The sequence below is a fragment of the Cebidichthys violaceus genome, unplaced genomic scaffold (assembly GCF_023349555.1).
Source record: "Cebidichthys violaceus isolate CVI_PGR_0920_01 unplaced genomic scaffold, fCebVio1.0.p SCAF_21, whole genome shotgun sequence".
NCBI lineage: Eukaryota > Metazoa > Chordata > Actinopteri > Perciformes > Stichaeidae > Cebidichthys > Cebidichthys violaceus.
The window spans coordinates 11,444,929-11,499,928 of NW_027176384.1; the positions used below are offsets into that span (position 1 = coordinate 11,444,929).

Sequence of the window (55,000 nt, forward strand, 5' to 3'; positions counted from 1 at the left end):
AGGGTTAGATGGAGAGAGTGAGGAAAAGACTGAGAAGGAGGGAGAGAGAGAGAGAGAGAGAGAGAGAGAGAGAGAGAGAGAGAGAGAGAGAGAGAGAGAGAGAGAGAGAGAGAGAGAGAGAGAGAGAGAGAGGTTTCTAAGCTAACTCGACCCCTCACCCTTTACAGAGGGCCTTTATGAGGCCCGGTCGCTGCCTGTCTCAGCACTCAAACTCCAAATTCCACCGAGGTTTGTGGACAGGATGGCAGTGACTTACTGCTGCAAGGAAAAGCTTCATTCAGCAGTGAGGGTGCTCAAAGACACACACACACACACACACACACACACACACACACACACACACACACACACACACACACACACACACACACACACATTCTAGCACACACTCGGAAAGACACACACTCCCACAGATGCACACTCTGTCTTAACACACCTATCTTTCAGAGAGAGAAAATTGAGAAACCTCTGCTGCTATTTGGGGATGAGGACAGATATAAAATGAAAAAATAACCCACGAACACATTCACAGGTTATTTAAGTCCTGAATCAAATCTGTGTTGATATCAGAGGGATAGATGAATTATGCAAATCAACCTGTCAGTATCTCTTGGAAATGTCCAGCATGAACTGAGTGCACCCTATTGAGAAAAGGTGAGCAGACTGGTGAGCATCCCCACTGAAATAACCTTCTGTCAGGAGGCTATGAAATCCAGCATGGTTACACTGAAAGAGGGACTATACTAGAGACAGAGGTGTGCTTATACAGGCCATCACAGTGTACAGTGTGTGGAAACTGTGTATGAGGCTAGCCTCTTGACTACCTCTGTGTTATGCTTGGCTTCCTGTTGGCCATTCCTGATATCCAGTGATTCTACCTTCTTTACCATTAAGCAAACTTGACGGACGTCCCGTTACTACAGGTTGCACAACAAACTGGTATATGTGTATCACAAAAAAGGGTTTAAAGGACCTTCAAAATCCTCAATCAAGCAGGTGACACAAATGTAAGTCATAAACAAAAATTATATATGAACAAAATTCTGAATATATAAAATTAAACTACAAATAAGATTCTAATCACACTCTTTGGAATTGGAGGGAAGTATATTCTTGCAAAAAACAACAAAAAAAAAAAAGACTCGATAAATCTCTTGAGGAATAATTCATGTATGCTTGCTTAGATATTGCATCAAATAACGCTGCAGCTGTCAAAACTGCAAAATAAGTCAATATCAACAATGTTGTCAATAGTAATGATAATGAGAAAAAAAAAACACCTGTCAGATACTCACACCTGAATCACATTTACTGAAGCTTAAAAAAAACTACCAGCCACCATATCATAACCACTAAGATTGCCAAAGGACAACAAATACATCCACATTTCAGTCACCAAAGCAAATCCCTGAGTGGAACTAAAGCAGCTGCACCAACAACCAATTGGCCAAGCGGCTGCTGAATACCAGTGTTTTTTGCAAGGGGCAAGCAGAGCCTGATCCCCTGCACTACAGAACCATTGAGCCGGCATGAAGATAGCACCAAGAACGCTTACCTCTGTCTCCTGCTTTCCCGAATGGTCCCTTCAGCCGTGATGGAGATGCTGAGGGCTCCGGGATTTGGCCAATGGTGAGAGGTCGCGCAGGGTGCCTTGAAGAGGGGAGGGCGCGTGTGTAAAGTGTGTGAAAGGTGTGTGTGTGAGTGTGTGTGTGTGTGCGTGAATGTGTGTGTGTAGGTCTGTGCGCTCTGGCAGACCTGAGTGCCCTGTCGCCTATGTGTGAAGGTAGGCACTGAGACTGATTGGACCAGAGCACATTGCTTTTGGTCAGTCGGAGTGCACCCACCCCACACCGTACACCCGAATGCACGATAATCTGAAATACCACACACACACACACACACACACACACACACACACACACACACACACACACACACACACACACACACACACACACACCTACAGACACCAGACACAGAGAAAGAGAGGCCCCCCCAATGGCAAAATACTTTTTTTATCCCTTACAAGAGTATCCTGTATTTTTCTAAGAGTGTGGCTGAATCAGACTGAGATATTTGTCTGCCTTTTCCTGAGGTGAAACTCTGGCATGTGTTGCTTTCATGTATGGGGGGGATCTACGGGGCCCTTGTACACAATGGAACCTCTGTGAGAAGCCCCTGTTAGCATGGTGCTGAGAGGAAGTCCCCTCTTGGAGGAAGGCCTCTGCCCTCCCTTTTGGTTGAAGCTGCTTTCTCTTTGCACCGTCGCTCGCTAAACGTTCTGCCTTAACTACAGATTTGAGTTCAGTCTTGGGATACTATAACATGACCGATGAGACGAGAGCCGAAGAGATCTCAGGGAAGTGCTTCTTTTGTAGTTCTGTACCAATGTGGGTGTGCGATCAAAGAGGTGCTACATACACTCGTAGACTGTCTTCAATGTGCATTGTTTAAGAAAAAAAAAAAAGGACACACACAGGATGCTACTGGCTAGCTTTACTCTGTCAGCTTTATTTGCCCACGATTTTGTCTCAACCCCTCTCTCTCACTCCCATGGTAACTCAAGACCTTTTGATGAGTGAGGGGAAAAGGACCTATAGCTGGAATGCCAGAAATCCTTCTGCACCTGCCATATAGGCAGGGATTTATATTCAGAGCTTTTCTTCTGCTAAGCATTCTCAAAAGGCAAAGAGCTGAATGCCCAAAAAAGCTTGAGACAATGATTGATGCACAGTGTATGACACAGTTTATTGTAAAGAGCCTCAGGAGTCCTGCAGAGTTGGTCCACTCTGTCAAGGCATTCATATAGTAGCTGTGAGGTAGCTGTGAGGTAAAGTAAATAGTTATTTTTAGTCAAAAAATAACATAGATGATAGCGAGAAAAATTTGCTGTCTTAATTAAATCACAACAGCCAACCTTTTCTTTTTTCCCCAACAGGTTTGAAAAAAACCTTAGATTTTTTTGCCATGTCATGTGGATGTTTATCTACTGTATGTTTACTTTCTAAAGACAAGATTAATTCCCTAAAGTTATTATTCAATATATTCTGGACGGAATTTGGAGGGAAACCTCTCTCATACCACAAATTGTACAATTATTATTTGTACATGTACATTTACATTTAAGTTGCATTAAAATGTAATCTAAATAATGGAGTTGTAGAAAGATGACAAAATGTCACTGGGGCACATTTTATTCAAATTGAAGACAATTCAAATGAAATCTCTTGGTCAGTTTATTCAGAAAAAAAATACAAAAATGTGTTGGCATTTTCTTTTAAAACAGTCATCAAATTTTTTCTCCAATATTAAATAAAAATAAATTACCAACTGTAAATATGCATATTTGTAGAATATAATAATTTTCTAAAGTAAATAAGACAGCAAACCTAAGACACAAGATCGTTATTTTGGCTTCTACAAGTCTACAAGTATAAAGCAAAGTTTTTCCTGAAATAATAGAAAAAAATGAAAAGGGACATTTTGCCTACATATTCATAAGCTTTGCCTCCTGCTCAAAGACGCATCATGACAATGAGTCCTCAACATGTCATTAACACATTTCGATCTCAGATCCCCAAAAATCACTGTCATGCTCAATTATAGTCACATTTTTATTCTGAATGCAAATGTTTACACCAAAATAAGGCACAACAAGTGGTCAATAGATTGTAGCATCAATACAGCTTCTAACCTGCCAGTTCCTTGTTATTTAACTTTCTTTTAGATGTTATTCAAATTTTACTGAAACAAAATTAATGTTTTCTGGAACTGAAAGGAACTTTTCCCTAAGCCACAGCAATGAAACAAGTTGATGCCAACTAATGTCAAATATTTCAGCTTCACAAACATGCAAATAATACTCTCGTCAACAGTTCAGATTCACAGATAATCATCAGTTGCGGGAAATTAGAATTCACCAACAACATGCCGATGATTTTTTTTCTTTAGATGACAATGGACCTCAGGAGACGGAAGCACAGAATGACATCCCTGGGAATTGGTGGCTTAATCGTATTGCCATCCAGTCTGAGATAGCGCAGTCGAGGAACACTTTCGTTAACGGAGTCATCCACAGCGTCGACAGCGACAGGACAGACGTTGGCGCCACTTACACCTGTAAATACACAAAGGCAATGAATGAGTTATTATAGCTTTACAGGACACCTCTCTGATAAATGATCCTATTCAATAGATACATAGAAGAAACATTCTATGCATCTACAGCTTGAATTAATCACTACAACCAGAAAAAAAAGCAGTAGGTGTTTTGGGAAAATGTCAAACTTACTTTTGATATTGTTGTGGTCAAGGTGAAGTTGTTCAAGGCCTGATGAAATGAAGGGAACCTCGGTCAGTTGGTTGTGGGACAGCTGCAAGTCCAAAATGCTGGAGACATTGAACACATTTTTGGGAACTCCACTGCTGCCAAGCTTGTTGTGGTTGAGCCTCAGAAATGCCACTTTTGGCAAATTTTTGAAGTAGCCAGCTGGGATCTCCTCAATGTTGTTTCCATCAAGGAAAAGCTGGGTAGTGGTGGGTGGTAGGCCAAGAGGCATGCTACTCAGCTGGTTCTTGGCTAGATTGATCTGTACCAAGTTTTTTAGACCCTTCAGGCTCACCTCAGTCACATCATCATCCATCAGCTTGTTTCCTTGGAGGTCCAAGAGGTTAAGCTTATCCAGACCAAAGAAGACACGAGAAGGGATCTTGGAGATGCGATTGCGAGAGAGACGTAGATGCTCCAGGCTGGCTGGCAGGGGAGATGGCACAGAGGACAACAGATTCTCATCCATGTAGAGGTGCACCAGGTGAGACATTGCACTTAGGACACCTTCTTCTACTCCCTTGCTATTGATTTTGTTGCGGTTTAGGTTCAACCAGCGCAGCTGGGTGGCGTTACGCAGGGCATCTGCTGACAGGACTTCGATTAGATTGTTCTGCAGGTAGAGATACCATGTGTGTGGCGGGATGTTGGGGATGCTCTTCAGGCCTTTATTGTCACAGTAGACAGCACGAGGGAAGTTAGCGGGGCAGCGACACTCTTTAGGGCAGGCTTGGATCTGGGCCATATATTCCTCATAGGGCATGTCTTGGCCGAGAACTTGCCCAACCAGGCACAAGCAGAGTAGGCTCAGGAGAAGTGCCATGTCGATGCACAACCTATGATGGAAAGGGAGACAAAACAATATTATAGAAGCCTGTGTAATGTGCTACAGAATTACACACAGGAGGATCAGATGATTTGCAAAGAATTGGGGACTGTGAGGAATTAGGACCACACTATCTCTAATGACCGATACAACTGTTAGAACCTGTGTCTGTTTCATGATCTAGATTAATAACAGTTATTAGTTAGACCTTTCATATAGAAATCTAAAATACACACACTTTAAATCCTGTAAATCATGTAGCTGGCATCAAATATGAAGGCATCGGCTGACTAAGCGTTCACAAATAGACACTTGTTAAAATCCGGGCCCAAATTAGCCACCAGCGTACAGTATGTTGCCTACTTTACCACTGATGTCATTATCATTAAATTCCAATGGCAGCTGAGGATAACCTGCTCTTTCTGGGTCATTTATTTTTGTTCCTTTGCCAGCCAATGACACGTGAAGCTCCAAAGACAGGAAGCAGGTCAACTTTAATTGTATTAGGATAATCTTGAAGCTCAGACTTGAAGACTTTGCATGTCAGTTGTAAGATGCATACTGTTCATCAGGCTTTTGATTGCAACACGTATGGCCACACATTTCTAAGTCCACTTGCTTTGGTTTGTACAGCTGATACAATGATGCATGCAAATAAACACACATGCAAACATTCACTTCACGACAACCGAATTCTTCCCCATGTTAGCGATGGCAGTTGAGGGAAATGGCAGATGGCCTGGTACTAGCCACTCACAGGGGTAAAGTAAGATGCAAAAGGTAGTATACAATATATACTATGTAACAGACAAAAACAACCATCCAACCATCTCTTAAGCTTCTACTTGACTCCCCTCAGCTGCCATCTGGTGCTTGTTTGAATTCCTGATGCGCTCCACGTTTGCCTGGAACTCATTTCGGGATGGGCGTACATCAAAGACAAAGCCGCCACACCTGTTTTGAGATTTGTGCTCCTGCTTTTTCACTGTACAAGGGTAAAAGCTTCTTGACCCAGCTTTGGGATACGAGGTGTGGCGTCAATGATAAAATCGTTATCCATGTTTCCGTAAAGGTAAAACCCAATCACTTGTTGCAAGACAAACATCTCACGAACCACCATCAAGCCATATCAATGTTTTTGCCTTCCAGAAACCCACCTTACCTTAAACTCTGTAAGTTCCTTCTTGCCTTTGTCCTTCCTCTGCAAGTTATCAAGCGTAGTCCCAAATGATGGCTGTACCTCTCTCCTCCCTGTATTTGTACTGCTATTTTTTTTCATTCAACCCGTGCCAACCTGTCATTCATGATGACACCAAAGCTTCCCTTGGCCAATGAGATTCTCCCAGGATCAAAGGTCATAATCCCATGGTGTTGTATAGTGTGCTAAGCCTTTTTAGTACTTGAGACATGACCCACTTACAAACAGGCTAATACAAGCCTACCTGTTCTTTTTGTTCACTGGCTTCCACATGTACAACCTGTCCTCATTTGGTTGACATGATTGATCCTTTTTTTAAACTCCACTCACAAATCCCTTAGCGTCCTTTAGCGACCTTTGTGCTAATTTAGTGCTGCTGCTGTCCACGGCGCCATCAGATCAGGATTCATTAATCTGCAAACTATTAAGTCTTACAGTGTTTGCAGTCAACGCAGAATGTGAGATAAACACTAAGTCCACAAATACAGCTCAGTATAATTGCAATTTACAGATGATCGTCTCCAAATGCAAGCAAGAGGCCATCAAGACTGTTTACCAAGAATGTAAGCACATTATCCCCAAAATTTAACTTTTTTTACTTGTGAAGATTTGGCCTTGGTCCGAAAGATCTTAGGTCAGATTTCGAGTAAATTGACCATCCTGCCTTGTTTTCAAACAGATAGACTATTTGATGCGGAGGTGGTGGCACACATTACATCTCATAATACTGACCATAATTTGAATGCCACAGCATATTTAGAGTACTACAGGGAACTTTCATTTTGGGTTGATTTTTGGCAGTCCCTGTGTCCAAAGCGGTAGGTAAGGCGACGCTCTGCTCCTTGCCGGAGGAGGAGAAGCTGCTGCCGGGCATGGAGCTCTCCACCTCCCTTAGCTCCAATTATATGTCGGTGGCGGCAGTCGGATCTGGGTCTGTCCATGGCTGGCTTGTCGCTGCCGGAGGCACCACTAGAGTCTGAACTGAAGGTCACGTTTGCTTTTGTAGGTCATATAGAGACATCAGTATTATCTTGAGACTGTTTCATAACCAGTTAAAAACTCCTTGTGGTAACTTTAAACATCATTAATAGGCATGTGCGTCTTGTCATGTTTACTGTTTTCAACAATATCAGTAGTTCCTGCACGATGCGGCTTGAAGCCGGCTGTAGGAAACTCTGTACACTCAGTTGCTTCAATTTACACTATTAGACTAAAATCTATGGGAACTGCAAGATGCTCTGAAGTCGGTATAGAACGTAGAAGGTATTCACAATGCAGTGCTCATTGGAATTTTGTGCCTGATGTAAGTACAGTATGCGTAATTGACCCTTAGATACAAAATTTTGTTCTGTATGGTAAATTATGAGGATTTTGGTGAGTTCCTTAGTTACAATGTAAGGAGGGATGGCACGTTCTCCAGGCTTGACTGCATCCAGCACAGAGATGACTCACTCTACTTAAGTACAAAACGTTGTCTGCAGACCTGAGGGTTGAGGGTGTTACGGGAGAGAGGTCAAGCTTAATCTGGGGGGATTTTACTGCACGCTTGCCAGGCAAACTGTTTTTGTACAAGCTAGCCAGTATCAGGATTGGTGACCTTTCAACATGCCACCGTGAGATTGTGCTAATTTCCAGTGATGACGGCAAAGGCAGCAGGATAATCACAGGTGAGTTGAGTGAGGATAGGGGCAACACTTATCCATGATCAGCCATGCAATCCCATCATAGCTCCTCCTCTGTTTGCCAAGGTGCGTTTGTGAACAGGGATGTAATCTTGTATGATCAGTTACACATCCAGACGTTAGCCCTGAGCAGATTTAAAGGAATTGCACAAAGACAAATCACTATCTAGATGGATGGACACGTGTGCATACACGTTTGCATACTATCCTAACAAGCTTGGTGACTTTACTTCTTTGCATCTCCAATGTGTTCTTTGAGCTCAATTAAAGAAGACAAATGTCCTTGCATGTCTCTCAGCATGATGCAGTTTGTTGTCAGGCTGCAGAGGCTACCAGCAGTTACAGTAACTTGGCATGAAGTCTGTTATTAAGCAACAGGACGGCCAGCTTGTAACCTCTACACTACGAATGTAGCTCCCCTCAGCCTGTCTACTTCTATTGGCAACCGGCAACCAGCAACCATATAAAGGGTTTGGGATGAAATCAACAATCAGTCAAACTGATATGCATTTGGTGCAACCGTTAGATCAAGGCAGGCACCTGAACAATGAGTAACCAAGCAGCTATATAAAATAACAGAAATGACAAAGTTTTAAAATCCAATGAACAAGATATAAATAACTCTTTGTTTTTATTTGATTTAACTAAAACTGGGTGTGATTTGATAAAAACGTTTATTGACTTGCACACAAGAGATGGGGTATTCTTCCAGTCTCATTAATAGTCATTAATAATGTGCGTTGAATGGTCCAACTGTTGAAAATGGTGAATCAGGGCTTCACATATCTGCAAAATGGAACATACATTTCTGAAAACAAATGTTGGCTACAATCTCCCTGACAGACTAAGGAGAAACACATGCAGCGGAATATGATAATGCTCATTTCCTGCCAGGGCCTTTGTGTCTGAGCCAGCTATGTTAATTATACAACGGATTTTATTTGCGCTGCATGGGTTTTGTGAGATAGGTTCCAGTTGTTGGCTTTGCTGAAATCCACTTCATGACTTTTAAACATTTGGAAGAGTTTGCATGGCACACTGTATCCAGAGCTGAGAAAGTAACTGTGTTTGTGCATGATTATGTGGAAATAAATGCAGGTTTGGCAGTATATGTAACTTTCCAAGATGTGTGTCATTTGCAAACTTCGTAGTTTAATTTTTCGTAGTTCATTCATTTCCAGGTTTGATTGTAAAACTTTTGCAAATTCATTGATTACAAATCAATCAATCAATCAATCAATCAATCAATCAATCAATCAATCAATCAATCAATCAATCAATCAATCAATCAATCAATCTTGATCCCGACCAAAGTGCCCTAATTCATTAGATAAACTGTGACTGAAGGAAAAACTGCATGTATCAACTGAGACATAAAACATTCTCAAAGCCTTGTTTAATTTACTTCACCTCTTTTACGTAATACCTACAAGTTCAGAAACATAGGCATGCAAGGTGCACCACATCAAATGTACAGATCAATCCAATCAGATGTAAACCATCTGAAAAATGCACTGTCCAAGCCTTTCACTCCCCCTCTTCAAACTGCTTTTTACTTAAGAAATATAAGATCATCTTTACCTGCTCCTCCGACTGGTGTGAGTGGTCTCTATGCAGCCAGGTGTGGTTCTGTTCTGCTTCTCCAATGAATAGCTCTAATAATTGTCCTTAGTGTCACTGTTAAGCCCAGTTAGACTTGTAATGTTGTTGGTTTGATTCCCCCCAAGGCTACACTTTGGACACCGGTTGAACCGAGAGGATGGAGCATGTGTTGTTGGCGAGAGGACGATTGTGTTTGAGTTGGGATGTCCTTTCAGAGTTTGTGTTGCCTGCTTTTCTGCCAGCCCAGCAATTTTTTCCGCCTCTTTTTGTTTTGTCTCCTTGTTTTTTTTCTGTAGAAATTGAAGTCATCAGTGTGGTGTTAAGGGTAAAACGGCTGTCACTCCACCCAACTTAACCATTTGGTCTACAGAGGAGGATTCACTCTTTACCCAGTACTAAGGGGGATGGGTGCACAGCCACAGTCATTTTATGGCTCGTTTCAGCTCACAGGCCTAGGGTGTGTTTACTAGGCTGTCAGGTGAGGTTACAGAGCAGCTTAGAGGGCTTTGCTCTCAGACATTCACACCCAACTTTTTATAGGAAAGTTTCACTTTTATTTTTTTTTTACTTTTTACAACTCAGGTAATTACTCTCTTACGTCAGTGTAGAATTTTTTTTACACCTGCTCATTGCCAGAAAAAGGTTGACAATACAACACTGTCTAATGTGGTGGAACAGAAGCCCCAGACCACTAAGTTAACCACTTATTTGGAAGTAAAAGTTTAACTATATTAGTTTTAACTTAATGAGTGGCTCACCCGTAAGATATCATGGGAAATAATAATTCCAGGAAACCTGATGCTGTAGACAAGCATTTCTCCTACTGTTAGTGTGCATTTTTAGTTTGATGCTTTCTGATATGTAAAGCTCTAAAGCAAATAGCTAAATCAAACTGCATGTGTGCACATCAATATATCAATTAAGAATACCTGCCTACTGTCCTGTTTTCCAGAGTTTCCTTTGTATTTGATCTGCAAATGTGCTGCTGATTGGTTGTTGGTCCTTCTTGTTTTTCTGTGTTGGTTTATAGGCCCTGTCTGTCAGTAGACTCAAAACTATTGGATGGATTGCCGGGAAATTTTGGTTAAGAAATTTGTGGTTCCCAGATGATGAATTTGAATTCCTTTGGTCATCCCTTGACATTTCCTCCAGTGCCATCATGAGGTCGACACACATTCTTATCCACCTCAGGAGGAAGCTTACACTATAAACTAAGATGGGGCACATGATAAACATACCTGCTAAACAACAGTATGTTAGCATTACCATTCATAAAATGAATGTTCATATTTCGCTCAAAGTCGTGATGTGTCTTGCAGAGGCTACTTATCTGTAGACTTGTTATATGTATGGGTGAGTAATAAGGATAAAATCTATTGACTGATAGTAAAAACTTCAGGTAGTTTCTATTTTTTATGTTTTTGCAAATTTGGAATATTAAGTTCAACAAATATGTGACTTTATTCCTTTTAAACTTGAATTTTATTTGTTAAGATTAGGACAAAAGTTTACTTTGACTAGATCCAAAGAAGAACCTTGGAAGATGGATTATGTTAATGCCGTCTGTCACCCCTCCCCATCTTCTTGCCTTCTTTTTCAGCCCAGCTGTGTGTGTGTGTTAAGAGCTCAGATGGGACATCTGGATGCCATGTCAACACTCTTGGGGAAAATTGTGAAAACAAGAAATGTACAAGAGATGGAGAGAGAGCTTTAGATAAAAGAGGGAAGGGAAAAATCCAACAACAATTAGGAGACAACTGCAAAGTGTTAGTTGTGTACAATCTGTAGAGAAAAGTTAGAGACTATAGATTAGGGTGACAATGGATGGACACAGAATATGAATAACAACAGACATAAATAGAGATAAGAGCTGGAGATGGTCTGGACTGAAGCACAATCTTTTGAGTTGGGCTGCCATGGGTGCAACAGCTGATTATACTTTCACTCACCATCTCAAGCAGGAAGATGTGAGGCTTACGGCTTTATAAAAGGACTTTACTGTCTAGACACGGGCAGCAGGAGCTCCACGCAGGATTTAAATAAGGGCGACCCAGGAGGAAGAGGAGGAAATTGTTCTGGATTGGAAATTGGTACAAATGGCCGTATAAAAACATGTGAAATGTGCTAAAAGCTGTTAAAACAAACATGTAACATGTTTTAAAGGTTGTGGTAGCGAGCCGACTGCTAATAATTTCACCCGCCGACTTGTATTGGATGGCATATAGAAGCGTTGGGTGTCATTGATACCTCCCAGCAACTCCAAGACAGAAGACTACTGACTTTCATTCTCATAAGTGGGTCAAATTTGAAGTAAAACTCAACTTTACAGCTGGATCTACTTACAAACACCTATCAGGAATCAAATGGGACATCTGGAAGACATTTACATAACAACTGCAAATGCCACAAACCTAATCAACTAACCTACAAACTTTAAATAGTGTCTGCTCTACTAAGAAACTCTTGACTAATACTCAAACAAGTGTTTCCAGCACATGTGGTACACATCAGCCAGGGTTAGTGGTGTTCTTACAGTTACTGCAGAACTTTGCGAAGCCACTATTGATACTGTAGAAAAAGTTAATGTAAAGTATAGACAGTGACTATGAATTTTTGCTCCTGATTTATTATCCACAGTGCATTCATGTATCATGAGGAACACTTTAGAGGATGTAACAGGGTTTCTCTGTAATTTCCTGCAGGGATGACAGTTATCTGTTTTGTCTTTTACTACATAAAGTGGAAGGAAGATAAGAATTTTGTCCAAATCTTGAATTGAGGATAATCTGCGGTGGCTTCTAGACATTACAGATGTTGATACTCGTTGGAACATTTGCACTGATAATGAAAAGCAGAATGTTATAGCTTTGACAATATCCAGATTCTTTTTCTGTTGATGTAGGCACAATGTGATCCAGTTTAGTGGTCATTGTTACTAAATAGTACAACATGCACAATAGTGTTTTTTGAGCTGCAGTTAAACACACACAATTTATAAATCACCATATATGACTGAATTGTAAATTAGTTTCAACTGTTACATCTGTTAATGTGCTCTTGTAATACAAAAAGACTCAAACACCAACATCAATTCCATATAAAGACTTATTCAGTCTTCTTACTGGTAAATTGGACGACCAAAAGGAATGTGCTGATTTTCAAAGTTTTATTTCCCCCTGGCACACAATAAAAACACATTTCTCAGACTCCTCCAATAGTAAGACGAAAAGCACCTCACTACCACGAAGGGGCCAAAAACCTGAGCCTTATTCCTCCTTATTTAGTTTTGAAGGGACCTATTGAGATGCACAACTGTGGAGAAAAATATTAAGCTATGGTTTTTTCTGCAGGAAAATCTGCCCAAAAGACCTTTGATGAACCTGTATGAATGGTTCCTTAATACAGTAAAGATAAGTTTAGACATAGGGTTTTCGAGAAATAATAACATTAATCACTTTTGACCACAAGCGAGCCTGTATCTAACTGAAAATTTTATGCTAGGACGCTTTCACTGTTTGTATTGAAGCTTCACAGGGAAGCTTAACTGAAACTATACTTTGAAATCATCATGGGGTATTTGTGGTTTCTGTCTGAGACAGTTGGAAGGGTAGATTTACATAGAAAATATTTGGAATTGTGCAAAACCCTGCAACCCCTGCATCCCTCCAGGACCAGCAGTTTTTTTTGTTTCACTCAAGGCTACATTTAAACGTAGGATAGAACAAAGATTATAGGTACTCTATGTACAGTAAATACTGTAAATTAATGACTTGAGAGACACAACGTGAAGTCAGGAGAATACAATATACAGATGAAGACTACAAGGTATGGCTCTTTGAAAACAGTTGGGCCATGAGTATAAACAGTTTAGCAGAGACACACCAACAGGCCTTGACGATTTAAAAAAAATGCATCTTCCATCCATCTTATTAAAGTTGTTTCCCCTTTTGTAAATCACAGGAAACATTATGACTTCATCCTAAAGATTTAGGCCTGAAAGAAAGAAATTAGCAGCTAAAATGACAGCACACTCCACAGTGTAATGCAGCCCGCTCTCACCAAGTGACGTGTGAATGACACGACAATTTGGAAGAAACGTCTGTGTGCGATAAGAACGCCTTTTTTGCTTTTTGTGTGTCATTTGTACAGCATGTAATCTGGACTGACTGCAATGCAAACACATCCGCGTGAATATACTACGCTCTGAAAACGTAGCGTAGTATAAAGTGAGTGAGACCTCTTATGGTGGGCGAGAAGGCCAGGAGGCCGGTGTTCGAGACCAATGTCACAAAGTGTTGTTGCCGTTTTGTGAAATTTGTGACTTGTTTTCCTGTTACATTGTTTCTGAATGTATTTTCAACATACTTATTTTAAGCACAAACATTGTTTTTCTTAATCTTAACAAAATTTTCTTATTGCCTAAACCTAACTGCTGTTGTCACAGTAGTTTTGTTGCCTTAATATAACTGCAACCAATTTCGTGGTATTGACATGGCGTAAAATTACGTGTAAAATGCTTAATAATGACACGCGTAAATGTCAGAAATGTCATGCTATTTATATGCCTTCCCATGTCATCGGGTTGAGTAAGTAGTAAGTAGAAGTTTTATATTATTATATAATATATTATCTCGCTGGACAAAACTGACTGTAGATTGTGGCTCTGTTCACTTGGCTCCAGTTTATTCCTAAAAGCAGACTATAAGAGAGGGGTTTCTAATGTTTGTATTCATACTGTTACCTATGTAACCATTATAGAGCAATACGATTCTTAGTATTCTAGGTCTGGGTACAATCAATTCATTGTCACTGACATCAATTCAGAGATTTGCAGAGAATACCCCAATTTGGTTATTTTATACCTTTTAGGCAAAGATTATAAACACATTATACTTTGTAACTAATGGATTTACTACACCAGCCAAATAAATTTTTTTGTGTAACTTGAAAGTTGCCTTTATTAATCATTCATAAATAATTAATATAGGATTTACCAAAAACTAATAAAACATTATTAGTTAGTATGAATTTTCAGCAAATAACTTATAAATACCATACATGCTATCTTTAAAGCTAATTACACTTTCTCTGAATCAAATAAGATGGCTTCATCCATGTGTTTCCATACATGCTCGAAATTAATTACAGCAGGCTTAAAAAGCAATATCATACAAATATGTTGGAAACATAGTTTATTCAACTGTTTTTGGTTTCCTCACAGCAAATCCAAGAGCAGTTACTGAGTCAAAGGCCACAAAAAGAAATCACGATAAAATGGAAAATTACCTAAACAAAATGTGATATTACCGTAACCAACATGACACTGCTGCCAAGTTGATTTTGTACTGGCAAGAAGCATTTATCAAACATGACAGCACCTCAACTGCAAAAGCTGTAGTTTATTATGAAAGAATGGTACCATTGCATGCAAATAATGCAGATGTATACAAATCAGCGATGCACATTTAAGTTGACAGCTAGGAATTAGGTATGGTAAAGAAACAATTTGAATCGTGATTTCTTGGAAACATCATCCATCATCTCAAGGTTTAGCTGAGCAGAAAAAAAGTTGTTTCAAGAATACTACCAACGTCTTCATCAAGTCATTTATTAAACTCTTTGACACCAAGTACTTCAGAAACAGCTTAGTTTGCTCTAAATTGGAATTAAAGGAGTTATTTCCAATAAGAAATCGACATTTCTCAGTTGGGTATGTATACGTTTTTTTCCTTTGTAGTTCAAAGAAGTCAATCAGTGGAACATCATGGTATTTGTATCAAGGTACCCTTTTTAAAGAAGGCATACATCAGCAGACACAAGTAAATAACACTGGTATTTTACTGAAAACCACTTTGATTCATTCAAGATGTTGAAAAATGTGACTTCTATGTAACTGCTATTTTACATTTGTTGCTGGTCCTTTGCACAGCAATGGATTCATTATTGTACCCACCTTTTATTATACATGCTAAACAATGGAACATACAATACAGACAACAAAATGACGATTAACAACTGAATTGAGACATTGGAGCCATTGTTTACTCCATTGTGTCTTTCTTCAATATCATCAAATACAAGTTTGGAATGTTTAAAGTGTGTGTTTTCTATCAAAGCAGGTAAATACATTTTTATTTACAGAACTTTTGGTCCTTTTATATTTTCTATATTTCTTTCCTCTTTTTTTGCCTTCATGTTTATTTGAATATCTAGAGTCAAATATTTAAAAACACTTGTTTGACGCCTAATGAATTTAAAAATCTGACTGCATGTTTGACAAAATATGTTGTAGCTTGTCCTTTCATCTATTGTATCTCAAATTTGCCCAGCTCTTGATTCATTCAAGATATACAGTATATTTAATTGATGAAGATGTCATTACAGTAAATTTGCATAATACTTATATGCAAGGACATCTGAGTACTATGACAGAAGGGGATATTACGCCATTGAAACCCAGAAGGCTTTGGGCTGACTCATTGTAGTGGAGAAGGAGGTCATGGCAAGTTTATTGATTTGAGGGAAGTCCTTATTCAAAGATGATATCTGAAGCTTGGCGCAGGCAGACGGAGTAGTCATGGGGCATGCTGGCAGTTGTGATTTGGTTGGCGTCCAGACGCAGATGCTTCAGGTGGGAAAAGTTGACGGGTGTGATGAGCTTGCAGAAACTTGTCAGTTCAAACTCTACAGAGAATCAAAAGTGAAGAAAAAGTTATGGAAGTTGGCATAAAAACAAAATACTCAAAAGTTATTATATACCTTTCAACCCCCTTATACTGGGGTTTAAAAGGTACCCTGTGGAGTTTTTGACCACTAGTATGAGGATGAATGCAAAACACATTCCTGTGGTTTGATGCTATTCTGTTGATCGAGAGTCATTGGCGATAATGCACAAAGAAAGATAGCAATGCACCTGGAAAGATAGTCAAGAAGATTGCAGGCTTGCAACCATGGATATAAATAATGCACAATTTAAATTATTCAAAAAAGTAAGCACTTTTGTTATTCGTGTGGGTTGGTAAGGCATACTAATCATAGACATAACATTAAGAAAATAGTCAAAAAAGCCATCAAGAGAAAAGATTGCCAATTGACACTCACTGTTGATTTCGTTGGCCTGGAGATAGAGTTGCTCCAGTTGCTCGTTGATCTCGGGGATGGACTGCAGTTTGTTGAAAGACAGGTCCAGCTCCACCAGCGATGTCACATTGAACACTCCAGCAGGGAGTCCCGAGTCCACCAGCTTGTTGTGGGAGATCCTCAGGTACTGCAGCGAGGGCAGCTTGCTCAGGTATCCTGCACCGATACCGTCAATGTCGTTGTAGTCAGCGTAGAGGATTTCCAGTGAATTAGGGACTCCGGCTGGCAGCTTTTTCAGCTTGTTGTGGCTCACATCCAGGGACAGCAGCTTCTTCGACCCTTTGAATGCTCCCCCGATGGCATCGGAACTTAACTTATTGTGCTGAAGGTTAATGGAAGTCAAGTTCTCCTTGTCAGCCAAGAGTCCAGAGGGGAACTTGGATATCTTGTTGTGCATCATCTTCAGCTCATCGAGGGACTTTGAGGGAGGGATGACTGGCTCTGTCAGGTTGTTGTTGCTGAAGAATAGCTTCTCCAGGGCTGTGAGCTTGTCGATGGTGCCCTTTGCTATCTTAGCATTGGTAATCTGGTTGTTGTCAAGTACCAGCCAGCGAAGTCCATCAGTAACATTATCAAACACCCCTGCCTTGATCTCTTCTATCTGGTTGTTCTGGAGGTACAGGTACTTGATCCCTGTTGGGACCATGGGAACAAACTTGAGCTTGCGGCTGTCACAATACATGGCGGAAGGGAAGTTGATTGGGCAGTCGCATTCTCGATCACAGTTGGGCCCTGAGGGTCCTAGCATGGAAGCAGGCTGGTAGTCATAGTCCTCATACTGGCACAGGGCTACGCTGACCAATACGGCCAAGAGGGGTGCACGGAGAGGGAACATAACTTCTTGAGAGCCAACAGACAGAAGGGAGGGGGAGGCATGTAATAAGATGTAAAGGTTAGAGGGGTCAAGAAAATGTTTGAACAGAAATGAGACAGAAATGGGTTTCTTTTGTTGAAGCCTCATTGTAAGAATTCTGGTGGCATGATGGGTTGAAGGATAAAACAACTATAATACAATACAATGCCCCAATATAATTGGTCAAGAGTTCAAGTCAACCCATCGTTGACCAATAAGTCCTAGATTCCTTGATTCAATAATTTGTGTCGAGCCGCATCATTACAGCTGCAGCTTGAACCAAACTGCACTGCTCCCACCACTTCATCGATCAACTTGTCACATTTCAACATAAACTGGCAATGGGAGCAATAATGCAACACAGATGTTCCTGGAGTGCACAATATATATACATGCAACATGTTACACTGATCTTCAACATGTGTTTTTTGTAAGAAACCCTAAATAAAGGGATTTTCATCCAATGAAGCAAACACACAGGACAATGAACTAAAACCAGACATATAACTAGTTCAAGATTATGACTGTATAACATCAACCCTGCAGACATTGCAGAACCAGACTAATTAAATCCAGACACATGAAAAATGCAGATAGAAACTGGATCCAAGTGCAACAGATTGTTTTCTAAAGTCTAAAGTGACCAACACCTAAGAAACAGTCCTAAAAATACACTACAGATTTGTAAAAATATGTAAGATCTAAGCAAATACACTGTTCTCCTTAAACAATATGCAAATCGTTAGACTTCTACCACTTATTTTTTGTTTCATGCATTGGTAATTTTTGCCTTCTCTGTACGAGCACTAGCCACGGACCATAGCTGTGACATCTGATAATCCCATCCGGAAAGCAAAAATAAACAGTAATAATTAAACAGGAAATCACAAATCCATGCCTCCACAAGAAAGCTTACCTGTGGTTCTCTCTTTTCGTGTGCGTGGGGTGGAGGGCCAGTAGGTAAGAACAGTGTGGTGTTCAAAAACTGGAGGTCTCTGGAGAAAAACACAGAGGGAAAGAAGGAGAGAGGGGGTGGAGAGAGAGAGAGGGGTAGATGGAGAGACAGAGAGGGAGGAGGGGAGGCTTCCTTAGCAAACTGCAGTCAGGTCGTCATATAAATTGAAGGTGTCATCATTATAACTGTTTGGGGGAGCATCATCCAAAAACTGCTGTTGACTAACCAAGAGCAGGTGCATCAAGTAACGTGACTATTACAATCACAAAAAAGCTAAAAAAAAAAGTATGATACTCTTAATATTACCTCCACCTTTTCTAATATGTATCGCCTTTACAGACCAACCACTTCTTCTGGTGATTGTTCTCCAAACAACCATCCCAAAATGTGTGCAAGAAGAAACTCAAGTTGAAATTGGGAAGGCGGTTTGTGGAAAAATCTAAATAGTAGGGGAAGCTATGTGTGGAAAAATGTGAAAATGATCTCTGGCAGCAATTTAACCCAGACGTCGGTTGTGAAGAGAAATGCATTTAGCGGTACCTCTCAAGCTGTGAATAAGGCTTTGGAAAATCTGACAAAGAGGTTATGAGAAGGCCAGAGAAGACTTGAATAACACTTGACGCAATCACTTATTCTCCTCAGTTTGTGACTAAAGGTATGGTACTGAAATGAGCAAAGGTAGATTAGAGCTGATTCAATTCATATGTCTTGGCTAAGAAACATTCTACTCTTCATTGTTGCATCTCAACACTTTTCTTCTCCACAAGCGGAGCGGTGCAGTCACCCTGTGTATTTTATACTTTTCAAAACAAATAGCGAGACAAATGACCAAGGGTGGAGTTTTACTCATCTGATAGGTGCAGTTTAAGGAAGCTGGTGGGAAAGAGAAATGACTAAATGTTTCTCCCATTTGTTGGTCGACATCCATCACAGCATGCAGGGAATTGACGGATGGATTTAATTGGTCGCAGTATGGTCTGTTTCTCTCCTCACATACCATTGTTAGAGACCATCTTGGACACATTTCCAAGTGTCTGGAAAACTTTCATACCTCGCATTCTAACTCAAAATATCTGATTTCCCCTGATATTTCTCCCACACCAGACGATCTGTTTGTCATTCGACTGCTTTTTAGAGTTGTTACCTCTTTGCTTGCATCTGAAGGCTTGTTTGACTCACTGAATCATATTTTTCATTTGTAAGGATCTGAAAGATCTTGTGCATTTGTAAGGATCTGAAAGATCCCCAAAAGTATTTATTTAGACATTTTTTGTTTTCACTTTGTTTGGCTAACTCTAAAGAAAGGAATCACTGTCTGTGTGTCCTTCGCATATCTGTTCATCTGAAGGACTTCACACTCAATGGGTTTATTGCTGGGGGCAAAAGGATGTGCAGTGTCAAATTTGGTGCAATTTTGACATGCAACACATTCGATATTAATACATTTTAAATAAACAAGCAATAGGGCTTTGTGCAGCAGCGGGAGCTTGAGGGCTCTGTGGACTGAGTTGAGCATGTCGTGCACAGTTGACTACGGTTCAATTTTGCTGCTGGTCGATTGGCCCAAAGGATGCTTTTGCAGACTCCCCGAAATCTGCGGAGTAAAATTGCACTGCAACTGTGTTTAAAAAAAGAATGGAATGTTCCTTTCATGTGGGGAAAGTGGATGGAAACAGTATGCAGACCAAAATAAACAGTTTGTCATTTAAGTACACAAAGCAGCTCAAAAAAATGAGAAACCATGGAGTAATTTCTAACAGTCAGTTATCTAAACAAACTTAACGCATCTCAGATTATTGTTGGGAAGGTGAAAAATGCCCTGAAACTATTTCCTCAAGCCAATTTTGGCCCTTTTTCATTTTTCCTCTATCTGTATTTCTCTTTCTCTGACACAGCTCTCTTGAGAACTTTGTTTCTGAATAATAGATAAGAGATAACTCCCTTCTTACTCTCCTGTTTTTACTCCCTTATTTGTGTCTCCACTGACATTCAGTGATAGATGCCTTTAATGTCAATGCAACAAAGGCCATGTGAGAAAGTCATTAGTATTTCTGGGTCAGTAGTTTAAAACCCCTTAAAAAAGGTCACAAAACACATGCACCAAAATAATCTAAGCAAATCTCAAAACCCAATGAGTTCACTCATTTTTATCAAGCCATATTTTAGATAACATACTCTTTATTTACAACTTTATTTATACAATATTAATTTGCCATTTCCTGATTTTAAGAGTTGACGAACATTGCCTGAACTGAACAGTTTAAGACATAGTAGAAGGCCAAGTTAAATGTCCTTCATTATAGTTAATGAGCCACACCTGGGGTCATACCGGCCCATACAGCGCAGGTGGCTCGTGAACAATTCTTTCTCAGTCCGATTTAGCCAACTCCACACTATGAGCAACACCCTTCACATTATACATGTCATCTATTGTTGTCAAACTACTGAGAAACTACTACTTTAAAATATAGAAGTACACTAATTAATTATGTGCACAAGTGGTCCAAAAATAACCCTTGATACTTGCTGTCCCAGTACATTTCAAAGGGCAAAGAATAGACAAACCCGTCATACTGAATAAAAACAGCTTTCCATTGGTCCGCACACAGTTAACATTTGTGCCCTTCATCAGGAAAAAAATATTTATTTCTTGGAGGTTGGTGTGTTTTTACCTCTGTAACTGGCAGTGTTTTTGTGTGAACCCAGACTTAAGCTGTTCCAGACTGTTCGCATAATGGAGGCTGGAAAACAGACCTTTTGCTTAGTCACTGTGCTTCTTCTCCTCCAAAGTGTTGTCTGTCTTATGCTCTCACATCCTTTCCATTGGGCCAGATGGCAGACATTGGCTTTCAGCACTATTTTCCTAATACTTTTGTTTGTACTTAAATGGAACTTGTTTAATTTCCCTGCAGTAATGCCAAATAATGAATTATAGGAGAACATGAATTCATGGAACAACCAAACACGGATACAACTGTTTCCCATGCATTGAACATATTTCAGGGCCTAAACCAGATATATTTAGGTCTTTTAAAAGTTATTTTGAGTAAATTATGTAATATTCAACAAAATAATTTTGCTCGCCCCTTCTTTTTCTTTTTCTTTTAACCTCATTGTGTTTACCGGTTGCAAGTAACGTTGTTGCACTATGTAAAAGAAGGCCTGCAATGCTATTGAGATGATTTGCTACTTTAAGCAATATATTTCATATTTAAGTCAAATCACTTCCTGAAATGTAAATTGGTCGGTGCTGCTTAGATTGATAATGAAGATGCATCACTCTGCAGCTCTGTGCAGCTTTTAATTGGTTTCTTAGTTTGCTGGTCTAAAAGAACAAAAACATTAGCTCTCTCATGTTGTGTCCTGTTTTTAGATTCAATGAGAGTATTTTCTTACTTATCCAGTTTAAAATAATAGGGACACTACAGCAAAGTGTGTCCATTTCAATCAACAAAGCAGGAAATGCAAGTCATGGGTGGTGTTCATACTGGTAAAAGGGAAATGGGGGAAAGTACCAAAAGAACGATAAGTTAGCCTACTGCTTAATGCTGTTGTGTGGAGTTGATGTTGAATAAAGTCATAAACGTACTCGCAGTAGTCGTCAACACCACAGCCTACATGGTCTATTTATAAATTTATGGCATTTACCAACCCTGTCACCGGCCCAACAACCTGCATGGCCCAGCGGGACCAGTGGGACTCAATTAGCCACTCTGTCCCCGAAAGAAGTCTGCAATCAAACATGTACTGTGGAGAATATAACAAAACTGCTTTGCTGTGAACATAGTTCTTTATCTGTGCAGAAAGGATGGCAATAATCAGGGTTTATGAGTGTTCACAAACCCAAACCTATTAACATTTTTCTTTGAGGATGTCATCCATCACTTGGCTTTATTACAAGGAAAACAACACATTTACTCTAACAGGACGAAAGAATTAGGAGAAAACCGGTGATAAAAGTCAATCAGAACACATTTGAAGGGATGACTATGTGACATGTCAGAGTGTTTCTTGCCTTGCAAATACAATCAGTTTGCAACAGATTCACTCTGTTTCTTTGAGGGTTGGGGGCCTTTAACTGTGTTCCTGGAAGTGTTTTGTTCTGAACCAAACATTCTGGCTAAGTTACAGACGAAGGGAACAATGTGTGTACACTCGTGGAAAGAACTCTCTTTCCTCCTTTTAATCTGAGGACTTTGTCTGTAGTTTACCTCTTGGAGACAAACATTTATATATTTTGGACCACTGCCATAGTACTCGTGTCATATAACAGCTTCCAGTCAGTCTTGTCCAATTCAGATCAATCCATTTCGAACATTCAAGTCAATACTCGGATTAGACTTGATTAGAGGGTTATTGAGATCACCTGTTGTGCAAGGACTGGCTCCCAGTAAAGACTTGAGAGCAACTTGGTGCATTCCCCTTCTTGGCCAATCAGGCTGTGAATATGCCCTTTCTTTAGGGCTTAAGAGAGGTGGGGGATTGCTCACGCTTGACTTTATGCAGACCTCATTTTAGCATATTCAGCAAGAAACTCTGGTCTGTAGGACCCTTTGAGACTTCTTTACCATCTTTACTTTTCTTGAGTGAATATTAAAGGACACCTTTCCACTATAGGTTACTCGCATCAGGGCAGTCCTAAGTGCTATTTGTGCAAGAGTTTGTGATTGCCTAATGATAACCTCATGCCCAAGACTTTTAAAATTCTCATTGAAACCCCCTTCATGCACATTTCCTTATTGGCAAAGACGAATATGGATGGATGGATGGATGGATGGATGGATGGATGGATGGATGGATGGATGGATGGATGGATTTTATCTATCATAAAAACTGACATGTTAAAATATGTGCAGTGCAAATTATCCTCTGGATTTTTTTTTTATATAGTTACAGATAAATACGAGCACATGAGCAAACAAAAAAACTTCCAAACTCAGGTACACATACACGTGCCCTGACAGAGGTACACAGGATGGAGATCCAAGCACATTAGCAAACTGGGATATTTTTGGACTTCTTGGCACAGACACACAGAGGCTTCTAACACAATCTCAGACAGCACTCAGACACCACCTTCTGCTCCAACCATGTGGCCATGTGGTAAGCACTGCGCTTAAAACCAGAGACTCATCCCCAGGCAGGCCAAGTGATTCTCTCACGGGCTCACGTGTGCTGCAGAAGTGAAGTGGAATTAAAATGTACTCTACATAACAGACTTCTGTTCCTCTATTTTTCTTTTTTTTAATTACCTGCCTGTATCACACAAATTACCCTTATTTTACAATCCCCAAATTAAGGGATAAAGTGAATTGTTTTCATATAAAATCTCATGCACAGTAATAATAGGGTTTAACACATTGTTGTGTTGTTGATAGGATTTGATTGAGGAATTTAACATCTCATTACAGGTATCAGAGAGGTATGCAGTTTTTGTGTGTACGCGACATTTGGTTAATGTAGTTTGGATTTGCAGATTGATATAACCCTCTGCATAACTGTGTGACACATCTGCTCTTCGGCAGGATCTCACCAGTCTTTGCTTTCAACTTGGTGAAGCCGCTCGGCTTACAGTGCTTGCATAAGCGCCACAACAAGACAGGCACTACACACACACACACACACACACACACACACACACACACACACACACACACACACACACACACACACACACACACACACACACTCTCACTCTCACTCTCTCTCTCTCTCTCTCTCTCTCTCTCTCTCTCTCTCTCTCTCTCTCTCTCTCTCACGCATGCGCGCGCATGTGAAAACGCACTAAGCAATGAGTGTACAGTATGTGCAAATATGCTCTGAATTAAGTCGGTGGAAACATATTTGCACACAACTGATTTTCTCCAAAGTCCTACTTCTTCTCAAGCTTTTTACACGTCGACGGAAACCTCGCAGACACTTCAGTACACGCACCAACACACAAATACTGGCAGCGGGCCTAAAGCAATAAGTCTAAGTGCTTATGGTCTAGAGAGGATAGTCGTCTGTTGAGGAGATCAAGTTGGACCGTGCTCATGCATGTGTGTTTCACGGGGGGAGAGACAGGCAAAGAATATAGAGTGCTGTTCTAATATAGACCACATGGGGGCAACAGCTTGAAGTACATTCACTTTGCTATAATAAACTGATTCTGAGGTGTTGGGATGAGAGCCAGCGTTCAAACACTGATGCCTTTCAGTCTGTTCTTGTCTGAAAAAAAAGAGACCCAAGTCATATCAGTGGGAGAGGATTTTGAGCCAATCATAACTCTTAAATGTTCTTTTTTTATAACTTCTTTTTTGGGTAGGCAGTATGCATTATTTGTAATTCAATGCCACACAGTTAGAATTTTAGTGAGGAAAGCAGCTTTTCTGTGGAGGCCCAAAAGTGACAACTTCTCATTTTTCTATTTTTTTTTTTTTCAGTTGATGAAGTAAATGGAAACTGTTGGATTTTTTTTTTTTTTTTTTTCAATCCTGTCTCTCTTCATCTGCTTCTACCCACCGATTTCATTTTTTTTTATTTTCCCGTTTTCCTCCCAATATGTATACTTTATTCTCAGTGTGTTTTTAAAATAAGCAGTTGGTGGCAGTAATGAACTGATACTTTTGCTCAAAAAGAAAACCTAGCTTTTTCGGGGATGAATTGAATTAATGATCTCTTATGTTTTTACTTATTATTTTTCATCCGATAGCATGTTAATGATAATTGTCACTTCTGAAACTTCAAACAATGCAACAAAATGAAAAATTGGTGAACAAAAGCTGAAGACACCAAACGACCTGCTTGCAGAGGCAGGAGTCCCAACCACCATATGTCTCAAGGGAGTATTTTCTTTCACCAAAATATTCCCATTACAGTCTTTTAAATGACTGAAGGATTTTAAATCACTGGTGGCAGAGGCCAGAAATGGTTCTTGAGCAAATATTTCAGTTTTACCTCAGACCACAAAACCCATCAATATGAGTTGGAGACTACAGAGGTAGCTCAAAGAGAATCCATAACAAGTCCGATTTTTTAAACTTTTCTTTTAGACCCTCCATCCTGCTGTTTTTACTCCCCCGGTACATGGATGTGTTGGTACAATGGCTCAGTAATATATATTTTTCTATCCACAGCAGGGGCGTCTATAATGGAACCTGCCGGCCCATGTGGAGTTTGCATGTTCTCCCTGTGTCAGTTTGATTTCCTCAGGGAGCTACGGTTTCCTCCCACAGACCACAGAAACGGTGGACTGGAGACTCTAAATTCAATGCGTTGTCCATCTATTTGTGTATATGTAGATGCATATATGTCCTGTAAATGTATACAGTACATCCTGTGATGCACCCTGACTCTTGGCCAATGGATGCTGGGAATGGCTCCACCCTCCTTGAGCCCTGTCCAGGATAAGGGATTATAGAAAATGGATTGAAGGCTGTATTGGAACAAGTTCCGTATGTTGTCACCCACTGGTAATATAATTTAATCCTTTATGAAAAATAGGTCTGAAAGGCTCGATGGGACTAAATTATTTGTGGAAGTATTTTTCAGTGTAGTTTGTTGAACATGGGTCTTTAACAGGACACTGCCATTAGTTTCCTGTACAATGCTGTTATTATTAAAGTCAAAGTAGCTACGACACTATTCCCTGCATTTGAAATTCATATCCTGAGTGAATGAACTTGATGAATGGACCCCCATGTTATGTTAATAGAACGTATAGAAGAATGTGACCCATACATATTAATTTGTTGTTACCAGATGACAAAAACATTGCTTTGTTAAACAAAACCTGATAGTGTGTAATAAAAGTGAAAATTTTAACTTTTTTTTTTTTTTAAAAGTGTCCATCAGGCTGAAACATGTTAACAGCCAGATTTCTGTGAAGTGTACTTTTCTTGTTGTCAGCTGGACAGCAGAAATATATGTTGCAATGTGGCAAGAAATCTACTCTAAGGCTGTTTGGGTGCATTTCTTTCCTTTTGAAAAATCTGAAGCATTAAAATGCATGAATCTCATAAAAATAGCACATTTTCTAAATATTTAAATATCTTTGTCTTTTTTTTTAATCATGAATATGTGCCTGGAGCACATTCACTTCATGTGTGTGTTTATTGTTAAGGTGTCTCACCTGCTTCACAACTATACCTGTGCCTCCTCTTGACCTTGTTCGCCAGGAGGCCGCCACCCTCTCTTTATTTGTGCTGTAGCTATTGCAGCGCCATCCAGTGGGAGCACAAATCTCCATTGAAATCGTTGATAATTAATGCAAGTTCTGGTCATTACATGCATCAAAAACTGCTACTTTTTCCATTAGTATTTTTATTTTGTTCAGGACACCTTAGCTGGAGCCCCTTCTCCTGGGAAAAAAAAGAGGAACACCTTTGTTGCTGATATATTAAGTCTGAGCTATGGTAAGTGCTTGTGCCTTTAAGCAAATGAGAGGTTTTTATACAGCGTTTATATACAGCGTCTATACATACAACATTCACACCAACATGGTTGCAGTGGGCATGCTAGTCCACATACACCATATTTTTCTTGACTCTCAAAAAAAAAAAGAAATTAAAAGGGCAGGAAAACATGGAGAGAAATACATACAGGGATTAACAAGAGATTCCAGAAAGCACCTGGTTCAAGTTGAAAGAAAAAAAAATAAGGGCATGCATATAAATCTTTGGGAATGGCTTCTGTTTAAAACATATTGTTTATTCTACATTTTTTATAAGCTATTTTCACCTTCTTTTTTTTTTTTAATGGAACAACATACACTAGGCAAGGAACATGAGGAAATGTGATAAAGAAAAAAGTGTAAAAAAACACCCAGAACCAAACCCAGAACACTGAAGTAAGCACAAGAAATCACAATGTGATAGAAGTCACGGTTGCTTTTATCTCTACTTGAATTGAGTACAATACAAATAGAAACTCTGAGTTCTTTCAAAGAGTGCAGCATGGTAATGTTACACTCTGAATGCTATTCCTAGTACACAAGTAATATCTAGTACATTCTAGTATACCAGTTGTTAAAGGTATTGTAAAACACAAGTTATCCCCTTGCTGCCTGCTCTACAGGCCAGCTTTCTTATAATTCATACAATGGCTAAAAGATCGAAAGTTGATCGAAGTGGGATTAATAACATTTTCCACTGAGTGAGGGTTCAAATCTTTTTGGTTAGGGTTCACCTCTGAATTTCAATTTGTCCACTGAATGCAAATGATACAGCATGTATGTGAGAACATATTTGAAATGTTAATTGCTTGCTTATAACTGCATCTATGAATGATGTGCTGTGTGTGTGTGTGAGAGAATCACCGCCATATGCTGGTGTTTGCTGTAAGCCGCGTGTACTACTGCTGCACCAACCTTGAAGCTAAATAATGAAAATGATATGTTGTGTTTTGAGGTCCATGTCCATTAACATTTTGGAATGAGTGTGTGTGGACTAATGACATCACCGTCTGTGGGGGAGGCAGTGTTGCTAGGGGTCAGTGTTGTGGGGCTGTGGTCAAACACGCGCAATTGGAAAACTTTCACACGCTCATTTACAAACACACACACACTTCCTCGCAGGGGTGCGCAGGACGCTCTACTTCTTCCTGTAGTTGCCGAGCTGGATGGCGGAGCGGTCGAAGACGCAGCGGAAGGTGATGGGCTGAACTTCCCAGTAAGGCACAGGGTTGCTGAACAGGCTGATGCCAGAGTACATGGCCTTCTTGTGGTTGAGGCCAGGAGGACAGAAGTCCTCTGTTCCCACAGCTGCAATCTTGTTGGCATGGAGGTAGACCACCTAGTGAAGGGATTTAAATAATGACAACCTTTGGTCACTGAGTGGGACGTGCTTGGCAATAATTTAGGTTTTGCAAAATAAAGCAGATAAAGAAGATGATCACTCAAGAAATAATAATGGCTCAAGAAAGCAAATAGATTTTTTTTTTCCCTTTTTCAGGATGTTTAACTGTAAACAGTTGGAAAAGGACTTCCTACATGATCATTCTTCAGAAGAGTCGATGCTGCTTCGAACCAGCACGGATAGACAATGTAATGCTAATTACAGATTTCAAAGCCTCTAGATCCAAAAATACTAAACTATACATGAAGAAAAGTCCAAAGCTTAGTACATTTGCATAAACATGAAAAACTATGCAACTCATGCAGTAATAATGTTATACTATAATGTTATAATTCCCACCGATTTCACTGAGATCTTCCAACAAGCTTGTGCTAACTGAATTTGTTTCGCCAAACTCTTTTCGTCCCATAGTTTGGTTTGCAATGGTTGCTAAGAACAATGCAGTTCATTAGGAGTGAATATAAAACCCCAACAAACTATCAAAAATTACCCAAAAAGGTTTTATAGGGATGGGATAGATGCAGCAGTAACTTAGCCTTGAGAGGGCTAATGAAATTGTTAAATAAACTGAGGCCAAACTACAGTTAAAAGGCCTTGAATCAGGTCTGTTTACACTCCCCCCCCAACTGCCAAAAGCTGTAACATCATAGTACGACAGGCTACCAACACTCGACTCAATAAACAAACTAAATGAATCCATGTGCCTTTTTGTTATGGAAGCCTTGCTTGACTTGTAATCGGGCAGTGTGAACCTAAGCAAACCAAATGCAAAAATGCAACAAAAAGTCAACTTTTCCAGTATGGTTTGGATCAGAGAAAATTACCTGTGTGTGTGTGTGTGTGTGTGTGTGTGATCACACCGTAAGAAAATGAGAAACGTACTGTAGCTAATGCTCCGAGGTAATTTACTGGAACTAAATGGTCGCAATAGCAATTCCCCCGGTTCTTGTGATCATGTCGGGGATTCAAACCTGGATTGATAACACTGAGAAGTACTTTAATTATAGTGTTCATGGAACCGGTATGTACCTGGATGTACTTGTGGTCGGACAGGCCGGTGGGAACACTGATTAGAGCGTTGTTGTCAAGGTGCAGCTCTCGCAGGTGGGGGACGTTAGCCAGAGTGCCATTTTCCACAGAGCTGATCTCATTGTAACTCAGACCCAGCCTGCAGGAAAAAATCAAGTAGATGAGACATTGAAATGTGTAGCAGAACAAAGAACACAAGAGCACAAATTGCATGAGGGGAGAAAAAGATAATGACATCAATGTTTGTCTCCGGCTGCAAAAATTGATTGTTGGATAACAATATGGTACGAAAAAAAACGAGCTGAGGAAATGAAGATACTGAAAATAATCTACAGCTGTGATTAAGGCCATTACTTTCCCAGTCCATTTCTAAATTATGAGAAAATGTAAAATAATAACCATCCTTCTCTCATATCCTCTCCAACTCTACTCACGATACATCAAAGCCCTCTTTGTTCGAGTTTGGTATGCCATCTTTGGCACAATCTGAGCAGTAATCTTATAAACACAGTGTATCCACATTTTGAGCAAACCAGTTATTTTGATTATCTAAAAACTACTGCTTAGGTCTCGGGTTTTGTTATACAGTAAAAGCCTGTGAACGGTTATACCAGAGTAAAGCTAATACATGTACCAGAGAATGAAAACATGATACAGCAGGAAAAAAATTATCCGAACAAGAACTGCATCTCAAAAGGGGCCAGGCTATGTACCTTTTTTTTGAAAGATGAAATAAGGCCTGAAAAAGCTTAGTTCTTTCAAAAAGTTATATATATATATATATATATATATATATATATATATATATATATATATATATATATATATATATATATATATGTATATATGTATGTACTCACACCTCGCTAAATTCAATCTGGCGTTTTACAGCTAAAACCTTTCTTGATCTGGTACAAATAGCTTTTGGTAGCAGATATTAGCCAATTCAACATAGATACAGCTGTCTAACTGACATATTCAAGTTGAAATAACAACATAAACCAAAATCTTGCAAATGCCATTCATGGCAGCAGTGTCTGCTGTTCGACAAAGTATTGCTTTTAATCTAAGTAGGAAATAAATGAGGTTAATATGGGTTACTGTAAAGAGAGAATCATAATTCTTATTACTTGGCCAGGTTCTTCAGGCCCTTGAGGCTGCCAGCCGTCACCTTGGAGATCTTGTTTCCATCCAGGTGGAGCTCAGAGAGAGAGCTTGGCAGACCTGACAACCCACAAGACAAGGATTACCACCATTAATAAAGTGATGAGCTGGGAAACATTTAGGTGTTAGTTGGCAACTTGCAACAATACATTTCATCTTTAAAAAGTACAGATTAATTATCAAGGGATGACAGTTTCCATCATTTTATTAAAATACCAGACATGTTCCCACCCTGCGATACCATGCAGTACAGTTTGTGTGTTTTTATTTTTTCACGTCGAGTCCATTGTTTTGCTGAACACTTAAATCCAAGCATGCATTCTTTTGATAGAAAACTGACGTTTCTGGCTGAACCCTTGCGAGATAAAACTTGGATTAAGTGAAATTATTTGTGGAAATAGATAAATCTTCACCTTTGGGGATGTCTGTGATGTTCGTGTCTGCAATGCGAATGTAGGAGACCCTTTTCAGGTCAGCGAAAGCGCTGGCCTCAATTCCTGCGCTCCTCAGAGGGTTGGACCCAAGCTCTGAAAATAAAAAGGAAGAAAAAAACAAACAAACACTTGTAAGCGCAGACAGAAAGGAGAAAAAAAAAAAGAGAACAGCAGTAACAGACCACGTCTATGAAGTTGATTCCTCTCCTGGGGCGTTACAGGAACATGGAGCCGAGTCACGAGTAAATAAAGTCTTGGGCAAGAGAATAGATTGTGTTTGCAACGCAGCCTTTCTCCATGCCAGATTTTCTGATTTGTCACAGATCCTAATTCTCATGTCATTGCATTTTAAGTGATTAAATCCACACTTTAAGCTTCAGTTGAGCAACGACACTTTTTAATTTGTGGAACAGGAAGTTAGAGATGAGTTCTCAAAGGGACAAGAGGAGGATATGGAGCGGATGGACGGATAAAGGACGACAAACGAAAACATATGCGACGTAATCATGCGTGTAAATGACGTGTAAATCTTGAAATGCCAGTCATGCAAACTTAATTTCATTAATTTACCGTTCCCACGCAAGTACTCATTTGAACAATGGATAAAATTACTGGGTAAAATGACTGTTTGCTTTTACTCGTGGAAACCGTGGAAAATTTAAATTCAAAACACCGGTTTCCCTCTGGGTCATTATTTTCTATCATGCCTGTTGAACTGTAGCCATCCGCACAATCATACCTCCGGATATGTGACCTGTGCTGTTGAAAAACATATCCCACAAACCTCTTCAAGCAGTTCGCTATCCATATAAATATTACCATTTTTGAACAAATAAGAAAATGATTTTATTTTCATACCCATGACGATGACATGGGACAGGCCCTGGAAGGAGGCCTTTTTGATCTTGGTGATCTCGTTCTCGTGGATGCGCAGCTCCTGCAGGCTCTTGGGCATGTTGGCGGGCATGTCCTTCAGCATGTTCTTGGACAGGTAGAGACGCTGCAGCTTGGTCAGAGGGCTGAGGGCCTTGGCGTGGATGATGGTGATTTTGTTGTTCACCAGGATCAGTGCCTATAAGGAAGAACATCAAATGAGATGAGCTGCTACTACTACATATTACTTCTGTAATTCTTGCTGCATGGTGTATTGTGTAACACTTTGGGGAAGTAAAAAAAGTGCATCCAAAAATGGACCAAGAATTAATGTTGGCATTTTTTATAGCATTTTTTCCTGTCTGTTCTTATTTAAATTAAAAACTTCTATTATTATGGAATTTGACCTGTATTTGGAAGTTCACACCATTTCCTGCTACAATTGCACCATGGGACGATTGAAAACCTGTTCTTTCCAGATTAAATTCTACACAAACAGGACATTTTTGAGCTCAGCAGCTGTTTCGACCAGGTGCCTGTGCTGTCAAGATGAAGAGCCAAGCTCAAGTCCACTCTGGAGTTATCCCTAACGCATTTTCATAGAAATCTCACTCCTGCTGTTTCACTCAAATGTAAAGCAGAGATGAGGCAATGCTAGGTATGTGGTCTTTCCCCTTGAGAGTTACACTACAGTGGAAACAGCTCTGGCCTTCAGACGGAGGTATTTATTGCAAGCAAGAAAGCTAAAGGAGTTTAAGGGCGTGAGGGTGCACAGCCTTCGGGTGAATAGTTTCCATGCACCTGGTGACTTGGGGGAGTGGAGGATATATGGAGGAGGTTGAGGAGAGTTTGGGGATGGGAGGTGAAGTGGGGTCCATGTTTTCAGAATGAGCAGCTCTGAGGGTGGTAACATTTTATAGTTATTAAGAAATGAATGGGCACACAACCAAGAACATTCAAAAACAAGATGTTTCCCCGTGGGGATCACCAAGGTTCATCTTGAAGGGTTGCAGAAAGGTTGTTATGTAACCGAATCCCTATTACGTAACATTAGAAATACTACACCGACATGAAGCTCTGCAGATGTGAAATGTCTCTTACGTGTAGTCCTTTGAGGTTCTTGAAATCATTCTCCTTGATCTCAGTGATCTTGTTGTTCTGCAGGTCCAGCAGGGTGGTGTCGTCTGGGATGTCCTCAGGAACTGTCTTCAGACCTGATGGTGAATGTTTATGAGACATTGTTTGGATCAGATTTAGGGTAAGAGGATAGAGGCACGCAAATGCAATAAATCTATCAGAATGATGAGTAACAGGAAACTAAGTTTGCGGTGAGGCGGTGACAGCCCTGGTTCTTGAGATGAGGTTAACCACACTCTGACCTTGACAGGAAATGGACCTACTTGTCTCCATATTTCAAGAGTTTGATGGCCAGTCAACTGTAGAGTTTACAACAACTTACTGAGGACCTATAGTCTTGTAAATCAGGTCTACTAAGAGTGCATTCACCAGCCATCGTTCGCGTGGAAATTTATGCTTTTTAGTCTAGTTTGGTTTCACAGTGCACAAATTAAAGCAGACTTAAATAAAAGAATTGCTGAGGGCCGCGTACAAAGGAGCAGGGACACAGATCAGATTTACTTCATTGTATTTAAAAAAACCCAACAATTTTTTTTTGTTGTAGTAGTTTGGTATTCTAGTATACTGTTTATATTCTATAGACTTATAACTCTCCTAGTGTTATGTATCTTTACCTTTCCTGTGCAATACCTGGATAACCCGCTGCTGTAATAGAATTTCCCAATAAGGGGTCAATAAAGTACATGTTCCCACGCACCAATCAATCAGAGTTTAGCAACATCTAAGTCTGAACTTTAACTTTGTTGCTCATATAATCATACATATTTAATGTTGTGGAGAAAAAAAAACAAGTTTACGCTCTTGAGAACCGTTATGGCAGAGTTAAACCTGGATGAGCAGGAAAGAGTAACCGAAGTTACAGTAGCGACACTCTGCTTTGTCAAAGTAGCATGCTCCATAAAGTCTCGATGATAGGGACTTGGAGCAGAATGGGTTTTATATTGACATTCCAAAGGGACCAAATAAGTGTTTGATGTGCTCCGAGGCACACGTGGTGGAAATGGACCTTAGAACAAATTTCCTTTGGAGTAAGAAAGCGACAGCATACCTGAACGCTGAGCTCACGCAGAATCGTTTTGCTTGGACTTTAGCGCAGCACGTCGTGGTTAATGTGACGCAGAAAATGGCATCGGTAGTGAAAGACTGTTTGGTGGAGTGGGTAGAGCGAAGACAGCTGGGAGTCATGGTGTATGCTCTTCTGCATCCGTGGTAACCCAAAAAATACACTGAGATTCATAATGGGTAGTTTACATTTCAGAGGAAGAGGCGTAGAATAAACTGTTTAACAAAGAAGCTTACATTCTGCATCTCCAGTCCGCATACGTATGTCTGGACACATTTTGTCCTGGAAGCTTGTGACGACTTCTTTGCAGCTCACCCAAACATTACTTCCAGCTAAGTCTGCTTTTCTGTCAGCTTTTCCAACTCGGCAGTGGATGACCAACAAACCATCGCAGCTGTTTGTGGTCACCACTATCATGGCTGCACTACACTGTGTACCTCTATACTTGCACACTTTTTTTTTTATTATTGTTCTTCTCTTAAAGTCAGACGATCTCATCTTTTGCTGCCTCATTTCTATATCCTTTTTTTTTTTTTTTTTTTTTTTAAATAGTCACAATTGTTCACTCCATTTTATAGCAAAGTGATTGGAAGATGAAGTGCATAATTGTTTTAGACTGCGCCGGACACTCCCAAGCATTACTGACGGCAGTAAGTTTGGATTTATAACTGCACATCTTACACAATCAGGGTTTATAAAAGGTGCATCTTTAATAATTGAAGCTGCCGATTGTGCCATTAGATAAATACCTGCAACAAGAATAGGCAGTTGTGCCGGTCAATGGATAAGCAAATATAAACTCATTTCAACCCAAGGCTTAATTTTCTCTCCTGAATGTTTGAGCTGTCATCCTGCCAGCTGCAAACTCACACAGGAAAATCCACATCTACAAAGTGAAAGAGTGCTTTGGGATGGTGAGCAGACTCTTCTGTCTTGCCCGGGCCTGTGTGCTTGTGCCCAAATATATACATATAAGTTTTAATCGTGTGTGTGTCTAAGCGTGTGTGTGTGTGTGTGTGTGTGTGTGTGTGTGTGTGTGTGTGTGTGTGTGTGTGTGTGTGTTTGCATGCAGGCCAGCCGGTCTGGGGAACAGATGGAGGCTCGGGGCCAACAGTACTCATGCATTAGTTGAGAATCGCGCCATGGAGCTGCATCTGACTGGGGCCCCGGCTGGAGGACTGATGTAATGGAACCGGTGTTTTCCTGAACCTCACTCTCTCCAACTGTCTGCATGCTCTGCTTGTACTTGTATCATATGTAAACGGCATTTCATTTCACCGTCTCAACCCAGGCCTTCTGAAGCTTACTAAACCAAAGTTGGCTCTGAGCTGGTTATGTCTGTCCTCCATTTTTATTTCATCCTGTCCATCTGTGTCACTCCCTCTTTTCCTTCATCTGCCTCTTTGAAGCTCGTGCTCCATCCTTTCCAAATAAAAGCAGTGCCAAAAAACTATCAAACCCAACTGCGTAGCGAAGCACTTTTATGTAATATACAAGAATAAATGAGGTCAGGGACTTTTCTATGACAGAGTCTCTGTGACTCAAGCTCTTGTATATCAGATTAGACTAACACAGTGGATTGGCTCCAAACAACATAGATGACAATCAAGTAAATTGTTGTGACTGTGCTGAATTAGAAAGCCGGCGGAGTAATTGTAGTCTTTAAACCTTGATGAGTAAGCTTTACATTATGAAACAAGCTTGTTAAAATTCTGGTTTGTTCAGGACTTTCCAAAGCCAAATCTGACCTTTTTTAATCTCCACCTATGTTTCAAAACAATTTGGCCTGAAAAAAGGCAAATAATGTAATTGGTACAGGAAGTGAAATAAGCCTCACAGCATCTGTGAGCATTTAAGGTTTCAACATGGGTGTCATGTTCTCCGGAGGATTTTGCAATAATGCATAACTTAACATGACCCTGAAATGATGTGGGTTTGGGTGGACGGTTTGTAAAGTCAGGGACTTTTTCCGCTTCCAAAAAAAAAAAACATTAATGTCACTCAACACAATAAAAGTACATTGAAATTACTGCAGACACCCATCTGACCTCATCTCATCCAGTTAAGTCTTTTGTTTGAAATCCAGATCCAGATGGAGGAATGGAAAAACAAAATGGACATGAACAAGAAGCTTGTTGCATTTGGACTGAACTATAATTAACACCAAGTCGCACTGATTCATTTTAGGGATTGTGGGCTACATGTAGCATCGGTACAATCAAGGCTCCAGACTGCAACCAAAATGGTGGCATATGTGATCATTTCAAGGGATCGCATTTGTGCGTGATGATCATTACCACTGGTGCCCCCCGGTGGAGTCTCCAAAGTCAAATTGGTGAGAAGTCGGCAGAACCGCATTTGTGCGCGCAGCGCAGAAATGTTCCCTCGCGAGGATGATTTTCTGCTCAGACACTTTGCCTCATCACCTGGTTTTTAAATGCACAGGTTTTGAGACCAATAACAGGTCATACGCCTGGACGTAGCAGTGCACAGCATGATGTGTGTGTGTGTGCATGTAGCGGTGGAAAACTATAAGAAAATATGCCTTTTCTTACCGAGGTCAGAGCACTGGATCACTCGCAGATGGCACTGGCATCTGAAGGGGCACTTGGGTCCTACTGGCATGGCAGGGAAGGATACATCTGGAGGCCCCTCAAACCCACCCGATCCCGCCTCATCCTCCATCATGAAGTCTAGGAAGCCGGACTGGCGGAAGGGCAGAGCCCAACAGGCAGTGACCAGGAGCAGAGAGAGACAGGCTGACCTCATGGTGCTGCTAGCAGGGAGCCTGGAGGACGAGAAGACAGTTCAAAGGTTTGGGTGGATACACTTTCAAAACAGTCTGTCTATGATTAGTTCTGAAACTACCATACTCGGTTTGTTTCTCATTCACTGTGAAGGGAGACGTTTGATTCCCACTGGGAAGAGAGAAGGACACAGTGAATGAAAGAGAAAACGCATTGAGAGAAGTCCAGAGAAGCAAAGGGCAAAAGGTGAAAGGTGGAGAACCAGCAGGTTAAACACTTGGGTGCAACAATTTAGGGAGTTGATCAAAAAATGTCTTAATGTGGTCGGTTTTAGACAGAAGGTGAAAGGTGATTAGTGCAACCCCAAATGAGAAAATGACACAGTAGTACTTTATCAGAGGGAACAAACCGTAGGGGGACCAAATGATAAGACCTGAAGTAAAAAGTAGTGATACTTGTCTGAATTTAATTCAGTCTTTGCAATATCTACTTTAGCAGTGGTTTGCAGTAGTTTCAAAACTAGAATTCAACACTGTTAATCACATAACAGTGAAAACTGTTAGACTGACACAATGGAAATTGTACAAATTTACAATCAATATTTCAGTTTATATCATGACCACTTGCAGTGGCATAAGCTGGATGTACATTACTTTTAGTAAAATTAATCCAAATGATACAATCAATTTTAGCTATTTAAGATATCTAACATTACCATATTTAACTGCTTATCTTGTAATTTTAGTTACCCTTTTTTTGTCATTTATCAATCATTGGCTATCTATTTCAAGCATATATCCATTATTAACAAATTTTATTTATTTGAGCGTCAGCATTAGCTTTTTTTCACACACATTAAATCACCATGCAGTCTTTAGATATGAAATGTGACTATGTGGATATATTTTATCACCTCCCACCTACAGGAGAAATTCTCCTGATCGGGAATCACCATACTACAAGTGTAGCCTACTAATGTTTTGCTATTGGTCTAATGATCCCTGTGTAATTTGCTTTTGGAGCAGTCCACGTGGTTTCTTTGTCATTTTCTAAATGAACATCTGCATTAGCTTTTACAGTAATACACATGGGATGCATCATGGGTAGTCTTATGGCTGCCACTGGGCTACATCATTTATTCAAAAGTAATAAATCACATTACCATTAAAGCCCTTTAAATAGCAGGCATTTACTGTACTAGTGGAGTCACTGGGAGAATCCTCCTTCCTTTTGCTGTCGATTATTTATAAACACAACCAGAAACCAGTTGACACATCCGCGCACTCTCTCAAACTCAAACAATGTGCAGATGCATAAAACTGTCTGACCTTTTTACCAGCAACACACACACACACACACACACACACACACACACACACACACACACACACACACACAGTCTCAAAGACCCAGCAATCTGCTTGTCATGCATATAGCCAAAAGTTGCTCCTTCTTTCTTGGTGCCACAATAATTGAAGGGCAGATTTGAGCCGCAGCTGCTAACAAATGATTTGGGAGTAGCTGGTCTGCAACAGGACCTTGACCTGAACATCATGACCAGGGTGATGAAACTGACCCAAAACCATCAGTTGGCCAGAGCTGAAAGTGACTCTTGGCTGGTTTATATGGTATGTGTGCATGATGCTTATGTGCTGTATCTTAGCTTACTTTCTGTCATATGAGTGTACTATTTATGTTTTTGAAGTGAATAAAGCAATAGTTTGTGTTTTTAAGTGTATTCAAGCAAGTGCACAAGTTGTGCTGTATGTGCGGCCATTATAATATGTACAAGTAAAAATACGTTCAAAGGGTTAAGTCTTTCAAAGGTTTTTAACCAGGTGTCTTTGACAATGAGAAAGAGATATGCTGATGTAGAGTAAATCCAGGTTAGGGTTACGCCAGGTCACCGGATCAGGGCTCAGAGGGACTCTCAACGCAAGCAGTAATTATAGTCCATGTCCACAAAACAGCCACCACTTTGACACGCTGTACAGCTTCAGTCCAGTGGTTACAGTGCTTGCATAGAGTATGAAATCAAGGCCATTCAGAGGAGAATTGTGTTGGATGGGATAGCTCTGCCTCTGACTTTCTTTTTTTAAACTCTTGCTCTGTTACTATGAAGTGGAAAAACCTAAAACATTTTTTTTTTTTTTTTTTAAAAAAGGGTGATTTCATAAGTCAGCAATTAGAGCCTGTAAGTGTATTGTAGTGTACAATGTTTGTTATGTAGATGCAGTTTTCCACGCAGACCTTTTGCCATTTTGTCTCACTTGGAAACATGGAGTACATACTGTAGTGGGAGGCACAGAAACAAAGGGCTCCGGTCTGAACATACAGTTGATCCAGAGTACACGCTGTTCCAGTCTTCGACAGTCTGAGTAATCTTGGCTGTGTCAGGCTCTCTTATCTAAGCGCAGCAAAAAAAGCTCAATCCAACAAAAACCTTGTCTGCAGACTTGGCAGCAGGAGCAGATTTTGATTTAGAGATGCAAAGCTCTTGGGGTTAAAAAGAGTTTGTAGATGCCTTTTGATGGTTTGTTTTCTGCAAGAAATCCTGCGTGGATGCCAGATCGGTTTGACTCGTAGTATGATACATTAATCGCAGACACTGGAAAGTATTTGAAAGTCACTTTTCATAGGAGCTACTAGTGTTGTGAACTGCTCACATCCAACACATCTTGCAGGCTGGAACATTCAGAATTATCCTCAAAGCCAGTGTACCAGCTCGGCTTAAAGGAGCAGCAATGTACACACAATAACAGAGGTTTCACTGCTGATTTCTGAACCGTATCTCCCTGCTTTGACCCATAGTCACAAGCACATAAACCAATATACATGCACATGTGCATTGGTGCAGGATTTCAGATGGCCCTCCATGTGTTCTGCCATCAATCCATCAACCTTTTGTCCATAAAAGCTTCAGCAGCTTTTAATGTAAGCCAGACAGGCAAGACGAAGAAGAGGGGAGAGATCTCAAACTAAGCTCTATGGGCATTTACTGGCTCCAGCATTACTGCAAAGACAAGAGTTACAGTTATTTTGCAAGTCATAATCAGGCCCAGGAGTTGTTGATGATGAGTCTAAAACAAGATTTTGAAACAAATCCGGGAAAAAGAGATTCTCAAAGATTGTTGTTTGCAACCACAACTGCAGAGTAATATGCGGTAAATGGTAATAACATTGAGTTAGGGGGTTTTGGACTTGAAGATAGAGGGCTGTATATTGTAGAGAGTTATTGCTATTCAAAACACAGAACAAGGAATTATGGCCAAATGCAATCGTATCTTCAAAAGTTGAAATTCAAGGCTTTTCCCTGCTTTATGCATGAGGCAACTTGCTGTGCCCCAGGCGTTGGTTCTTTCATTACCAGTGTGCTCAGATGTGTCCACCGGCCCTGCAGGATGGCCTGCTCAAAGAAGATGCCCCCACTTCTATATAAACACACACACACACACACACACACACACACACACACACACACACACACACACACACAAATACATTTAAATAATCTCCTGAACACACGACACAGGCTCCTCAACTACACGTGTGTGTGTGTGTGTGTGTGTGTGTGTGTGTGTGTGTGTGTGTGTGTGTGTGTGTTGGTGCATGCTAAACCCAGAGGGCTGCCAACAGAGCATGCTGAAACATGACTTCATCATGCAAACTCTGTATCTCGCCATTTCTAATCCCCTTTAAAGAAGATTTCTGTTTTGGGATTAAAGGTATTTCCTTATCATTTTCCCTTTTACTGAGGGATCAAACCAAGCTGGAGGTCAAACCTTGATGTTAGAAAACGTGTCGTCTAGTGCCCTGCAGCTTAGACAACACAACACATTTCACACATTGGTATTTTTGTTTGCATCACTTGTTTTATAACTTACTAATGGCATTCCTTTTAAAACACTGGTTTTAATATAATGTTAAATGTACCAATTGTACCATTCTAAACTTTTCTCTCCCAAGTTCTTTTCATAATGTATCATTATGAAATGATATGGGGGACCTTCACTGGCCAGCATCACATTGTGATACGGCTGTATGCCAGCTTGCAAGATGAAAAAAAAACAAACAGAACAGGCTTTATTCACAAGAACTGGACTGACACTAATCAGTGCAAATGTGGCAGGAATTGGTACACGCTTGTTTCCTACTAATGGACATTTAAACACCATGCAATAGAATGCATCTGATGGATTTAGCCTTTTTTTTTACCCAATTCTAAAAAAGCATATATGGTGACTTCCGTAAACAGGATTTGGACTTCAACCATTGGTGAACCAAGAAAACAAACCCAACTGAAATGATGGTTCAAGGCCTTCCAAAGAGGCTTCGAATGGTCAGCAGATGTATGTTGAAGCGCGGTGGGTAAAGAAGAGATGTATCAAAAATTTAAAAGCACAAGCAGCTGGGTATTTTCAAAAGATTTACAATCTACCACATCCCAGAAAAGTACATGTGGTAAGTAATCCGTGAACCATCTCTATCTTCTTCTCGTGTCTCTGAAACCTGCGATTCATCATTCAAAAAAACGGGCGGAGGTTGACATTTCCAGTGGCAGCGGCATCCTTGTCAATTCTCCCGTGTCCCTCTTTTGTCTCATCCCTCCCTCCAATCTCCCCGAAGTCTGGCCCCAGCATTACTAATGATTCCCAGACAGGAAGCAGAGCTCGCATGAGGGAGTAAAGTAATTTTCCCTGCTTTGCTTTGTCACTTTCTCCTCTTTCTCACTGCCTTTCAATGAACGCATAGAAAATCAATGAGATATCGACTATTGCATAACAAAATTGTGTCCAGCATCATGGTGTCAGGGTTTTAGCAAATCAAACCATGGTGCAAAGAAGGAAACAATATAGCAGACACCCATTCCATACCCGTCGTCCACCCCTGTCCATTAGCCCCCCCCCCCCTCCCGTCTAACTCTCCACAGGCCTGCGTCTGCCTCTGCAGAGCGTCTGTCAGCAATGAATCACTGGAAGGTATTTACATGGCCACAGGACGTTTAAAACACGTGTGGCCCTTTTAACCCATCACCAAATGAATGGGAGTCCCATGCAGTTACACAAAAGCATGATCGATAATGCTGAAATGTAAAAACATGAGGGATTTTTGAAACTCTTCCTTCGGCTGTGGCGTGAGGAGTCAGTGGCCGGTATCTTCAACAAATCTCTGATATATCAGGGGATTTTGTGAGCAGGAACATGTGTATCTGAAAATATGCAAAGACACGGCCAACAAACAAGTTCAGAACCAAAACGTTTTTGTAATGGGGTTATGCCAAATCAGATTAGTCTTTAAAATAGCCGTCCATGCTCCCATTTATGTTAGCGTGGACCGTTTTTTGGCTTCGAGAATGCCCAAGACACTCTTTTGACCACTACAATGAAAATCATTTCTTTATGCAGAAAAAGTGAAAAAGTGTCAGAGCCATAACTATTATTGAAAGATCATTTTAGGGTCTCTAAAGCATGCCTGTTTAGTGGAGCCATGGCATGAGAAAGCCAGCGAGCGGTTGAACCACATTTCAGCTGTTCCATGAGAAGAGCTGTCAGCCTGCCATCAACCTCAGTCCCATTATCAACAGTCTGCACTGCACAGACGTGGACAAACTGCCCAACCTTCTCTCCCTTTCTTCTCTTTCCATCTCCTCCTCCCTTTTTTTGTGCTCTTTTTCTTCCTTCCCCGGCTTCTCTCCCATAGCTTATGGTATTTTCTTTCTCTGACTGACCCTTAAACTTTGGCCAGAAAGATTGTCATGTGGAACCTTCTGGTATTCCAATGAGCAAAGGAGGGGGGGGCCTTCATGGCTGATGTCAATTCAATTCCATTGTTCTTTTGCAGTTTTTTACCCAGGGAGTTTAAGTACAGATGGAAAAAATGTAGCCCCTGGGTGCAAATCTGGGCCTTGTCTCCTCCTAACCTTTCGTTCACTCACTTCAGGTTCAAATGTTAAACATCTGCTCAGCTCAAAACTAAAGTATGAACTACTGAAGTACTTTTATTGCTCAGAATGTACTGTAGTACAGTGTTTGCCTCTTTCAGCCTCTATTCTATTCCAAGTCCCACTTTTCAGTCTATTTCGTTTGTCTCACTTTTTCCCTTGTTCAGTTTCACTCCGGTCTACTCAATTCAGTGCAGCTGAGCCTTATTAGGTTTTTTCCCTGCTGGCATAAAGGATGTAATGAGTTAGCTGAGAGTTGTGTGGTGGCTTGCCGGGAAGCCTTCAGACCTCTCTTTGATAGAGGAAGCTGTACCATTACGGGATTAATGGCACTGTGCGTTGCCAGGTACAGCTTTTTTTCATCTCCTCTTCAAAGCCGCTCACTTTGAGTTGCCCCTAGCAATTTGGGTCCTGTCCTGCTCCTGTGAAAACACAGCAGCAGACGCCACGGTGGGCAGAGAAGGTTCACATTGAGAAGAAACAGGGCCGCAGAGCAGATAAGAGATTGGGGTTAAAGCGGTCTGATTGCATTCTCAAACGAACTGCTGAAGTGTGAAAGGAAGCAGAAACAACTTTTCCAAATCAAAATCTTGCCAAGCAACATGGGCTGAATCAACACAAAGAAATGTTGTTGTTTCAGCTTTTTTTATTTCCCTCGTTTGTTTGTAGACTGCCCCAAGGCCACAGGGGAAGAGAAGGAGAGATATAAAGAATGAAAGAGAGCTAAATAAAGAGAGAAAGGGAACAAATTAATGACACAAAAGCATTTTCCACTCACAAATGTTGAAGATCTCAATTTTCTGCCTTCCCCTCACTCAACCCCTTGACTTTATGTAAGCATTACAAATCTGATTCACTTGCCGTGCATACAACTAATACTCACAAAACTAGTTTGAGGAATGCCTTTCCATATGGGATACATCCAAACAAGCAACAAACAAGTGTCAAAAAAAAGCAACAAATTACGAAACTGCAAGCTGAAGTTGTAAATGGAAACAGTGCTGAACACATCACATGGCACTCAGCGGTGGTGGACACCTTGAAGATTAACGATGGGCCAGGAGAATAAGGTTTTTTTGGCAGAGGAGTGAGGTACCAGCATCAACTGCACTACCACACCCCCTTCCCTAGCCGCTGCTCTTTTCACTGAGCTGTATGCCGATTGGACTGGAACTGATTAAAGGTCTCTCATCACAAAGCCAAGAGAGCTGTGGGAACAAGACCTGGCAACATCCGGAATATACACAACATACATTAATGTACGACAAAGTGAATCAAATTGTACCCAAATCCAGTTTAAGAAACTGCAAAAAAAAAAAAAAACCTGCAGTAATCCTATCTTTATACAATAACATCATCAGCAAATAATGTGACTTTTAAATCATGAATTTTAGATTTTGTCATGCAAAAAGTTGCAATCCAGCAAAAGCGAAACCCTTCTCTCAAGACTATTCTTGCTCGCTTTAAAGATGAGTCCATGTTGAAACCCAACTCCTTTATCTTAACCTAACTTCAGCCATTATTACCCATACTTTCCTCCTCTATCAGAGTAAAGGATTAACCTACCCGTTCTCAGAAGAAGCAAGGCAGAGAGAGTAAAGTTGTGCGAGATGAGCTTGACTTCCAAAAATCCAGTCGAGTGGGGGGGATGAGACTGAAGTGGCTGCGAGGGCCTATGGGGTAATTAGACTCAGAACGCGTGCAGCCAAGATCAAGCAGGTGTGCTCTGTCACAACAAGGGGAGGAGAGAGAGAGGAAGAGAGACAGAGGAAAGAGAGGGGAGAGAGATAGAAGGAGGGAGGGTCCGACCGCCGAGCTCCTCTCAGGACCGAAACAATTGGTGGAGAACTTCCCCCGTTCTCGCTGCGTGCTCCAAAAACAGCTGGAAATGGAGAAGGGAAAGGAAGAAAAAAAAAAAAAAAGAGGGAGAGAGAGCAGGAGACAGGGAAAAGAAGGAAGGAGAAGAAGAGAAAGAGGCAGAGAGTTTGAGTTTAAAGCAATAAGCAGTGATTCGGCTGGCAGCCACCCTCACTGTGACATCTGGTAATGATAGGTCCTGTGTGGAGCTTAGCAGAGACCGCTGCACACAATCTCTCTTTCTCCCTCTTTCACACTCTCTCTGTCATTCATCCGCATTCAGCTTCTACTGACTACCCTTCGGAAAAAAACAAAAAACAGCACACACACACACACACACACACACACACACACACACACACACACACACACACACACACACACACACACACACACACACACACACACACACACACACACACACACTTTTGTCTAATCTATTCAGATTGGCACCTCCTCCCAATAAACCTCCGTTGCTGTTTTAACCCCAAATCTTGATTAGGTTTGTTTAGGTGTCCTTAATGGACTATTGGGTCTATTGGATTGTATTGGCCCACAACAGAAGAGGAGGCACTGTGGGGACTATGTGTGAGGTAGAAGGTCTTTTTTTCAAGCCCGTAGCCAGAAAAGAGTGCAGATATTGGATTCACATGGCAACTACCATATGGTTAAGGTTAGGGTGAGTTGGTAAAAAAGGCTAACACCAAATCAGGCATTGCGGCAAAAGTGCTAGTCCTCCCATTCATTTGAATTTGGGTTGTGCATTTGCGCTGCAGCAGTGGGGACCACTGGGAATGCCCCCCCCCAAAAAAAGCATGTGTTGAAACAGAATCAACTTTAGAGGAACAGAACTCTACTGATTTGGTGTGAATGAAGATTAAGAGTTCACAGTCATGCTAGCAGCTCTATGAGGCTGTACTTACTGTATTTCTAATGTCAGCATGCTTACAGGCTCAAAATGTCAATGCTAACATTCTAATGTCTACGATGCTCACCATCTTTGTTGGGGATTTGCTTATTAGCATCAAGTACAGCTGAGGTCGATTGGTTTTGCAGGTATTATGTCATCAACCAATGTATTGGACCAATTCAAATTTTACCTGATGATGTCACTAAATGAAATGTCAGGGAAACTGCAATTAATTTCATGGGAACCGTTCAAATATTTATATTTGATATATTCCAGATATTCCACTCAAAACCACAAATGTGAACCTCATGGTGACACTAGGGGAAAAAAGTCAAGGGATCATCAAAGTTAGGATACATCCTCTGGTAACCACAAATGGCTGAACCAAATCTTGTGCTGATTCATCCAATAGACGTTGAGGTATTCCATTGGATAAGTGAAAACTTGTTGCAACATATGAAACTCATGGGGACATCAAAGTCATTAGAGTAATACTTCTTGGCCTTGAAAGCAGGCATTGGAAATAAATCTTGTAGCAACATATGTAATTGATAGGAATACTTTGCTACTTTTAAAATGATTTACTATAAGCTATTTTTTCTCTCCAATGAGCAAAGTTGCTTTAAATCTGGACCTTGTGCTTGCTGGATTGGACATGCCAAAGCTGGATCTAATCAAGGGTGGGGGTGGGATCTGTTTTTTAACCCCAAGTGAACCAGACCTCATCTTATCATCCTGACGGGAAACGTTGGGGTGGCTAAGTGTTTAGAGAGACTATGTCACGCTGTTTCAGGAAGGTCACAAGTTTAACTTCTGCATTACCCAATGTCTCCATCAGCAGCCATGTGCTCAGTTGGCGAGCCAGTCTCGACCTCTATCTGCTTCCTTGTTGTAATTTCCTCTGGCTCATGATGTCAGCATTCAATGGAAATGATGATACATGGATAAAGACTTTGATTCCGTATTCTCTTTTCTTGTATGAATCCAAACTTAGTTCCACTTTGATACCACCAATATAGTCTGTAACTTCCATACAGTCAGCAGTCTCCGGTTGTGTCTGAAGTTACTGATGGTGCAGTCCCAAGTTGAGATGACACATTTTCTTTTAAATCATATTTGATCCAAAAAGACGTTTTTGAAACAGGATTTACAACATATCAGTAGTTATGTTATAGCAGAGATCTGTGTGCTGTTGTTCAGAGGTCAGAGTTATTTTTAAGAGAAAGTTAGCGGTACATGGAGGTTAATCAAACCGTGAACAGCTGCAGTGAAGCTGCTGCATCCTTTTTTAGAATGTTTACTTCGATCACATCCGTGTCTCATTTATTAAACTCTAGATTTTGATTACAACAATTGCTGAATGAGTTTCAGCACGGAAGAACGACTCTGCCTCCTTCAGCTACTATCCTTCTCTCCGTCTTTTGCTAAAGACTAAAGAGAATCAGATAGCAGAAGAGCAGGTTTCATCCTGTCTTGCTTTGTCTTTCCCAGCAGAAGGCAAAGGGCAGACCACACAAGTAGTGGCCCCAAGTGTGTCGAAACGGTCCATCTCTGTCCCAAGAAGACTCCTTTTTTCGGACGGATAAGCACTACAACTACTTTTTCATTTTTTTTCGTACAAACCTATGACCTTAGCTAACGTGCATTTTGTCGCCCGGGGTTCAAGTAATCTTTAACAGAAGCTCCAATTGAGTCTACAGATGGAGGAAAGGAAAATAGTAGCATGGAAAAAGGTCAGAGGCAAGGAGGATTACAGCATGATGTGAAGTATTAGATGAAGCCAAGTGTCCAACACAAACCATGAGATCATACCTGGCATATTTTACAAAATTTTGATATCGGGCAGATGATGGAAAGCAGGCCTCTTATAATAGAGTGAAGAAGCAATGACACGTGGCTGTTGTGGAGGCATAGTGGAGATCTAACCTGTGATCTGCTGGACACAATGTGGCCTCTGCAGAAGATTCTTTGTAGCTGAAACTGATTTATGACCGAGTACATTCATTAAAGCTACTCTGTTTTCAGGTATTAATATGCCACTGCAGAAACAAAAAGATAAGAGAGACAGACGTTTCAAGAGAAACGGATGAATGAATCAAAGAAAGAGACGCATAAAGGGAGCAGGGTCAAGGAAGTTAACTTTTTTTTAAAAGTGGGATTCAAAGTTTAATGTGTGTGTCTAGAAGAAAGGGTGAAATAATGGAGGAAGATGAGCAGGGGTTAGCAAGTATTATTACCTGAGCTTAAAAGAAAAGAGGTTTCAGAGGGAGGTCAAAGGGTCCATATCAAGCTGAGACCCTCAGCATTACTTCATTTTGCCGTAAACCTCAGAGGATTTGCTAAAAGCAGAAGGGCAATGCGGTGGTCTTGATAGTTGTGATTCTCTTTTCAGAAAAGTGCCTGAAGGAAGCTACAATGTGAGCACTTCATATCAGGGGAAAACGGTTTCAAATATAGTCTTTCAGTAAATTTCAAGACAATTTATGAACAAGATTAAACATTAATTTTACTTGTTTGTCTTGGCTTGTATTGAAGATATAACCACTGATTAGTTTGTGTGGAAAAAAAAAAAAAAATATATAGAGACATATGGGATTTTATGTAGGTCTGTTTGCCTGTGCCGACATGCTGGGTAAGGACCTCATCACTCAACATATAACACTCTACACAATTTTCTGAAAAGAGCTGGAGGCGATGTCTATGCTCTGTTTCACCTCTATATCCACTGTATCTCTATATTATCTGGAACTCTGCCCTCAATTTATACAACTTTTTCTGTAAAAAAGAAAATATTTTTTCTTTTCTCTCACTTCCTCACCTCACACTTTCCAAGTCAACCTATACTACAGGACTATTCAAAACACCACCTACTACCATTCTCACGCAGACTCCGTCTCTACTAGTGTGTTACAGAGATTGGGTGGAAACAAAAGCACTTTGGGGCCATTAAAATCAGTCAAAGAGAAATACATGAGAATGTTCATGACAAAACATTGATGTAAAGAAGCTATTATGGGTTATATTTGTATGTCTGGACATGTTTGATCAATGGAAGCTGGGCGACGGGTGTGGTTCACATAAAAGAAGTGCCCTCGGGGGATGTCTACATAAACAACTTGTTTTAACACCTTGCCATTTTTTTTTTGTGTTTCAGCTGTGACAGCAGTTCTAATGCTGAAAACTATTTGGAAAAAGTGAGTTTGATTAAGATTGCTCCGCTTTCATATAGCATTTTGAAATCATGTTGAGCTTACCGAGTGTATTCCTACTGCAATGGCTTTTGTGAGGAGTTTGTCGGCCTCGCTGCTTCGCTCAAGGGTACTTTGATGGCAGCTATTGGGTAAGGGAAGGCTAGTCATAAGTTCCTTATACTTCTGATATTATATCAGCTGCTTGTGGACATAAACTGGCTGCATTCCCACCTAAAGCCTCTTCTCCATAGCTGCATAGTTCATATACTGTAACAAGACAGCCGTGAAACCCGCAGAGTCACCAACTGTGGGGGAAAAAAAAAAAAAAAATGGTCAGGTCTCATACTCTGAGAATGACCCTGCATGTCGTTTGTGGTCAGCTAACTCTACTTGACCATAACGAGCTAGAATGATGTTTCATTTAGAGAGTCAGTGCAAGGGGAGCCTTGATGTGGCTTCATTTACCAGCGAGGGGGGATGTGATGGACTCCGGATTGCTGCATGTGTGAAACCGTAAAGCCAGATGGCATATAATGGAGTGCAGTTACCAAGTATGGTTCAACCAGTTGCATTTTTCGAACAAATGGCGGAGAATTTGTATTTAGCTTATGTATAATCCTTATGTATAATCCTGCCCAGTTAGAAATATTAAAATACCTCCAGTGCCTGTTTCCTGCATTATATCAACCTGCAGACACTAACATTCCTCTAGAAAGTTTTGTTTGTCTATCATATGTCACTCAATGATAAACCAAAGGAAGCCTTTAAAGTACTGAGTGCATGACTGTACACACGCAACTCATCCCAGACTCTAAGTCATTTACCAGCTGTGAGGCGGAGGAGCTCTGTCATTCCCATCTCTGACTGGAGCGTCTCAGCCGTGATGGACAAAACAGACCCTGCACACACACACACACACACACACACACACACACACACACACACACACACACACACACACACACACACACACACACACACACACACACAAATGCAGAGTAGAGGCACCAATGATGGCAGTGACAGGACGACAATTGGGTTCTGGGCCAGCGGTACTGTGGGAAATGACCTTATTTGGACCAATCAAAGTGAGGCTGTGTGTTGATACTTATTCATATGATAATCACACTGGAGGAATCCCGTCAGTTTGGTTCACTGTTTACAGCCTTTCCTTTAAATCACGAGGGGCCACACACACACACACACACACACACATTCTCTGTCTCTCTCTCACTCAAAGACTCACCCACAAGTTTGGCCAGTCAACTGCTTGCTTTAATGGGTATTTTTCATGTTTGGGGTGAGATGAATGCCATGCTGCCAGTCTGATGAACCATTACTGCAGAATAAAAAGCAGTCCCTCTGGCATTAGTGGCCTATAGTGCAATTCTTCAACTGGAGAGTCAAAGTATCAAATGAATAAGAGATAAGGTGAACATAATAACTTATGCTGAATATGGATCTGACTCGGTTCAATGTCATTTTTTTTAGGAATTTACTCCAAAGTTGTCTCACTGAATGTTTGAGAAGATGGACAACAACAATGCTGAATAGCATCTCCACAAACCCAACGTCCATCACCAATTGTCATAATAATGGAAATCCACACAAAGAAAAGCCTCTTTTTTTTTTTCCAGGGAGGCGACTCATTCACTATTCCTCCTCACTCACCCCATGGCTCTAGAAAAAAAGAGAAAAAAAAGGACACAGGCGACGGAAACACTCGCTCAAGTGATGTTTTGGTATAAACGTGGCCATTCAGGGCCGGCAGGACTTTTTGTCTCCATGGTGACAGACTCCTGCTCGGCGGAAAGCGAAGTGAAAGAGGGAACACTTCCCAACTGGCCAAGTTTACATCGCACCCTGTAATAAAAAAAAAGAGGGGTATGTTGAAATAGGCAAACACAGCTGCCTGGCTGGTGAGCATGTAGCGTAGAATTAAAACATTGATTAATTGTGATTGTATGGTTTTAAAACGAGGGGAAGGATCTGGGTTATTACAGTTTTAAATACCTAGTCTGTCGAATGAAAAAAGGAGAAAATAAGAACAAATATCAGTTAATGTGCAGTCCCCAGGGTGTACTGTCAGCCCAGTGCAGCCTTTAAATTATAAAATCATTCCCACAGTCTCATTATAAATACCTAGTCAAACACAGCTGCCTGGCAGCAGAATATTATGGCATTAGAGCAGTGATTTATTGTGATTGCATGGTTTTAAAATGTGGAAGTGGGATTAGGTTTATGAACAACAAGAGCAGTTTTGCAAGGTGAAATGGAATATTTGCTAAAGCAGGAATTTAAATAAAGGAACCTTTCAAACAAATTAAATTTAACTTATGTGGATCTTTTATGATAGTCAGCAAAACCTCAGTCTTTTACTCAGGTTATTCCATGGTCTGTGCAGCCTACTGTTGTGCCAATTAGAACCTTAATGTCTTTTGAATTCCAGCTGCAGGGAATGAGTGGGTGTACCATCTAAATAAGCTGCAAGGCTGGGCTAGAACTTCTTATCAACACAACCAGAATGGAATGCATTCTTCCTTTCTATCAACAAATCGCATCTTGTTAATTTGATATGCGCATGAATCAGTAGGAAGTAGATGAAGTCCACTAATGATTCCATTTCATAAAATGTCTGCTTTTTGTTTGATGTGATGAGAAGAGTCTCCGGTGTTTGATCGGATTTCTTTACAAACTCTTGATTCTTTTAAAATCCTTCCATCAAAATGATTGGACTTATTGAAGAATACTGACTTTATTCGCTTTGTTGGTCCTGGAGGAACACAAGTGCACAGAAGTAAAGGCAATTTTTCACTTTGAGTGAAACAGTTTGCTTTGTATTGTTTGTATTCCGGATATTTTAAAGTTTCGGTGCTATTAGGGTGTTATTAGTGTACTATTGCAACGTATTACAGGACTTCCACTGATAAAAAACAAATATAATTTCAGTATGGAGGAAGTTAAGCTTATTAGATGAAAATATATACATCCATTGGCAGGTGTTGGGTCTAGGAATACCACAGATAAAACATAGAACCCACAATACCAACTATTTTTTTTAATCCTTTATTAGACAGAGTAGCAATAGTGGATAAACAGAGAGCGGTGTGACATGCAACAAAGGTCCCAAGGCTGGAATCAAACCAGGGACATTGTGGCTATGGCATACAGTGTAACCACTCAGCTACAAAGGCACCCCGCTTCCAACACTTTTCCAGTATCTTCTATTCCACAGATTAAATAAGTTTTATTATACAATATAAGAGGATTAAATCAAAAAGGCCCACAACGAAAAGAAAGGCAGCAAATTGGCACTATTATATCATGGGAGAGCTTGTGCGGAGGTCAAAGTGGCCAATTGTTTTTCTTCTTTAATTACGTCATTAACTTTAATTCTAACCAATGTGGTTTGAGTTACCAAACTAATTGTAGCCTTGACCAAAGCGGCTTTATTCCCCTATATGCTCAGCTGCCAGTTACCCCTTTGTATATGATGAACATATAAACATTTGGTGATGGAATCTGTGCTGCTGTCAAATAATCCTTTCATTGTGGCAGAACATCATTTTCTCATTACTCGCGTCTACAAATCTGCGATCGAGAGTTAGTGAAACCCTGCACCATAAGTTGGTGCTAGTACAAGTGTTCACTGGGCGTTGGATGTACTTCATTAATCTCTTGAATGGGTCTGGATATGTTTGGTGGGTATTTTTCCATTTCAGTCTGTTTCTGATTTGCTGGGCCCGAGGTGAGCAGCCAAGCAGCTCCCTTGTCTGCCAAGACAGCGAGCGCGTCCCTCCCAGAGACGTTTGGGTTGAAGAAGCAAGAATAATATGTTAGCTGCCAATGCAACGAGCTTTGAGATCGACATAAATGTTCCCTCAATCTTATCATTAGATGTCATGGAAATAAAATAAGGTGTAACGCTGTGGTCCATTTACAGCTGCTGATCATCCCCAAAAACTATACCTGCCTGGATAGATGCCAGCGGCTGGACTGTGTGTCTTAGTCCTTGAAGCAGTCCTGGACACAAAGTTCTACAAATGCTTGCAATGGAAAGGGCCTTCATTACACTGTCAACTGTCATTAATAACACACATGAATGGGATATCTATAGGCATCTAAGCCTAGGCTTTGGAAAAGTTTTCAATTGTGTATAAAAAACAAGTTCTTTACAGTGTGAGGATACAGAATCATATGATATCAAGCAGCCTGCGTTTGTGGTCCTCACCATCAGACACGTGTTTTGTAATTGTACCTTCATTGTTGAATGAGCTGCTGAATTCAACAACCATCAAGGCACTTTCATGAAACTACTGTATGCTCAAACTCAACAGTTCATTCTCTCTCAAAGTATTACAAATGAGAAGCTGGTTTCAAATTATTTTTCAGCTGTGAGGAATCAGTTTTCTCCACAGGCAGACATTCCTCATATTAAGGCTTTTAATAAAGAAAGGATTAAAGGAATCTGTTTTCTGCTTATTCATTTTATTGAGTTTCATTCCAACTCTGGAAAGAATACACAGCATCCTGTTCACATTTGTCCTTAACTTCTATGTAACGCAGTTCATTCTTCTCTTACAAAATTTTATGTGTATTTCCTTTTGTATGTTCAAATATCTATTTCCCCCAGTGTTAGTAAAGTGGACGTGATCGCTAATTAATGGTCCAGACTCAGGTGCTGCCTTTTCTTAATGTATGTGTCGTGATGAATTCATGCTATTTCTCAATGGGGTATCATAATCTAAGTCAGAATCACTCAAGTCGCATCAAAAACAAGAAGGGCACTTGAAGAGCGCAGACTTCATTAATTCCCATTCCCACGGGATTGGAGTCAGTTTCACTATTCAACACATGACTGGGACCCAGGCGGGACGGGAATCATAATAAACTTGGTCAGTCTGTACATATAAATATGCAGTTCTTATATGAATAAACACTTGAGCAGGAGTGAAAATCCACTCTTGTGACACCTTCTAGTGCCGTCTTCCGTCTAGGTCGTGTCAATAAGTGTAAGATCCGCCCTCTGACGCAGATCCACATTAAATTGAATTGGTTTTTCCTACCCTTCCACCCAAGTTTCATGGAAATTGGGCCAGTAGTCTTTCCATAATCCTGTTGACAGATGGACAAATAAAATAGAATACAAACCAACAAACCAAATGGAAAACATAACCGCCTTGACGGAGGTAATACAGACAGCGATGCACTTTGGCGTGCTCCCGCAACTCAGCATATGAGCATGAGATACAATCGTGATGCACAAAGGTTTTTGCTGATTGCAGCAATAGCAAGCAGAAGCCAAAAAAAAACCAACAAAAAAAAAACAGGCACATATGTTGAATATGAGCGTGAGAGCCTTTTAAACCAGCTGCCAAATCAGTACAGTGAGATGGTTTGGCGTGGCTAGTATTAGTGTGACATGTGAATTGGAGCATCTTGCCAAAATGATTTCATTCATGATGATGATATATGGATCAGAAGACACTGAAGGCCACTGCTATTGAGGCACACCCCCTACAAACTGTCATTTTATGATATACTATTTGATTAGGAAGTTATTCACTGCATGGACTTTTAAAATCACATTAAACACGTAAAGCAAAAGAAAATCATCCAATAAGCCCATTTTGATGTCCATCCAAGTCAAATTAAAGGGAGTGTCCAGTTTTTATGCGCCATCTATTCAAATGATTGTATCCAAGTGAAGCAATCTTAACATTTCAGCTCATATCTAACAGCTGTCAGGTGATGGGTTGAGCAAGAACACTTGATATGATTTGAAGCAATGTTGAAGCAGTAAATGCTTGGATTTCATTTATTCTGCATAGTCAGGTTTGGATACATATCAAAAGACAGCAAGCTGATTTATGAGTTTTTCTCCCACCAGGTGTGTTTCGTAAAATGAAAGTGGCACAGGAGTGGGCATGAAGTTTGCTTTAGCCTTCCCGCCCTCAAACGTGGAATGTTTGGAGGACGACTTGGAGAAGCTCATTGATTTACGACGACATTTTGTATGAATGCAGGTTCTATTTATACTACATGCAGATTTACATTCTTCTGGAATTTGGTGAGAATATGAAAGTGCTTTAGTGGAAACATTCAGAATGTAAAACAGATGATGTCTTCACCAGGAGATCCAAAGCTCCCGGGTGTCACAGAGGCAGAAAGTGTCTGACTGGGAAAGACATTACCAGCCAAACATGGCATCATCAGCTCAGCATGGCAGAGACAC

The 55,000-nt window shown here is 40.5% G+C and overlaps 3 protein-coding genes across 4 annotated transcripts; all 3 read right to left on the reverse strand.

Annotated features, from left to right (window-relative positions):
• Window positions 1–3,746: 3,746 nt before the first annotated feature.
• kera (keratocan) lies at window positions 3,747–5,163 on the reverse strand. The gene is made up of 2 exons (XM_068716821.1): window positions 4,292–5,163; window positions 3,747–4,117 (listed from the first exon to the last, which is right to left on the reverse strand). Exons 1-2 carry the CDS (start codon window positions 5,148–5,150, stop codon window positions 3,948–3,950), a joined length of 1,029 nt encoding a protein of 342 aa, XP_068572922.1. The 5' UTR covers window positions 5,151–5,163; the 3' UTR covers window positions 3,747–3,947.
• Window positions 5,164–15,014: 9,851 nt separating this feature from the next.
• Window positions 15,015–18,839, reverse strand: lum (lumican). 2 transcript variants are annotated; one of them, XM_068717390.1, is made up of 4 exons: window positions 18,810–18,839; window positions 18,545–18,623; window positions 16,737–17,612; window positions 15,015–16,319 (listed from the first exon to the last, which is right to left on the reverse strand). In XM_068717390.1, the coding sequence occupies exons 1-4, from the start codon at window positions 18,822–18,824 to the stop codon at window positions 16,165–16,167; spliced, it is 1,125 nt and encodes a 374-aa protein (XP_068573491.1). In that variant the 5' UTR covers window positions 18,825–18,839; the 3' UTR covers window positions 15,015–16,164. The 2 variants fall into 2 exon arrangements, with proteins under 2 accessions (XP_068573491.1, XP_068573493.1); XM_068717392.1 differs by lacking the exon at window positions 18,810–18,839 and having other exon boundaries at window positions 16,737–17,615; window positions 18,545–18,621.
• Window positions 18,840–27,009: 8,170 nt separating this feature from the next.
• On the reverse strand, window positions 27,010–44,874 carry dcn (decorin). The gene is made up of 8 exons (XM_068717393.1): window positions 44,374–44,874; window positions 36,675–36,907; window positions 33,021–33,133; window positions 31,905–32,118; window positions 31,026–31,139; window positions 30,579–30,672; window positions 29,449–29,587; window positions 27,010–28,356 (listed from the first exon to the last, which is right to left on the reverse strand). Exons 2-8 carry the CDS (start codon window positions 36,886–36,888, stop codon window positions 28,156–28,158), a joined length of 1,089 nt encoding a protein of 362 aa, XP_068573494.1. The 5' UTR covers window positions 36,889–36,907; window positions 44,374–44,874; the 3' UTR covers window positions 27,010–28,155.
• Window positions 44,875–55,000: the final 10,126 nt, after the last annotated feature.

Coding starts and splice junctions, on each gene's coding strand:
- kera (XM_068716821.1), bottom strand. CDS start 5,150: ATGGCACTTCTCCTGAGCCTACTCTGCTTGTGCCTGGTTGGGCAAGTT. Junction 4,118..4,291: donor TGACCACAACAATATCAAAA/GTAAGTTTGACA, acceptor GTGTATTTACAG/GTGTAAGTGGCGCCAACGTC.
- lum (XM_068717390.1), bottom strand. Junction 17,613..18,544: donor ACGAAAAGAGAGAACCACAG/GTAAGCTTTCTT, acceptor GCTCTCAAGAAG/TTATGTTCCCTCTCCGTGCA. Junction 16,320..16,736: donor CCAGGCCAACGAAATCAACA/GTGAGTGTCAAT, acceptor GATTCTCTGTAG/AGTTTGAACTGACAAGTTTC.
- dcn (XM_068717393.1), bottom strand. CDS start 36,888: ATGAGGTCAGCCTGTCTCTCTCTGCTCCTGGTCACTGCCTGTTGGGCT. Junction 29,588..30,578: donor GGCCTGAAGAACCTGGCCAA/GTAATAAGAATT, acceptor TTTTTCCTGCAG/GCTGGGTCTGAGTTACAATG. Junction 28,357..29,448: donor CCGACCACAAGTACATCCAG/GTACATACCGGT, acceptor TCCCTTCACTAG/GTGGTCTACCTCCATGCCAA.